The 72089-nt window shown below is 43.9% G+C and overlaps 1 protein-coding gene across 4 annotated transcripts; it reads left to right on the forward strand.

Annotated features, from left to right (window-relative positions):
- Positions 1 to 10229: 10229 nt before the first annotated feature.
- thnsl2 (threonine synthase-like 2) lies at positions 10230 to 38581 on the forward strand. Of its 4 annotated transcripts, none has more exons than XM_060840555.1 (9): positions 10230 to 10326; positions 13778 to 14010; positions 15892 to 16086; positions 17335 to 17487; positions 20858 to 21088; positions 23266 to 23414; positions 25311 to 25436; positions 33114 to 33265; positions 35728 to 38581. In XM_060840555.1, the coding sequence occupies exons 2-9, from the start codon at positions 13788 to 13790 to the stop codon at positions 35930 to 35932; spliced, it is 1434 nt and encodes a 477-aa protein (XP_060696538.1). In that variant the 5' UTR covers positions 10230 to 10326; positions 13778 to 13787; the 3' UTR covers positions 35933 to 38581. The 4 variants fall into 4 exon arrangements, with proteins under 4 accessions (XP_060696538.1, XP_060696625.1, XP_060696714.1 ...); XM_060840642.1 differs by having other exon boundaries at positions 10230 to 10322; XM_060840731.1 differs by having other exon boundaries at positions 10325 to 10397.
- The last annotated feature ends 33508 nt before the right edge of the window (positions 38582 to 72089 follow it).

A 72089-nucleotide genomic window follows, 5' to 3' on the forward strand; every position in this document is an offset into this window, starting at 1 on the left:
TGATAGTAATAGGAATAAATGGGTTGTTTAAGGTCTTTGTGAAGATCTGTAGCCCGGATTGTGGGCGAGGTAGCTGGTGAGCTCGCCAAGCGGTTGGGTTTGCTTACCATACTGGGTAACATCATCAGTACCACTTCTGTGAAGTGTTGTTGTTCTAACACTAAAGACCAACCAACTTACAGACGAGACACAGCACAATCCGATAAACCATTGTCTCCGCACTAACCTGGAGAAATGAGTGGAACACCCTCGGCACACCAGAAAGAAAAGCACTATAAGAACTCAAAGCGGATAAAAACATCATTATACTACTAGCAGATAATAAACGTACAACAATTATAATGAACAGACAGCACTACATTGAGAAAGCACTGCTGGACAATACCAAAATGTACCAACAGATGGCGATAGACCCAACACCACTACGGGCTGTTGGGTTACATACACGCTGCACAAACTTAAGCAAACAGGACAGATAACCAAAACAGACTACCTCAGAATGAAACCAGGCCACAACCCCAGCCTTTACAGACACCCTAAAGTACACAAACCAAACATCCCACTCAGACCCATAGTCTCCCTCCCAGGCATACCAGGGCACAAACTATCCAAGGAACTACAACGCCAGTTGATCAATCCACTCCATTCATTCAGCCCAGGAAGTCATTGACAACCTCGGGATCACTAAAATTGACGAGGATGAAATCATGGTTTCATTTGATGTCATGGCCCTACTCACCTCCATTGACATATCACTAGCCAAGGAAACGATTGCCACACTGTTAGAGGACCCAGCCACAATGACCCCAGCAACACCATCAGCATAGCCAACATGCTCGAGCTACTAGACCTATGAAAACCTTCATAGGCCTGACATCCCAACAGGTCAATGGCACACCATCGTCTCTCCTGTCTCAGGATTATTGGTCATGCAGAGACTTCAAAACACAGCCCTTTCTCTGATCCAACCAAAACTATGGATATGGCATGTGGATGACACATCTGTCTTCATCAAATGTACTAGACTGGAAGAAACACACCACCTCATCAACAATATACTCACTGGTATCGAGTTTACCAGTGAGGAAGAGAGCAACAACCAACTCCCATTCCTAGATGTCATGGTAGAACATGTGGGATATAGGTAAAGTAGTGTTACTTCTGCAATTATAATTATTTATGCACGGTAAATGAACTCACACCAGTGTGTAATTGTTTCAACTAACAACTGAGTCAACTAGAATGAAAACTATGTGGAGGAAATGCATAATTGTTTTTGTTGTAGCTAAAATTGTATGCAAGAATGAAACATGACTGCAAAACAATAGTGGATGTTACTGACAAATAGATGAGGGGCTGTGAGGATGTAGGTTAAGCCAGAATAGCTTGTACAAGCAGTAGTTCTAAACATCTGTTTCCCACTTTTGCAGAAACACAGGAACAAACCCCAATTAAAAAGTCATAGGGATCAGTATGGTTGGCGAAAACACAGATGGAGGGAGTAGATAATGGTGAAGAAAGGATGTACCTAACAATGAGTCACAGCGGGATGTGGTCAAACAGCCTTGAGAGGCCAGAAATAAACATTTTGTCCCAGACAAGGTCAGATAAGGCAAGAGATAAACAGGAGTAATGGGTGCCGGTCTTAGAGAAGTGGAAGATGTAAATGGAGAGGAGCAATGGGATTAAAAAAAGGAACCAAATTACGTAAATATCGTGTATTCATTGAATTCAGGGTGTGTTTTGTCCCTGCCTTATGGACAGTGGACATGGCACCCACTTGCAAGTGTGAAATAAATGACACTACTGATTCAGATCTTGTCTCGGACTGAAATTATTGAAGTGAGTGAGCTTTGTTTCTCACAATTGGGGGCTGTCCGGGATGTTCTTCCATCGCCGGAGGGAGTGGCTGGCCCTGGACACTGGGCAGACGCGTCCCGTTCCCAATTGAGGAGCGGTCTCGTCTCCCGGTTTGGTCCGCTCCCTTGGGCGACTGGTACGAATCCCACAAGAGAGACATCTGAATCAGACAGTGAAAGGAGGTTGATAGAAAATACGGCAAAAAGGGGCCAGGCAACTCTGTACACAGACCAAGGTAAGAAAATTGACTTTTAAGTATTGCCTTGGTGGCCGGGATTGAGTTTTAGTAGTTAATAAGGGACTAACGAAGGAACTCAATATGGGTTGTGCCGTAGGTAAGAAAAAAAGCCTCCGGGAAAACAAAAGAAGAAAAAGGCAATGGAAATGGAGGCGGGGTCCCTTACAACATACCTCCAGAAAGTCCTTTGGGCAGGATGTTGTGGAATTGGAACAATAATACTTGTACAAGGGAAAAAGATAAAAAGAAAATGATTAAATATTGTTGCTTTGTATGGACTAAGGAATCCATTCTTCATCCCGCCATCTTCTGGCCTAAGTTCGGGTTGGACGTAGACTGGGTTTGTAAATATTTGAATTTATATGTCAATTAAAAACAGCCTTACAGTCAGGAGGAATCAGATAATGCTTCAAGTCGGAAGGGCTAATCACTGAAGGGCTACTGAGGGTACACTTTGTAACTAAATCATGGCCAGACATCCAGAAAAATATTCAAAAGATGAAGCGAGGAGCACCCAGAGGTGTTGTTGCGAGAAGCTCAGAAAGTGTCTGTGGGATATGGTGTGTGAGAGAGAGCGAACGAAAAGAGCTGTACAGCTGGTACAAAGTTTAACCCTTTGTGATTTGGTTTGAATGCACATTGGTTTGTTGGTGATTGAATGTTTGCGCTTTATTCCCTGGAGCTTGAGTTCCAGGACTGTTTTGAATCTGATTTTTATTATGGAAACTTAACATGATTTCTTTTAAGGTTAAGGATTCTATAATGATTATGAAAATAAAATGATGACTCCTGTTCTTTTTACAGGTCATGACTGCCTTACTATCAGTTTCTAACTAATCTCTTTTATCCTTACATAAAAAGCGATTTATGGAGGACAGTTGAAGTATCAGTTCAACATTAGATTGTAGTAAAAACAAAATCTTATGGTTAATATCTGTGACCTTGGATACTGCATTGTTCATGCATTACAATTTTTTTTTAACTTGTTTAGATGAATTCTTTTAAGGCAGCTCTGATTATTTCACGACCTATAGCATTGTAATTGAGCAATGATTGGTCAGGACTACTTAAGAAAACTAATTTTGGATTTACATTAAGGGACTAAAACTGGATAATTATAGTGGATTTCAAAGTTGGGAACTGCATGCATTTTACATTTTAAATATTAAATACTGAATAAATGAATGTAAATATATAAATATTTTTACAAGTTAGGAACAAGCTTTAAAGTTAATCAAGCATGAATTGATGAATTGGTATTTGAAGTTATGGGGAGCAAGAAATATTGCAATATTTCTTTAAAAAAATTCTCAAGGTCTAAATAAAACATTGGCTGATGAAGAACGGCCATTGGGTGGCCCTAAGGCTGTTCAGTTGGCTAAATCAGGTCAGCAATTGATCTGGCAACGTAACATGAGAAGTGGAAACAAAAGGCAAAAATAATGATAGCCCACGGTTGATGAGATAATACAAAAAAGGACAAAACTAAAAGGAGAAAGAAACCAGAATGGTCAGGGAGGAGATGTTAAGGGTTCTGGTGGACAGGAACAAGGATTGAAGTGAAATCCCCACGGGCGGAACATTATTACTGTGAAAGGACGGGTCACTTTAAGAGAGAGTGTCCAGATTTGAAAAAGGAAGAAAAGACAGAACCTTGATGAAAAATAGGGGTGTCAGGGGTTCATGCCCCCGGGGACCCACCAGGAACCTTGATAAATTTAAAGGTGGGACTTTATAAAAACTTTATAAAGTTTTCCTCATTGATACAGGGGCAGCAAGGTCATCTTTAAAATTTAAGCCCAAGGCAGTGGGAATGAAAAAGTTAATTGGACTATGGCGACAGTTTTGTGATGAGAGGCACGAAGAATCAGTTTTGCACTCATGACAAAATACTGCCACCAACTTGGGACTGACGTAACTGCAAACAGTGCTATGAAATCTGTTGAGGTCCTTAAAAATGAATGTGCTCGAGCTAAAACAATTACAGAAATAGAATGAGAAAGCACAAGTGACTGGTAAACAAATAGAACTGCGCAATTACAGTTTTAAAAACCTTTTGGTCATTTGTTGCATTTCCATTCTGAATTACAGATAATGATTTTTATATTTATATGATATATAATTAATCATTAATATTTACAATAAATCGATTGTGTTATCCTGAATCAATATTAATTGGCAGGATCCCTTTATGCATTCTCAGTGACCTGTCATATTGATTCCTGGTTAATTTAAAACATGAATACATTAATTCATTGTTAATTAAAGAATGGAAAGCTACATTACTGGCTGATGAAGTAACGAAAGAAGCAGCTCTGAATCCACAGGAAGGGGTGGTTTATTCCCTAATACCTACTGTCCCAGGTGCTCGGGAAGCTTCTATCTCTGGCCACTGCCCATCCCAGAAACTAAAGATTTGTTCTTAAAGAAGCATATACTGGGCTTGTCCTCCTCTTTGTCTTTCCTCAGGAAACAGTTTATTGGCACAGACTCTACCCTGCTGTTCATCCCATCCAGCCGGGAGATTGGGTCTTAGTAAAATCATGGACAGAGACTAAATTGCAGTTGGACTGGGAAGGGCCGTACCAGGCTCTTTTGACCCCTGAAACAGTGATAAGAATGGCAGAAAAAGGCTGGACTCACTACACTCGGATCAAAGGGCCAGTGGACTCTCCAGTTGAGGAAGAAGTCTTGGACTGCCGAATCAACGCAAGACCTGCTGAAACTCAGACTAAAGAGACTTTGAGTAACTGATTATACAGTGGCGACGCGAGCGTGGGCTTATTTCTGTAGGATTGTATATTAAGTCTTTTTGTGCTTCAGCATGATTTTTAGAATATGGGAATGCTCAGAGTTGTGATGCTAGCCCTCTTAGTATTGGGATTTTGTCAAATATTATTTTCATATGTATTATTAACGGTTCCTGAGTCTGATAATCTACAAGTAATAGACGTTGATGCAGGCAGCTTAGTAAATTGTGGGGATATAGATAATCAGAGACCATACTGCAGCTCAGAGATACATCTTAAGTCCTATGGGGATGGCCTTGGGGATGGTACTTGGTATAATGGTCTCGTCACAGTACACCCTTCCAACAAGCTCGCGATTGTCCCGATAAAACGTGTAACCCAATATACCTAACCATAAAGAAAACCACATGGCATGAACCAATTCTGGGGGGGGGGCACTTATGAGATACAATTAAATGAAACATTTGGGATAGAAATGAAAGCAAACGGGAAGGATTTCTCAGGCTGTTGTTTTCGAGTTAGCATAGGACAGGGAAAACGGGCGGAACTACTGGATAATGAGATACAACCTTTCACCCCTCCCGCTGATCCTAAAGTAGTAAAAATTATCGAGGTAAAGGACTTGAAACAGACTAGCGAAATAGAAACTGGGTATGGGGATGGAAATGCCTGAGTTGAATGGGTAAAGGCTACTGTAAAAAGTCTGAACAAAGGCAATTGCTATGCATGTGCTTTCGGTAGGCCAGTGGCCCGGCTGGTTCCCTTTCCGCTCGGGTGGAAGCGAGACAGGCAGGGCATGAAATGTATGATAGCCCTGTATCAGGATGAGACTGCATGGAATGATGGGAATTGTACCTCCCTATCTCTGATGTTCCCTCCCTTGGAGAAGAAAGATGCAAAAGTCCCCCTCACAATTTCTGCCGCAGTTGGAAATCACACGTCGTGTGTGTGTGGACGAGGTACAAGTCGGTCTAGAGATTTGGGGGAGCTGAAATTATGGACAGAGATTAAAAATGTTACCAAAACGGAGAAGGGAGGGAACTACTCAGCACTAAAGGTTCTCCGAGTGGATCTGTGGTGGTACTGTGGAGGCAAAATATTGAGACCCACCCTACCTCTGGATTGGAGAGGGATATGTGCAATTGTACAATTGGCAATTCCATTTACCCTGGCATTTTAGAAGGAAAATATAGTAGAGAAAAAGGGAAGGGGTAAAAGATTACTGTTAAATACTTGTTTCGATTCTATAGGAGTCCCTAGGGGGGTACCTGAAGAGTTCAAGGTTCGTAACCAGATTGCAGCAGGTTTTGAGTCAGCTCTCTTTTGGTGGGTAACAATTAATAAAAATGTAGATTGGATAAATTACATTTTCTATAATCAACAGCGATTTATAAATTATACAAGAGATGCAGTTAAAGGCATATCAGAACAGCTTGATGCGACAAGTAGGATGGCATGGGTAAACAGAATGGCCCTTGATATGATTTTAGCAGAAAAAGGGTGTGTGTGTGATGTTAGGAGGAAGCTGTTGTACCTTTATTCCTAATAACACTGCACCTGATGGTTCAATTACTCGGGCCTTGAGGGGATTGACTACCTTAGCAGAGGAACTGGCTGAGAATTCAGGAGTAGACATATCTCTCACGAGATGGCTTGAATCCTGGTTTGGAAGATGGAAGAGAGTGGTGGTTTCCATCCTTACTTCCCTGATAGTAGTAGCTGGGGTATTGGTGGCCAAAGACTGATTGAGACAGCCTTAATGAAACTGATGCCCCTAAAGGGAATCAGGCAGAGGAACTTTATCGACTAAAAATGAGGGGATGAGTGAGACCAAGATGGATGAAATCTCTGGAATGATGCTTCCGAATTTTAAGAGTTATGCTTAAAAGAAAAATGCAGAAGGTAACAAATGGTAATTAAAGAAAAAGGGGAAATTGTGGGATATAGGTAAAGTAGTGTTACTTCTTCAATTATAATTATTTATGCAAGGTAAATGAACTCACACCAGTGTGTAATTGTTTCAACTAACAGCTGAGTCAACTAGAATGAAAACTATGTGGAGGAAATGCATAATTGTTTTTGTTGTAGCTAAAATTGTATGCAAGAATGAAACGTGACTGCAAAACAATAGTGGATGTTACTGACAAATAGATAAGGGGCTGTGAGGATGTAGGTTAAGCCAGAATAGCTTGTACAAGCAGTAGTTCTAAACATCTGTTTCCCACTTTTGCAGAAACACAGGAACAAACCCCAATTAAAAGGTCATAGGGATCAGTATGGTTGGCAAAAACACAGATGGAGGGAGTAGATAATGGTGAAGAAAGGATGTACCTAACAATGAGTCACAGCGGGATGTGGTCAAACAGCCTTGAGAGGCCAGAAATAAGCATTTTGTCCCAGACAAGGTCGGATAAGGCAAGAGATAAACAGGAGTAATGGGTGCCGGTCTTAGAGAAGTGGAAGATGTAAATGGAGAGGAGCAATGGGATAAAAAAAAGAAACCAAATTACATAAATATCGTGTATTCATTTGAATTCAGGGTGTGTTTGTCCCTGCCTTGTGGACAGTGGACATGGCACCCACTTGCAAGTGTGAAATAAATGACACTACTGATTCAGATCTTGTCTCGGACTGAAATTATTGAAGTGAGTGAGCTTTGTTTCTCACAAACAGATGACCAATGGAGGATTTACATCCAAAGTATAGAGGAAACCCTCCCACATGGACCAGGTCCTCAATTACCATAGCAACCACTGCAACGTCCACAAATGGAGCTGTGTCAAGACACTACTCAAAAGAGCTGTGACACACGGCAACACACCGGAACTACACAAAGAAGAAGAGGAACACTTACTCAAAGTCTCTGCTGACAACAGATACCCCATCAGCTTCATCCAGCGATGCTTGTCCAGCAGACAACACCAAGAAGACACTGCACTTACCAACTTAATTAAGTGTCTGCATGATAACCCAACAGGGAGAAAGTGAGGATTGCAGATGCTGGAGATCAGAGTCGAAGAGTGTGGTGCTGGAAAAGCACAGCCATCAGACAGCATCTGAGGAGCAGGAGAAGCGATGTCTCAGGCATAAGCCCAACATCAGGAATCTTTCCTGATGAAGGACTTATGCCTGAGACATCGATTCTCCAGCTTCTCAGATGCTGCCTGACCAGCTGAGCTTTTCCAGCACCACACCCTTCAGCAATAACCCAACAGCTTGGTGAGCTAACCAACTAATGGGGTACCACAGGATTCAGTGTTTGAGCCCCAGCTATTTACAATATATATCAGAGGCAAACAAATATAGTGAGATTGAGTGGTGAGGAGGGTACAAAGGTAAATGGAGGATGGATGTTCCTGATGACTAAGGGGCACAGTCTAAGGCTATGAGGTGGTCCATTTAGCCTGAAATATGGAGAACTTTCTTCACCCAGAGAGTGGTGAGCCTGTGGCATTCTCTGCCGTAGACAGCAGTTAAGCCCAAATATTGAATGTTTTGAAGAAGACGTTCGATGTTGTACTTATCGTGAGATGTTGTACTGTATCAAACAGGATCAAAGGGAACAGAGAGAAAGCAAGAACCGGATTGGATGATTGGCCATGATCATAATGAGTGGCAGAGCATGCTCTGAATGGACTGAGTGGCCTACTCCGGTTCCTATTTCCTATGTTTCTGAAAAGGTTTGAGGGTGACTTAGACATATTGAGTGAGAAGGCAAATGCAAGGCAGACGCAGTCCAAAGTTGATAAGTCTGACATTGTCCACTTCAAAGGAACGGTGTGAGGATCAACATTGCTCCTCTGATCTGCTTGACCTGCTGTCGTTTGTCTAGCTCCATACTTTATCAACCCTGACATTCCAGCATCTTCAGTCCTCACTAGCTCCAAGTTGGTGAAATCCGAATTCCAAGACTCTGCCAAGGATGCCCACCTTGAAGAAGTTTTCCTCCTCCCTCCACAAAGATCTCAGTGAGCTTCTCTCTCCCACTGTAACCCCCCAGGTCATTTCAACCACCCTGAAATTCTTTGAGTACATCCTGAAACAATCTTTCTACTACAGGCACATCTCCTTCCTCGGCATCTGCCGACATAGCCAGCTTATTTCCCCATGGACTCCAGACAAATTCAGACTGTCTAAGTGGTCCTGATGAAAGATCCCAACCTGAAATGTCGACTCCCCTGCTCCTCTGTTGCTGCTTGACCTGTTGTGCCTTTTACCAGCTCCACACTTTATCGACACCCACTTCAAAGCAACGAGCTAGTAGCTTTATTGCTGAGTTAATAATCTTGAGAGCCAGGAAATGTTCTGGGGACCCAGGTTCAAATTCAGCCATGGCAAATGGTGGAATTTGAAGTTGATAAAAATCTGGAATTAAGACTTTCATGATGACTATAAAACCATTGCCAATTGCCACAAAAACCCATCTGTTTCACTAATGTGCTTTAGTCAAGGAAAATGCCATTCATACGTGGATCATAGAATGATTTTGGCTGATCCTTTATCACACTGCTATCCTCACACTCTCTCACTCTCCCTCCATATGTCTTGACACCTTTAGCTTCAAGAAATCTATTTATTTCTTCAATATATTTAGTGACTTGGCCTCCACAGCCAAGCTAGAGAATTCCACAGAATCATAACCCACTGAGTGAAGATATTTCTCCCCATCGTAGTCTAAAATGGTGTGCTGCATATCCTGACGCTGTGACCTGTTGATGTGGACACGTCCTAAGCCAGGGAAACATTATCCCTGCATCCGGTCAGCCTAACCCTGTTAGACTGTAATGGGTTTCAGTGTCTTAGTATATGACCATGGGGTGGTCCGCATTCAGCAGTGAGCACTGCTGCCTCACAGCACCAGGCACTCGGGCTCGATTCCATCCTCGGGTGACTGTCTGTGTGGAGTTTGCATGTTCTCCCCGTGTCTGCATGGGTTTCCACCGGGTGCTCCGGTTTCCTCCCCCAGTCCAAAGATGTGCAGATTAGTTTGAATTGACCATGGGAAATGCAGGGACAGGGTGGATCTGTGCAGGATGATTTTTGGAGGGTCAGTGTGGACTCAAATGGGTTGAATGGCCTGCTGGAGGGATTCTATGATTGTATTGAATGACAGTGAGCTGAATGTCGACTGGTTGATCACCAACCCAGTATGATTACACCATCAGTTCTCCCATTTGTTATGAATCAATGTCCCATTCACTTAAATCCCCTGCACCATTTATTGACTCTTGACACGGATGATGGTGGCAAAATGAGGATTGTTGCTGAAATTAAACAGCCAGGATTTTTTAAGACTTGCATTGCTATTTCAGGAGAGTGATCTCAGAGCTTGTTGGAGGAGTATCCTCTGTAGAGGGTGCTGTGCGGGGAGTTTTGTGAAGAGACAGAGAGATTAGTTGTCGTGCTTTGCAGCTGTCGCTGAAAAGTTGTGCTGAAAAGGTGAAAGTTTGGACAGTATCTCCTGTTTGACTGCTGTGCGTAAGTACTGTACAAAAGGGAAAATTCAAACCATTGACTTAAACAGAGCTCAGAGAAGCAGGGAGGCAATCGTGAGTTCAAGCTAGCAACTTTGTAAGCAATGTGTGTGTGTTACAAGTTAGAACTCCACAGGCTTGTGCGAGACGGACTGACATTGATAGTGTGAGCAGTATTAGCTGCTATCTGCCACTGTCTTTGGCGTCGGATTGACATCTGCGCTTTGCTGACAGTCCCTGTCCCTGTCCCTGTCCCTGAAGGTTAACTACTGCCACCGCCGACCTTCCGAAATCCCAAAAGGAATTCAGGATAAAATCTCCACTGAAAAGAAGGTTTAAAATAGCTAACTCACTTCCATATGGGAGGTTACAGCTTAACTCCATTGAAGGGAGCAGATTAAAAGGAAAAGAAGATGAAACATAGAACATAGAAAATACAGCGCAGTACAGGCCCTTCGGCCCTCGATGTTGCGCCGACCAAAGTCTACCTAACCTACACTAGCCCAATAACCTCCATATGCTTATCCAATGCCCGCTTAAATGCCCACAAAGAGGGAGAGTTCACCACTGCTACTGGCAGGGCATTCCATGAACTCACAACCCGCTGAGTAAAGAATCTACCCCTAACATCTGTAAGGAGGATAGGCTGACAGTATGAGAGCAGGCGTTTATGAAGCAAAATTACAAATATAGAACAGTTGATCTGGGAGAGTTGATAGTGTAATCACACTGGGCTGGTAATCAACAGCCACAGACTATGGAGCCAGGATATTAGATTGAATCCTGGCGTGGGAAATGGTTAGAGGCTATTGCGATGCAGTGGTAGTGTCCCTACCTATGAGCTGGGAGATCCCACATTTTCCAGGGGTATGTAAGATCTCTGAGCAGGTTGATTGGAAAAGATCGACCCCAGAAAACTCACCGGGCTCGTGTGGCACTGTGGTAGTGTGTCTTCCTGTGAGCCAGGAGATCTCGGTTCAAGTCTCATTGTATAACAACATCTCATGAGCAAGTTGATTAGAAAATATCTGGGCTAGTTGGGCTGAGTGGTGTGTTTAGGTGCTGCTGTGAGAAACAGAGCTCACTCACAAATCAATCAGCCTGAGACAAAGCCTTGAAAACAAGAACAATTTATGACAGGCTTGCAAGCACCGGCCGCTTCTGTAATCAAACAGAAATGCGCACAAAAACAGAGCATGTAAGCAATGTTATTCATTTACAAGTTGAGGAATCACACCTCCCTTTTCCCATCCTATCATAAGCCGATTACCTCACTTGTTTTTCTCTCTAGTTATTTTCCTATCTGGCCATCCTGCTGTCCTTGTATGTCTGCATTCTTTGTTCCTTGTTTGTTACAGCTTGCTCTTTTTATCCAGTTTCTCTTGTCATACTATAAGCTTTATTGTGAAATGCCCCTGCTGCTGCCTTTTGTGGTCAACTATAACACTTTAAAGTTAAATCCTAGCTTAAAACTATTTTCTTTTTTAAAAAACCCTCTATATTCATTAAAGTCTTAGCCTTAAGTATGCTACATGCTACAAGAATTCTGTATAATGTTCCCCTTCCCCTCCTCCCATTCCACCACCTCACCCATCTGCAAAAACAACATTTTTAATCTCCCACACTGCCAATTCTATTTAATGTGATTTACTATGTCTTACTGCTTGCCCCTCCTATTTGGAGCTGGGGACTGTGCCTTCCTGTGTTGGTTGTCTCTGTAAAGGTCCTTTGATGCTGCCAGGTGACCCAGATACAGGTGAGTGAGTGATCCTGCAGGAGATCAGTGACTGGAGTGAAGCACTATTTGATGCTGATAGCGTGGAGATCACCATGAGACCTAGAGTAACGTGAAGGCAGTTTTGCTCGGGCACCTTGATGCCACCCTCGATCGAATGCAGTCATGATGTAATGGGCTGTCACTCTCCCCACTGGAATTCAGCTCTTTTGTCCATGTTTGAACCAAGGCTGTAGTGAGGTCAGGAGCTGAGTGGGCCTGGTGGAACCCAAACTGGGCGTCACTGAGCAGGTTATTGCTGAGCTGGTGCTGCTTGATAGCGCTGTTGATGATACCTTCCATCATGTACTGATGATCGAGAGTAGACTGATGGGTTGGATTTGTCCTGCTTTCTCGGCACAGGACATGACTGGGCATTTTTTCCACATTGTCGGGTAGATGCTAGTGTTGTAACTGTACTGGGAGAGCTTGCCTGGGGAGCATCTCATTCTGGAGAATATGTTTGATTGATTTGCTTTGTATATTTTTAATCTTGAACAGAGTGCTGGAACCACAAAGCTGGCTTGCTGCTCAGTCTACACTGGGACCTGGCAGCTACTTTGGCTCTTTCTGGGTCACCCTAAAGCCCCACACGGACAGGATACAGCAGCCAGCCAATTCTTGAAGGTCAAGTTTGCAGATCCTTACCTGGGAACTAAATTCAGGGAATTCGTGTCCCTCCACACAGCCTGATGTGTGATCACCTCACTGAGTGTGGAATACATTGCTGGGGTGTCATTTCGCCCAGTTGTTTAGGTGGATAGAGATGGAAGTTAACATTTCCCATTCAGACCCTGTGCCAGCTGTGGACATTCATGGAGACCTGCCTCCTCAGTTTACCTTATGTATCTTACAGTACATTGTGTGTGTGTGTGTGTGTGTCTCTGTCCTGTAGAGAAAGACATCCCTGGTCCTTTGTTGACATTGGCTTTGCCTTTGCCTTCCATTGCCACAGTTGTGAGTGAACAAGCACGCTGAAAGCAGGCGGCACAGTGGCTCGGTGGTTAGCACTGCTGCCTCATGGTGCCAGAGACCCGGGTTTGATTCCACCCTCAGGCGACTGTCTGTGTGGAGTTTGCACGTTCTCCCCGTGTCTGCACCTGTCTCCAGGTGCTCCGGTCTCCTTCCACAGTCCAAAGATGTGCAGGTTAGGAGGATTGGCCATGCTAAACCACCCCATAGTGTCCAGGAATGTCTAGGCTAGGTGGATTAACAATGGGAAATCCAGGGTTTCAGGGAGAGAGTAGGCAGCTGGATCTGGTGGGATGCTCTTTGGAGGGTTGGTGCAGACTCGATGGGCCAAATGGCCTCTTTCTGCTTTGTAGGGATTCAGAGATTGTATGAAAGCAATAACCTGAAATGTCCCTTAGCCTGCCATTGTCTCCTTGGACAGTGTTTTCAGGCTAGTGCTGCTCCAGTGCACCAACTTTAAAATCCAGTGCACAATCTTTAAAAAAGGCAGTTCCGTGTGCTGTTCTCCATTTTCCATCTCCTTTCTATCTGCCTTCATCCTTATTCCAGTATCTCTACTGCAACCTGAGCTTCAGCCCACTCTTTACTGAAGATAAATGCAAGGTTTTCCAAGTGCTGCATCATAGTAGCTGGAAACGGGTCTCAGCCTGCGCTAACACCTTTCCCATGTTGTTCTCAGTTTTGTCCTTCTAACCTCCTTGTCATACAGGAAGAACAGAATGAAATACACAAGTACACGGGGTGGATTGACCGGCGTGAACTTTGAGCAGGTCCTTTTCTCTGGCTATGCCCCAGATGGTGGCCTTTTCATGCCTGAAGAAATCCCAAGCCTTGACACGGCCATCCTGCAGACGTGGAGCACTTACAGTTACCCCCGGCTGGTCGAGGAGATTTGCTCACTGTTCATTTCCAGAGACGAATTGCCGAGGGAAGACTTAAGGGGTAAGTTTTTCTTTCCTTCTTCCCCTTACCTCACTGACCCATGATGGAGACTGACACTGCCTGGCAGTGGTAATTCTAACCTGTGTACCCATTCTTCCAGTGATGGGGATTGGGTGGTTTATACAACGCGACGGGTGATCATTCTGCCAATTTTGCCTTTACTGGCTCTTTTAAACAGACACCCTCCGAATCGTTCTTGAAGTTACCATAATTTCTTCCCTTTTGTCTATTAAATCTGTAGCTGCAAGCCTTTCAGTTACTGCATTCTCAATCTGAACTGTCTTTTGAGTGAGAAAAATGTATCTTCCTCAAAACCTCCTTTGGTAGTCTATTCAAACATTTTTAAATCTGTGACCTTTGATTATTGACCCTGTCCACAATTGGAAACTTCTCATTATTTACTCTTTTTTGAAACACTTTTGTGATTTCAAACACGCCATAAAATCTCTTCGCATTGCATGTTATTCCTTGAGCTTGCAATCTGCTTCGTTGGAACATTGCAATAAGCCAGAAAGTCTTCAGCTCTGAAGAAGAGTCATACTGAACCTGAAATGTTAACTCTGTTTTTCTGCCCACAGATGCTACCAGACCTGTTGAGTTTCTCCAGTATTCTGAGTTTGTTCCAGATTCCTAGCATCCACTGCATTTTTTCTTTATTTGAAGGTACAGGTAAACAATCTTTTATCCAAAACACCTGGGACCAGCTGGTTTTCAGAATTCAGAATTCTTTCAAACTTCAGAATAAGTGGAAGTATGACGGTGAAATTTTTAAAAACCTTACCAAAAAGCAGACTCACTGTGAATACTATAGGCCCTGAGACAGAATTGGGGCCTGCCAGTGCTGGGTCGAGCCCACCCATGTCGCATCTGAGTGACACGCATCGTGTGGGTGTGGAGTTGCGTTTACTGTTTGCATGCCTAACAACCCTGTTAATGAGAAAAAAAACTTCATGAAAAAAAACCTTCGGATTTTGGGGCTTTTTGGATTTCGGGCTTTCGGACAAAGGGTTGACTACCTGTACTAATCAATTTGAAAAGAGGAAAATAGAAGTTTTTCAGATCTCAGAAGAGCATCTGAGAAGGAACCACTTTAGGAGGGATCGTGAAAGGGTGAAGGGTAGTTTGGCCATTAGCGGGAGAGTAGGTGAGAGACCCACGCTATCTCCCCCTGAGATATCTGGCCTTTTCTAGAATACTGTGTCCAGTTCTGGTCACCCAGTTATACGAAGGATATTATTAAGCTAGAGAGGATTCAAAAGAGATTTACCAGGATGCTGCCGGTATGGGAGGTTTGAGTTATAAAAAAAAAACTGGATAGGCTAGAATTGTTTTTCACTGAAATATAGGAGGTTGAGAGGTGACCTTCCAAAGGTTTATAAAATCATGAATGGTATGGTAGGGTTCATGGTAGCTGTCTCTTCCCTCAGATGGCGGATTCAAGACTAAAGGGCAAATGTTTAAGGTGAGAGGACAGAGATTTTAAAAGATGATATGGGGCAGTTTTTTTACACAGAGGGTGGTTCGCGTGTGGAGTGAACTTCCTGAGGAAGTGGTGGATGTGGGCACAGTGACAACATTTAGAACATACTAGGATAAGTACAGGAATAGGAAAATAATAAGGTTAATAATATGGGCCAGGAGCAGGCAGCTAGGACTAGTTTAGTTTGGGATTATGTTCGGCATGGACTGGTTGGGCCGAATGGTCTGTTTCCATGCTGAATGACTCTTGACCCAAGATCATCTTGACTTGAAATGTTTGCTTTATTTCTTTTCCTCTCTTTTCATTCATGCTGTTGACCTGTCAGGTATCTCCAGCGATTGTTTTTCCCTGTTTTTTACATTTTCATCTCAGTTTAAAATGGCTCACTTTGCAATTTTCAGATCTAATTAGCCAGGCCTTCGTGAGATTCCGACACAAGGACATTGTGAAATTAGCCAAACTGAAAAATGAGTTGTATGTGTTGGAGCTGTGGCATGGTGTGACCTTCGCTTTTAAGGACCTCGCAATGTCATGTGTGGGACAATTACTCCAGTACTTCCTGAGAAAGAGACAGAAGCATGTCACTATTCTAGTCGGTAAGTGGAATGCAAAGAGGGCGATTCTTCTGCCTGATCACCTGAGACACTTGTCGAGTTGCTTTATAAATCACTAATTGGTCCTCAGCTATAGTGCTATGCTCTGTGCTGGATATAAGGGCCCTGAACAGAGTGAAGACAAGATTTATTAGAGTGGTAGAATGCAAGATGTTAAACAAAGATCTCAGACAGAGTAAGGTTAAGCATTGGGTGGGTAAATAAAAGTATTGAAAATGTTACGATGTTTTTGGAAGTGTTGTTAGAAAAGGATGAATAGGAAGGGTTTGGAGGGATATGGGCCAAGTGCTGGCAGGTGGGACTCGATTGGATTGGGATATCTGGTCGGAATGGATAGGTTGGACGGCTGTTTTCCGTGCTGTTCCTCTCTATGACTGTCTCCAGTGGAAGTTAGATTAGATTACTTACAGTGTGGAAACAGGCCCTTCGGCCCAACAAGTCCACACCGACCCGTCGAAGCGCAACCCACCCATACCCCTACATTTACCCCTTACCTAACACTACGGACAATTTAGCATGGCCAATTCACCTGATCCACACATCTTTGGACTGTGGGAGGAAACCCTAGCACCCGGAGGAAACCCACGCAGACACAGGGAGGACTTGTAAACTCCACACATTCAGTCGCCTGTGTTGGGAATTGAACCCGGGTCTCAGGCGCTGTGAGGCAGCAGTGCTAACCACTGTGCCACCGTGCCGCCCACTAGGTTGGTATTGAGAGATTAATTCAGATCTTTATGTAGCTAAGTGATAGACTGTTGCATTTGTCAACCGTTTACTTCCCCACTTTCCTTAATATGTTTGGATGCATCTCATCCAGTCCTTCTAATATTCATAATCAATCCAATACCTCTGCAGCCAATATAGATTGTCAAGAACAGTATTAGTGAGTGAGCAGGACTTTTTGAAATTTTATTTTATAGTGGTAGTCCCTGTCAAGACTTTGATGCTCAACATTCCTGTACTCGATTTGAGTGGCTAGCTAGGCTGTTTCAGAGGGCAGCTAGCAATCAAGCACTTTACTACAGGCCTGGAGTCACACGTAGGCCAGAATACACAAGGACAGCAGATTTCTTTCCCTGAAGAGTATTTGGCCACAATGAGCAGAGGAAAATGCCAGAGGTTTACATATGTGTTCATGATCCTTGATCTGTTGGAATTGTACTGGCTTATGTGGCTTGACACCATCTTCAACAAAGAGAAGAATAACCAACTTCATCTCAACCACAGGGACATCAGGAGATACTGGCAGCTCAGCCATAGAGAGCATCCGAGGAATGGAGAACATGGATATCATTGTGTTGCTTCCACATGGCCGCTGCAGCCCGATCCAGGAGCTGCAGATGACAACGGTTATTGAGGACAACATCCACGTTTTTGCAGGTTTGTGACATTTTCCATTTCTCTAGTTAGACACTTTAAGGTTAACCTCCCAGGTCCTTTTGCTTCAGCAGGACCTTAGACAAAGTCATCACTTACTGAAAAATGGGGAGCAGCCCATCGAGAGTTGGCCAAATGGAAAGACATGGGCAAGTGTTCCTGGCTTTTCCAATGTGCACTGGCTAATGGTGGAATCCTGCCAATGGCACGGAGCCATGCAAACTCCTAACATGTGAAGGCGAGCAAACTAACATCTTTCAAACTCCAAAGCACTTTGTAATGGATCTAAGATTTGAAATATTCATAGTGCTAAGAGAGAAGAAGGTGAGTGAAATAAATTACTGGCATATCAGTTGACAGAAAGTTGGGGCGGTATGGTGGCTCCATGGTTATACCTCACAGTGCCAGGGACCTGGGTTTGATTCCACCCTTGGATAACTGTCTGTGTTTGCACGTTCTCCCCGTGTCTGCGTGGGTTTCCTCAGATGCTACGGTTTCCTACCATAGCCCAAAGATGTGCAGGTTAGGTGGCATTTGGCCATGCTAAATTACCCATAGAGTTTAGGAATGTGTAGGGTAAGTACATTATCCATGGGAAATACAGGGTTCCAGGGATAGGGTAGTGGGTGGATCTGGATGGGATGCTCTTCAGGCAGCCAGCGTAGACTCGTTGGGCCAAATGGCCTGTTTCCACACTGTAGGGATTCTATAGAAGCACCAGGAAAGTTGCTGAAAGATACTGTTTCATTGGAGGCAATTCAGAGAAGACTGACTGGGATGACCCCTGGCTGGGAGGGATTGTCTTATGAACAAAGGCTAAACCGGTTGGAACTCTACTCACTGGGATTTAGAAGAATGAGAGGTGATCTTATGGAAACATATAGGATTCTTAAGGGGCTGGACCGAGTAAATGCAGAAAGGATATTTCCCCTCATAGGAGAATCTAGGCCCAGAGGGCATTGTCTCAGAACAAAGGAGCAGCAATTTAAGGCAGATGAGGAGGAATTTCTTTCCTCAGAGGGTTGAGAGTCTTTGGAATTCCTTGCTACAGAGAGTAGTGGAGAAGAGTCTTTGTGTATACTGTACTTAAGGTTGTGATAGATAGATAGATAGATTCTTGATCAGTAGGGGAATCTAGGGTTACAAGGAAAGGGCAGGAAAGTGGGCGTGAGGAGTGTTAGATCAGCTATGACCCCATTGAATGGTAGAGCGGGCTTGAGGGGCCAAATGGTCTACTCTTGTTCCCAGACCATAATGCTGTACGGCTGTCTTCTATGCTGTGTAATTCTGTGGGTGTAATATTGATCTGTGCCTGCCCTACTAAGCGTGCTCATAGTCTTTGACAGTTTGTCATTCACTCCATTAGAGCTTATTTTCCGTTGGCTTGGAGAAGCTTGCCAAGATTTCTAATTTCCAACCAAGTTAAAACAGCAGTGAGATCAGGAAACAAATGTCCACAAAGCGTTTAGACATAGCATGGTGAACTTGTCGAAACAAAATCTGGTGCAGTGGAAAGTTCAACTAATTTGCTACTGCAATCTGCAGACCCCTTTACCTCCTGCTGTTCGCTGTGAATTGAGACAGCAGTAACAGCAGACCCCTGGTTCTGCATTGACCTGCAGTGACCCACCTGCATGTGGGTCATTAAAACCAGGACTCGATGCATTTTCCTTTTGTTGGAAGCACTGACAAATTATGCCATACAATTGGTCTGGTGATGAGGTGTTGCAAATTTCTCTGGATGACCAACTGTGGAAGGAAGAGATGGACATGTGGCAGAGAATGGATGGGAGAAGGCTCATGGGCAAAACAGAGCACTTGGGCTGATGTTACATGGTTTTGAATAGAAAGTTTTACTTGATAAAATTCTGTGCAATGGATGGAAAGCCAAGCTGTAAGCTGTGTTTGAATTTCATTTTTAATTTGTTTGTTTAATGGTGAGTAATGATTTAACTCAACCCCAAACATCCTTGGGTAAAATTTAATGTAGGCGGCTGATTTGCTGGCTCTGGTTTCCCTGCTCAACTGGATTCAGCACAATACCTATGCATGAAGATGCTGAATAATAATTTCTTCAATGGACCATTGAAAATGATATTGTAGAGTGCAACCATGAGTGCAAGTATGTTAATCAGGTGAAAGTGAGGACTGCAGATGCTGGAAATCAGAGTCTAGATGAGAGTGGTACTGGAAAAACACAGCAGGTTAGGCAGCATCTGAGGAGCAGAAAAATCGACGTTTCAGGCAAAAGCCCTTCAATCCATTCTGTTCAGCTCTCGTATGTGGCTGAGGCAGAACGTGTGTTACCATCACAAACTAGATTGGATAAGACGGGTGAAACTACATGTGACTGGGTGGGTGTATGTGATTACGGTTCTCTGCTTATGTTGCATTTCCTGTTTCCGTGAAAAAAAGATGCATTTCATTCTGAGCTCATCAGGATAATTAGCAAAAATACCAATTTAAAAAGAAAAGCGATGATTGCATTGTATGAGAGCAGAGTGCTGATTCGTACCAGTCAGAGTCCATTGCCAACCTATCAGCCGTCTCTCTCGTACAATATAAATGATGGGGTTTCCTCAAACATTTGTATTCTTTCAACAATACGTGCCTCAATTTCAGTAATACTCAAATAGGTTCAGTATGTACATAGATCCCTGAAAGTTGCCACCCAGGCTGATAGTGCTGTGAAGAAGGCATATGGTGTGTTAGGTTTTATTGGTAAAGGGGTTGAGTTCTGGAGCCATGATGTCATGCTGCAACTATACAAAATGCTAGTGCGGCCCACTAGGAGTATTGTGTGCAGTTTTGGTTGTCCCATTACAGGAAGGATGTGGAAGCATTGGAAAAGGTGCAGAGGAGATTTACCAGGATGTTGCCTGGTCTGGAGGAAAGGCTGAAGGATGTATCTGTCCTCGTTGGAACGAAGAAGTCTAAGAGAGGATTTAATAGAGACACACAAGATGATCAGATGACTAGACAGGGTGAACAGTGAGAGTCTTTTTTCCTAGAATGATGACGTCAGCTTGTATGAGGGGGCATAGCTGCAAATTGAGGGGTGGTAGATTTAAGACAGATGTCAGAGGTAGGTTCTTTACTCAGAGAGTGGTAAGGGCGTGGAATGTCCTAACTGCTAATGTAGTTAACTCAGCCACATTAGGGAGATTTAAACAATCCTTGGATAAGTACATGGATGATGATGGGATAGTGTAGGGGGATGGGCTTATATTAGTTCACAGGTCGGCACAACTTCAAGGACCAAAGGGCCTGTTCTGCACTGTATTGTTCTGTGTTCTATGTATTATGAAACACCTAGTTGTAACTCCTGTACGTTTCTATGTTTTGTTTTATCTGCCCTGTGCTTATCATTCAGTTGATGGAACAAGTGATGAGCTGGATGAACCAATCCGGAATGTGTTTGCTGACCTTGAGTTTGTGAAGAGACACAACATAATGAGCTTAAACTCCATCAACTGGGCCCGCATCATGGTGCAGATTGCGCACTATTTCTACGCTTACTTCCAGTGTAGCCCGTCAATGCAGAACATTCCCCTCCCTTTGGTAGAGGTAGTCGTACCAACCGGAGCAGCGGGTAACATCACAGGTAAGAACAGGACAGAATATCCTGCCCCACACAGCTGCTCTGGTTCCCTCCATAGTGACAGTCTGTGACATGATGCCATTCCTTCCACATCCATCCACCTGCGAAAGCAGATGGTGCCTCAGTTTAAATTCTCCAGCTGAACGGGGCAGCCTCTGAGAGTACGGCTCTCCTTCCGTTCAGATTAGAATAAGTGCTCGGGTCTCTGAGCATAAGACTATAAGGAATAGAAACAGGAGTAGACCATTTGGCCCCTTGAGCCTGCTCCACCATTCAATAGGATCATGGCTGGTCCAACATTCCTCATGTCCACTCTCCTGCCCTTTCCCAATAACCCTGACTGATCAAGAATCTGTCTATCTCTGCCTTCAATATACACAAGAACTCTGCCCCCACCACTCTTAGTCGCAAGGAGTTCCAAAGACACTCAAACCTCTCAGAGAAGAGATTTCTCCTCATCCTAGTCTTAAATCGGGGCCCCTTTATTCTGAGACTAAGCCCTCTCGTCTTGACTCGCAAACATCCTCTCAGCATTTACTCTGTCAAGCCCCTTAAGAATCTGACAATGAGATCACCTCTCATTCTTCTAAACACCAGTGAGTAGAATCCAAACCTGTTTAACCTTTGCTCCAAAGACAGTCCCTCCAGACGAGGATCATCCTAGTGAACCTTCTCCAAACTACCTCCAATGAAATAATATCTTTCCTTAAGTAAGGAGATCAAAATTGCTCACTATACTCCAGATATGGTCTCACCGGCACCTTGTCCAGTTGCCTAAGACTTCCCTGCTCTTATACTCCAACTCTCTAGAAATGAGGGCCAGCATTCCATTAGCCTTCCTGGTTACCTGCTGCACCTGGGTGCTAGCTTTCTGTGATTTGTGCACAGGTGCCTTCAAGTTCCTTGCAACCTTTCTCCATCTAAATAATATTAGAGTCATAGAAATATGCAGCATAGAAACAGACCCTTTGGTTCAACCTGTCCATGCCGACCAGATATCCCAACCCAATCTAGTCCCTTTCCATACACGTACCACACTCTGCGTGAAAGGATTGCCCCTTAGGTCTCTTTTATATCTTTTCCCTCTCACCCTAAACCTATGCCCTCTAGTTCTGGATTCCCGGATCCCAGGGAAAAGACTTTGTCTATTTATCCTAACCATGCCCCTCATAATTTTGTAAGCCTCTATAAGGTCACCCCTCAGCCTCCAATGCTCCATGGAAAACAGTCCCAGCCTGTTCAACCTTTCCCTATAGCTCAAATCCTCCAACCCTGGCAACATCCTTGTAAATCTTTTCTGAACCTTTCCAAGTTTCACAACATCTTTTCGATAGGAAGGAGACCAGAATTGCACGCAATATTCCAACAATGGCCTAACCAATGTCCTGTACAGCCGCGACATGACCTCCTACCTCCTGTACTCAATACTCTGACCAATAAAGGCAAGTATACCAAACGCCTTCTTCACTATCCTATCTACCTGCAAGGAGCTATGAACCTGCACTTTCTTTGGTTTTCTTTTCCAAAATGAACACCTTCATATTTTCCCACATTATAATCCATTGGCCAACTTTTTGCCTATCTTAACCTATCAATATCTCTCTTTAAACTGTTTGTATCCCTCCCACAACTTGGATTTCACCAATTTTATGTTGTCTGAAAATTTGGCTCCAGTCCCAGCACTGATTCCACAGAAGCTCTCCTTGTCAGCTTTGATATTTCTCACTAGTTTACTCTTATGGTTTATTTTCTCTGTCTTTATTATCTTTTAAATTTTCCCTTGCTGGCTTCTGAATTTATCCCAGTCTTCGGGGCTAGCGTTGACTTTTGCCTCAATTGTTCTGGAGTAGGACTTGAACTCACCACCAGAGGTGTTCTTGCAATCATTGTAGGATAAGATTGCAATTGCTCCAGCAAAATGCTAGCATGTGATGGGCCATCTGAACTCTTCCAATGTTTGTGCATGGCCATCCTCCAACTATCAAGCTCCCAACCTTCGTTTATCTATCTAGGCATGACATGTCATTCAGACCAGTACACGCCTAGTTCGTACGGATCACAGGCTGACACAGACATGATGATTTTCTGAGGCTGCCATGCAATTTTTATGTTTCCTTTAAGTTTCTCTGTTATTTAATTGGGTGTTTTATCTCATTCAATTCCATCACGCTGTTTCTCAGCTGGAAGTATCGCTCAGATGATGGGTCTCCCAATTCGATTGGTTGCAGTGGTCAATGAAAATGACATCATACACAGAACCATTCAGAACGGTGACTTCTCTTTGGCTGATTCAATTAAAGCTTCCTTAGCGCCATCCATTGATATCCAGGTATGCTGTTGTCCATTAACGAGCTGTTCCAATGTACAAAATTGCTTTGACATCCTAATGTCCAGTTGTACAGGTGCATGTGCACCCATCTTTCAACCTTGGGGATGAAAGAGAGGCTGTGGGTGACTGGAGGATGGAAAGCTTCCAACTACGGAAATCCCAACCTCTCAAGTTTAATCTCTTAAGTGTCATAGAAACATGTCCTTCTGTCCAATGTGCCCATGCTGACCAGATATCCTAAATTAATCTAGTCCCATTTGCCACCATTTTGTCCAAATCCCTCTAAATCCTTCCTATACATGTCTTTTAAATGTTTTAATTGTACCAGCCTCCTCCACTTCCTCTGGCAGCTCATTCCATACGTGCACCACTCTTTGTGTGAAAACGTTGCCCCTTAGGTCCTTTTTATATTTTTCCCCTTCACCTTAAACCTAGCCTTTTAGTTTTGGACTCCTCTACCCTGGGGAAAAGAACTTGACTATTCACCCTATACATGCCCCTCATGATTTTATAAACCTTTATAAAGTCACCCCTCAGCCTCTGATGTTCCAGGGACAAATATCCCCAGCCTGTTCAGCCTCTCCCTATATCCCAAATCCTACAACCCTGGCAAATCTTTTCTGCATCCTTTCACAGCATCCTTCCTATAGCAGGGAGACCAGAATTGAATGTAATATTCTAAAAGTGGCCTAACCAATGTCCTCTACAGCCACAAGGTGACCTCCCAACTCTTATATTCAATGCACTGACCAATTAAACGCTGTGATTACTGAGCAGCTCCTGCCCAGTCAGGCAACAAATCGAAAAAAGGAAAGGAATATAATGTGTACAGAGGGTCTTTCACAATGTTCCAAAGCGATTTGCAGCCGATCCAGCATCTTTGAACATTTTTTTTGTTGCTTTTTTTTTGCTTTTTTTTTCTTTTCTCTAACCACCACACTACCGCCTAACTGCGGTAGTGCTTATTTTTTTCCCCGGAACCCATGTTAAGGTGAGACACCATGAAAGACACAAGGTGTACGAATCTTTATTCAGTTTCCACCACCAGGAAGAAAGGAAACACCCGAGTGGCCAGTGACAAGCAGTGCCCTTCACATCAAAGGGCAATGTTGTGTGATCAAAACAGTGAAGGGGAGGGCAGGGATTAAATCAAAATAGAGTTGGAGGGGAAAATAATGCACTCCACTCCCTGTGGCACCCACCTCTACCGGAACAACTCCAGGGTGTTGGTGAACACCACGTGCACCTTCTCCAGAGTAACCGCGGAAGAGGGGCAGGCAGTCGAGCCTAACGACCCCCTCCACGGCCCGCTGCCTGGACCTGTTTATGGCCAGTTTGGCCAGGCCCAGAAGCAGACCCATGAGGAGGTCTTCAGACCTGCCCTCCCTCCTCCATACCAGGTGCCCGAAGATCAGGAGCGTGGGACTGAAGTGCAACCTAAAACAGAGGAGACGGTTTTTAAGAAAATCAAAAAGGGAGTGCAAATGCCCACACCCAATATATACATGGTCCAAGGACTCCACAGCGCCACAGAACAAGCAGTTGGGCTGGTTGTCCGTGAACCACCGCAATCTGTGGTTGCAGGGGACCGCTATGTGCAGCACCCTCCATCCCAGATCCCTGAGAGAAAGGAGGAGGACTCCCGCGTAGAGATCCCTCCACTGGGGATCCCCACCGCCCGGTGGCAAATGGGCACGCCAAGGCGTGTCTGGATGGTGGATGAGGGAGAAGAGGTGGACGGTGTGCAGCAGCAGTCAATACCAATACCAACAGTGTGACACCTACTCAGTGCTGAAATGTCAGACTTGATGTTTGTACTCATGTCCACCACCCTGTGATTGCAAGGTGATGGGACTCCTAGCACACAACATTAACAATCTTGCCTAATTTCTGTAGGAACCCTATAACATGGAGAGAATATTTTGGTTGTTGTCGGACAAGGATAGCACCTTGATCAAAACGCTGATGGAGGAATTCCAGAAACTGGGCAAAGCTAACATGCCCGATATCTTGTCCACAAAGGTCAGTACTTGGCCTTTTTGATATTTGATTAGTATTTGTGCAAATTTGTTCCCCGTAGCCAAGGACTGGTGCTGGTCATTCACCTCACTGACAACTGCCTATTGATAATACATGGGCTTGTCAGAGGATATTTCCAACTGTCTCCATATAGTGCCTTATACAATAGGTGTCATGCAACTATGGACAGGGCGGACATATCTTACCTACTCATTTAAGCTCCAGCACCAAGGTCTAGACAGACCAATCTAGGAAATATACAGCAGGGAAATACAGGTGGAATTAGGGGGAAGAAATTGAAATAGATAAATAGAAAATGTAAACAGCTTTTTCTTTCAAAATAAAGTTACATCATTTACCTTCCTGTGCAGAAATGAGAATCCACACTTGTAAAATTAACTTTTCAGATCTAAAGAGGCAGTTCCACAATAATGATCATCTAATACTCTATTTAAGTGCTCCTACATGTGCCATCTTTGAACATTCAACCATATTTGGTGTTGATTTGGTGGACAATTCCGCCAAATTCACACCCTCACTATTTTAGGGCTGAGTTTATTTACGAGGTTTGCAACTGTGAATGTTGTGAAGGAATAAGTTATCATCGAAGGACACTAGAGGTTGCAATCCCACAGGCACGGTGGCACAGTGGTTAGCACTGCTGCCTCACAGCGCCTGAGACCCGGGTTCAATTCCCGACTCAGGCGACTGATTGTGTGGAGTTTGCATGTTCTCCCCGTGTCTGCGTGGGTTTCCTCCGGGTGCTCCGGTTTCCTCCCACAGTCCAAAGATGTGCGGGTCATGTGAATTGGCCGTGGTAAATTGCCCATAGTGTTAGATAAGGGGTATATGTAGGGGTATGGGTGGGTTGCGCTTCGGCGGGTTGGTGTGGACTTGTTGGGCCGAAGGGCCTGTTTCCACACTGTAAGTAATCTAATCTAATCTAAAAAAAGGATATTGCAAAAGTATCTTATTTCATGACCCATATCTTTTGGCAATATAGCTGTTGGCCTGGGAATTACATTTGAAGCATAAGATAATGCAAGCCCCTGGTGAGGAGCTAGTAAACAGAGCTGAAGTAATTACCATTCAAAGGGTGACCTGTACTCATTTAGCAACATCAGATTTGGTCGTAGGAATACATTAGAAAATGAATGGTCTCTTTCTGGGTTTCTGAGTGGAAATGAAATGCCACAGTGTTCAATACAGTGTTTAAATTATTCCCGTTTTCCTAGAACAAACACAATGTTTTGGAAGGTGAAGTTAATTTGTTGAAATTCCTGTCGAGGAAACCTCTAGCTGAGTACAAGATGATGCTTGTGAAGGGGTTACATTCGCTCCATCCATTGTGATGCTGTCACTCACTGTCTGCAGGCAGAAGCAATCAGTTCTATGTGAGGTTCAGTGGGAGCAGATTCATTTGTACTAGTACCTGAAGGTCCTAGTGATTATTCCTAACCAAATGTAGTCGTACTTAATGGTGTATGTTATCTCAGAGCAGTACCTCTTCTGTAGATGCTCTACGGTGATGTACCCTCCACCACTAATCAATAGACTGACCCAAAGCAAAGGAGTATTGGTGGTAGCAACCTCCCTCAACAACCCTTACCCAGTATCACATATTGGTTGAGATGACAAATACTATAAGGGATGAGAAGTGATCATCAGGGAAACATATAGTACCAAAACATTGTGCCACGTTGCCATGCAGATAAAACAGGCCCTTCTATTTTGAATTTATGGGTGTGATTTTTCACAGAAAACATCTGGGGCTAGATCAGCTTGCCAACAGACTGACAGCGAAAGCAGTCAGCATTTGCCATTAGAGACTGGAAGTTGCTTTTAGATGAGCAGAGAGAGAAATCTGCCATAAGGTCATTCCACCTGCAATATTAACTTTATTTCTCTCCAGGGGTACTGCTGAGTTTTCCACCACCTAATGTTTAAGCAGGTATTGAGTATCTTCCATTTGGGTTGGGGCACATTGGTCATCAATGGAACCATTGAAGGAACTTAAAGAATTCCAGTATCCATCAGGGCCTTCATAGCAAATTCCAAACTTTCTCCATTCAATGTTTGCACATCCAAAATCTGACCTTACTTCTGTTTTGCACATTCTCATGGATGTCTGAAATGCTTCACAACCAATGTAGCATTTTAGAAATATAATCCTTGCTTTACTGTACGGTTCAGCAGATCCTACAATAGCAAAGTAATGCTGACCACATAATTTGTCTCTATAGTAATGAGCGATTAATGGTTCTTTCATAGAACATAGAACATACAAAAATACAGCGCAGTACAGGCCCTTCGGCCCTCGATGTTGCGCCGACCAAAGCCTACCTAACCTACACTAGCCCAATAACCTCCATATGCTTATCCAATGCCCGCTTAAATGACCATAAAGAGGGAGAGTCCACCACTGCTACTGGCAGGGCATTCCATGAACTCACAACCCGCTGAGTAAAGAATCTACCCCTAACATCTGTCCTATACCTACCACCCCTTAATTTAAAGCTGTGTCCCCTAGTAACAGCTGACTCCATTAGCGGAAAAAGGTTCTCACTGTCAACCCTATCTAAACCCCTAATCATCTTATACACCTCTATCAAATCTCCCCTAAACCTTCTTTTCTCCAATGAGAACAGCCCCAAGTGCCTCAGCCTTTCCTCATACGATCTTCCTACCATGCCAGGCAACATCCTGGTAAACCTCCTCTGCACTCGTTCCAATGTCTCCACGTCCTTCCTATAGTATGGCGACCAAAACTGCACCAGATGAGGTCGCACCAGAGTCTTATACAACTGCAACATGACCTCAGGACTCCGGAACTCAATTCCTCTACCAATAAAAGCCAGTACGCCATATGCCTTCTTCACAGCACTATTTACCTGGGTGTCAACTTTCAGAGATCTGTGTACATGGACACCGAGATCCCTCTGCTCATCCACACTACCAAGTAGCCTACCGTTAGCCCAGTAATCCATCTTCTTGTTACTCCTACCAAAGTGAATGACTTCACACTTAGCTACATTGAACTCCATTTGCCACCTTTCTGCCCAGCTCTGCAACTTATCTATATGCCGCTGTAACCTGCCACATCCTTCTTCGCTGTCCACAACTCCACCGACTTTCGTATCATCCGCAAACTTGCTCACCCAGCTTTCAAGCCCCTCCTCTAGGTCATTTATAAAAATGACAAACAGCAATGGTCCCAAAACAGATCCTTGTGGAACACCGCTAGTAACTGCACTCCAAGATGAACCTATACCATCAACTACTACCCTCTGTCTCCTTCCAGTCAGCCAATTCCTAATCCAAACCTCTAATGCACCCTCAATGCCATACCTCCGTAGTTTTTGCATTAGCCTACCATGGGGTACCTTATCGAACGCCTTGCTAAAATCCATATACACCACATCTACAGCTTTACCCTCGTCCACCTCCTTGGTCACCTTCTCAAAGAACTCAATAAGGTTTGTGAGGCACGACCTGCCCTTCACAAAACCATGCTGACTATCCTTGATCACATTATTCCTATCCAGATGTTCATAAATCCTATCCCTTACAGTTCTCTCTAAGACTTTGCCCACAACAGAAGTGAGACTCACTGGCCTATAGTTACTCGGGCTATCCCTACTCCCGTTCTTGAACAAGGGGACCACATTCGCTATCCTCCAGTCTTCTGGCACTATTCCCGTAGACAACGACGACATAAAAATCAAGGCCAATGGCTCCGCTATCTCCTCCCTAGCTTCCCAGAGGATCCTAGGATAAATGCCATCAGGCCCAGGGGACTTATCTATTTTCATCCTTTCCAGTATTCCCCAGACCTCTTCCCTACATACCTCAAGGTCATCCATTCTAATCACTTGTGACTCAATATTCACATCAGCAACAGTGTCCTGTTCCTGAGTGAATACTGACAAAAAGTATCGATTTAGTGTCTCTGCAATCTCTCCGCCTCCACGCACAACTTCCCACTACTATCCTTGACTGGACCGATACCTACCCTAGTCATCCTTTTATTCCTGACATACTATAGAAAGCCTTTGGGTTTCCCTAATCCTACCAACTAAGGACTTTTCATGTCCCCTTCTCGCTGCTCTTAGCTCTCTCTTTAGATCCTTCCTGGCTACCTTATAACTCTCAATCGCCCCAACTGAACCTTCACGCCTCATCTTTACATAGGCCGCCCTCTTCCCTTTCACAAGGGATTCCAATTCCTTATTAAACCACGGCTCCCTCACAAGACCCTTTACTCCCTGCCTGACTGGTACATACTTATCAAGGACACCCAATAGCTGCTCCTTGAACAATGTCCACATATCATTTTGTTCTTCCCTTGAAGCCTATTTTTCCAATCCACGCATCCCAAGTCATGCCTCACCGCATCATAATTTCCCTGCCCCCAGCTATAACTCTTGCCCTGCAGTGCACACTTATCCCTCTCCATCACTAGAGCAAAAGGCACCAAGTTGTGGTCACTGTCCCCGAAGTGCTCACCTACCTCCAAGTCTAACACCTGGCCTGGTTCATTACCTAGAACCAAATCCAGTATAGCCTCACCTCTTGTTGGCCTGTCCACATATTGTGTCAGGAAACCCTCCTGCACACATTGGACAAATACCGACCCATCTAACGAACTCGAGCTATAGCTTTCCCAGTCAATATCTGGGAAGTTGAAGTCCCCCATAACAACCACCCTGCTACTTTCACTCTTCTCCTGAATCATCCTCGCAATACTTTACTTCTTTCGGACTATTAGGAGGCCTGTAGAAAACTCCTAACAGGGTGACCTCACCTTTCCTATTTCTAACCTCAGCCCAAACTACCTCAGATGGCAAGTCTTCCTCCACCATCCTTTCCACCACTGTAATACTATCCTTGACAAGCAATGCCACACCTCCCCCTCTTTTACCCCCATCTCTGAACCTGCAACAGCCATTCCTGTCCCTGTTCTACCCACGTCTCTGTAATGGCCACAACATCGAAGTCCCAGGTACCAACCCACGCTGCAAGTTCATCTACCTTATTTCTTATACTTCTGGCATTGAAGTATACACACTTCAAGCCACCTTCCTGTTTATAGGCACCCTCCTTCGAGATCGATGCCTTGTTCCTAACCTCCCTACACTCAAGATCCTGTACCCTAAAGCCACAGTCCAGGTTCCCATGCCCCTGCAGAGTTAGTTTAAACCCTCCCAAAGAGCACTAGCAAACCTCCCCCCAAGGATACCGGTGCCCCTCTGGTTCAGGTGTAGACCATCCTGTTTATAGAGGTCCCACCTTCCCCAGAAAGAACCCCAGTTGTCCAGAAACCAGAATCCCTCCCTCCTGCACCATCCCTGTAGCCACGCATTTAACTGTTCTCTCTCCCTATTCCTCAACTCTCTATCACGTGGCACGGGTAACAAACCAGAGACAACAACTCTGTTCGTTCTAGCTCTGAGCTTCCAACCTAGCTCCCTGAAAGCCTGCCTAACATCCTCACCCCTCTTCCTACATATGTCGTTGGTTCCAACGTGGACCACGATCGGGGGCTGCTACCCCTCCCCCTTAAGGACCCGGAAAACACGATCAGCGACATCACGTACCCTTGCACCTGGGAGGCAACATACCAATCGTGAGTCTCTGTCGCCCCCGCAAAACCGCCTATCTGTGCCCCTCACTATTGAGTCCCCGATAAATATATTCGTTAATATATTTTGAGTAACTGAGGTAGAATTTCTTCACCAATTTCAGCAGGGTAAGCATCCTCCATGGTTTTGGGTCCATTGTGCAATGGAAGTGTAATACAGTGAGGGTCAGTCACTGTCTTTGAACTCTTTATTTCATCTTTTAACCTTCACAAACCCCTGAGCAGAAGTTGGACTGAGATTTATCCAGTACATCAGTTGGCGGGGTTAGCTGTGAGGAGTTTGACTCATGATTTCTACAGGAAGCAGCATGTTTTTCTGGGGTTCCAAATTGCCTTGACCAACATAGGCTTGCTTCTCACTGCTTGTGATGCATTGAGACCAGCAGGAAGTGTTCACTCAGTGTCCTCATGCTAACCATTCCACACTGAGCACTTCCTGGTTTGATTCCTCATGGAGCAACAGAGCAAGATGCAATAGAAAGCCCTGGGGATCTGCCTCGTTGGCTTTTACCGAATACATAAGCATAGCAGGTTAATTTCAGGGCCTTAGTAAAGTCTACAGGAAGAGTGGGATTCACCAGAGACATAGTGGAGCAAAGCTGCAGTCTATCACTGTGAGGATCTCCTGCTGCATTCAAATAAGGGCTTTTGCCCGGAACGTCGATTTTCGCTTCTCGTTGGATGCTGCCTGAACTGCTGTGCTCTTCCAGCACCACTGATCCAGAATGCTGCATTCAAATGCCTGCAGTGCTCTCTGAGACTACAAAGGTGACACCCCATTCAGCATTTCCGTGCAAGCTCATTTTAGGTATCTATGATGGATCCCTGGAACCTAAGTCAAATTACTTGCGTCCAATGTCCGACTCCATTATGGTACTGCCATGTTCTGAGAACCTGCTAGTTGTATGTTGTTTAGACTCTCACAGGTAGAATGGCTTCTCAGTGAGATATCCTCGAAGAGAACATGGTAAGTGCCAGTTGGTTAGCGCTGCTGCCTCACAGTGCCAGTTGGTTAGCGCTGCTGCCTCACAGTGCCAGGGACCCAGATTTGATTCCAGTTTTGGATGATGGTCTCTGTGTGTTTCTTCTGGATGTTCCGGTTTCCGCCACAATCCAAAGCTGTGTGGTTAGGGTGGATTGGCCATGGAAATTATCCCATAGTGTCCAGGGATATGTCGGTTCGGTAGATTGGCCATGCTAAATTGTCCATAGTGCCCAGGGATGTGCAGGTTAGGTAGATTGGCCAGGCTAAATTGTCCAAAGTGCCCAGGGACGTATAGGCTAGGTGGATTGGCCAGGCTAAATTGTCCATAGTGTCCAGGGATGTGTAGGTTAGGGTGGATTGGCCATGCTAAATAGTCCATAGTGCTCAGGGATGTGCAGGTTAGATAGATTGGCCAGGCTAAATTGTCCAAAGTGCCCAGGGATGTGTAGGCTAGTGGATTGGCCAGGCTAAATTGTCCATAGTGTCCAGGGATGTGTAGGTTAGGGTGGATTGGCCATGCTAAATTGTCCATAGTATTCAGGGATGTGTAGGTTAGGGTGGATTGGCCAAGCTAAATTGTCCATAGTGTTCAGGGATGTGTAGGTTAGGTGGATTAGCCATGGGAAATGCAGGGTTACAAGTGTAAGGGTCTGGGTCTGTGTAGGATGCTCTTTGGAGGGTCAGTGCAGATTTGATGGGCCAAATGGCCTCTTTCCCCTCTGTAGGGATTCCATGCAGCCATCAGCAATGTAACAGTCACCCTGCAGAAAGTTAGAAGCATTCTGCAGCCAGAGAGTTTTGTCCTGAAGATCAACATGCTCTCATTCCTCAATGGGTGATTGACCTGCAAGCCTGCTAGACCCCCGGGAGAACCCCCTTCTCCACCAATTTTTACCACCCACTCCTAAAGAAGGATTGGTGACATGGCACTATACCAGATGGTGAGCATTTTGCTGCAATTTGCAGTTAGAATGAGGGAGTTTTGATGTTGCTATGACAATTGCTGTGTCACTGAGATGACCTTTAACCTGTTGCCATTCTTGTTCCCATGCAGCTGTCACAAACGTTTGATTCATACACTGTGAACGATGACTATGTGATTGTGACAATGCTCCGTTGTTGGAAGGAGAATGAGTACTTGCTTTGTCCTCATTCTGCTGTCGCTGTCGCATACCACTATCAAGAAATGGACCTGGACACCAGGAGGTAATGGGATTAGCCTGTTGGTCAATTGTTCACTCATGCAACAATCCAACTTGCGTCACAGCACTGAACGTGTGGGAGCTGTTGAGAGTGCAAAGCAATGTGCTGTATCCCACCAACAAGGCTAAACAGATATATCCCAAAGGTGGATCCAAGGAATGTGTTTGTGATAACTATTTATCTCAAAAAAATAACTTAATTTTATGTCTCAGCTTATTACACATGGAAGAAATCTCTGAGTGCTCAGCATAACATAATGGGGAAGTGATGGCCTCGAGGTATCATTGCTGACTATTAAACCAGAGACCCTGATAATGTTCTGAGGACCTGGGTTTGAATCCTGTCATGGAGATGGTAGAATCTGAATTCAATTAAAATCTGAATTCGGAGTCTAGATTAGATTAGATTAGATTACTTACAATGTGGAAACAGGCCCTTCAGCCCAACAAATCCACACCGACCCGCCGAAGCGCAACCCACCCATTCCCCTACATTTACCCCTTTTACTTAACACTACGGGCAATTTAGCAAGGCCAATTCACCTGACCCGCACATCTTTGGACTGTGGGAGGAAACCGGAGCACCCGGAGGAAACCCACGCAGACACGGAGAGAATGTGGGCCGCATGGTGGCACAGTGGTTAGCACTGCTGTCTCGCAGCGCCTGAGACCCGGGTTCAATTCCCGACTCAGGCGACTGACTGTGTGGAGTTTGCATGTTCTCCCCGTGTCTGCGTGGGTTTCCTCCCACAGTCCAAAGATGTGCAGGTTAGGTGAATTGGCCATGCTAAATTGCCCGTAGTGTTAGGTAAGGGGTAAATGTAGGGGTATGGGTGGGTTGCGCTTCGGTGGGTCGGTGTGGACTTGTTGGGCCGAAGGGCCTGTTTCCACACTGTAAGTAATCTAATCTAATCTAAAAAAAATGTGCAAACTCCACACAGTTAGTCACCTGAGTCAGGAATTGAACACAGGTCTCTGGCGCTGTGAGGTAGCAGTGCTAACCACTGTGCCACCGTGCTGCACACTAATGATGACCATTGTAGATTGTCAGGAAATGAACCTATCTGGTTCACTTATGCCGTTTCAGAATGGAAATTACCATTCTTGCCTGGTCTGGCCTACACATGACTCTAGACTCACAGCAATGTGGTTGACATTTAACTGCCCCTTGGACAACTAGGAATTGGCAATGAATGGCCAGTGACATCCACATCCCATGAATAATTTTTTAAAATCGCTTTGATGAATATCAATGCAGCAAATAAACCATTCATATTGTCACACAGCAAGATTCCAGAGACAACAATTAGATCTAATTGATGTTGTTGGAAGAGTTCAATGGAGAAAGTCTTTTCGTCATGTCAGAAGAGTCAATAACAAAAACCGCGTTAATGCTAGAACAAAACCATTTGGGCCTAATGTTCAGAAGCAGTTTATCATACACAGGAAATCCATTACTCACACTCTCCAAAAACTGTCGTGATTGTGGCAGACAGGAGGCCCAATCATTGGTCAGTTGAAAATTAGGAGATTTTTGTGAGGTAAAATTAGTAAAGGTTATGGAACCAAGGATGGTAGAGAGAAGTAAGCTAGAGGTCAGGTTTGATATAGAATAGAATCCCTACAGTGTGGAACCAGGCCCTTTGGCCCAACAAGTCCACACCAACCCTCTGAAGAGTAACCTGCCCATACATTTAGCCCTGACTAATGCACCAAATCTACACATCCCTAAACACTATGGGGCAATTCAGCTTGGCCAATTCACCTAACCTGTACATCTTTTGATTGTGTGGGGAAGCTGACGTACCCAGAGGAAACCCACGCAGACATTGGGAGAATGTGCAAACCCCACGCAGACAGTCGCCCGAGGCTGGAATCGAACCCTGGCACTGTGAGGCAGTAGTGCTAACCACTGAGTCACCATGCCACCATAATATAATTAGGAGTTAGGATAGACTTGGGGAATAAATGGTTTGTCTGTATCCAGTTGTAAGTCTAGTTGGTCACTTTTGGTGATATGAGTTCCAGGAGGACGTTTGACCAGCAGTGAAGATTCTCGGTTGTACTTGGATTATAAGAGCATAGGAAATGGGAGTGGATATAGGCTATTCAGTCTTCTGAACCAGCTCTATCATTCTACAGTGTGTGGCTTAACCAGTAGATGTGCATCATTGTTTGATATCTCATCCAAACATGAAAGGAAGAAGAAGGACTGTGTATAAGGAGGATGGTGGGTGTTTGTGGGTGTCACGCATGGGGTGGTGTGGGGAGGGGGAGGAAGTGGGGGAGAGCAGAAGAAGAATAGTTTTTTTGTGAAGTATGGGGACTAAGTGATAATTTGGCATTGGCCTTTTTTGCAGTGTCATTTTGCAATGTCTTTGTCTTTCCCTTCCTTTGTTGTCACTGTCCAGGAGTAAGTAAACAGAGCAAGCTAACCCCTAATGCTTTCCATCTGTCTGCACTTAGCGTTCCCAGATGTTGCCTAGCAACCGCTGCTGCTGTTAAATTTCCGGAGGCCGTGCTGAAGGCTGGACTAACTCCGGAGATTCCACCTGAAATCCGTGCTTTGGAGACCATGGATACGCGGTGTACAGCAATGAAGAGAGGAGAAGACTGGGAAAAGATCCTCTACCATAAAATCGAGGAAGTTAATATGCGCAGAAAAACATGAATACCTAACCAGAACATGTCAATGTTCTTGGTTTCACCAAAGTAACATTTGATACTTCGACAGTGGAAGGTCACATTTTCTAGTTCTACATGGGTGTGTTTAGAGATTCCTGTCCAAACCTCAAGGGTGTTCCAAATCTCATGAGACCTGCTGTTGATATGAGATTGGGTTCAGATGAATTAACTTATCGTCTCCATCAGCTCAGCTTCTTCCCTGCTCATGTATTATCGACAGTACACGAGTTAATTGTCCTTGTTCTCAGGGAGTTAGTTATTACTGAATCAATACTGACTGACATTGAGGTTGTCAATCAGAGAAAACCTCCAGAGGCAGAATGGCAGCATGTGGCAGTGCTACAGGATGCTGTCGGTGTGGGTCTATCCCTGTCCGAGTCACTGCCTTCTCTCTAGTCCATATGACCTATCTCTGGACAGAGTCTGGTTCAGGACTGGAGGGGTTGTCCTGAGCTGCTGGCTACATTGTGTTTCTCTTTTTTTGCAATTTGCCATTTTTTCACCTTCAAAACACCTCATCTTCCTACTCTCCTTCAATCCTGATTTTCTCTTAGAAATGTTGAAATCTCCTCTCTGTCTCTCTCAGCACCTTATTAAGGGTTCATTGAGTCTCTTTATAAGCAGTAAACACAACTGGTCCCTCTTGCCCCATGGTGCATCCATTGGAGACTACATCTTGACAATTATTTTCAATGTCGAAAAGTGTGGCACTGGAAAAGCACAGCAGGTCAGGCAGTATCTGAGGAACAGGAGAGTTGATATTTCCACATAAGGCCTTCATCAGGCATTGCTGAAGAAGGGCTTAAGCCTGAAACGTTGATTGTCCTGCTCCTTCGATGCTGCCTGACCGGCTGTGCTTTTCCAACGCCACAGTTTTTGACTCTGATCTCCAGCATCTGCAGTGCTTACTTTGTCCCATTTATCGTCAATGCCCAACTCACTGCAAGTTTCAATCCTAGCCCTGCGGACTTTATCAGTGGTTTAGCTGTCTCCATCCCCCTCCTCATGTCCCTCCAGATGTCTGTTCTCTCCCGAATGATGTCCTTTCTATCCGTGAACTTATTAAGGACAATTGCTTGGACATTTTGGCCTCATCTAGCTGACAGGTAGTGACCCATTCCCTCAAATTGCAGCTTTCTCACCTGAACCAACAGGACCTGTACCAGCAGCAAATCATATTTCCAACCTCTTTTTGTGCTATGCTATTTTCTCCTCTTTGACCATTCCACCTTGTTCCATGGTCTCACCTCTCATTCAAAATTCCTATTCTCTATGGCCCATCGATGTGCTATGCCATATCAGAACCTGAGATACCTTCACTATTGATGTCCTCAGCTTCTGTGCCAAATGATCTCTTCATACTTGGTGATTTCAACCTTCATTTCTGTGGTGCGTCATGCACTGCTGTTACTGAGCAGTGGTGCAGTCGGTGGTGGAGGGAGTGCATGTTTGTGAAAGTAGTGTCAATCAAGCACGCTGCTTTGTCCTGGTTGGTGTCGAGCCTCTTGGGTGGTGTTGGAGTTGTACTCATCCAGGCAATTGGGGAATATTCCATCATACTCCAGTCTTCTATTCCTCAGAAGATTCTGGTCTTGATGTATTGAGGTGGAAGTGTAAATTAGATGTCTTTGAAAGTCTGAATCTCTTTCAACTTGGAATTAGTGGGCAGTTTAATTAATGCTCCTTACAACCCAATACCTTGAAAACCTTTCCAGGCTTTTGGGAGACTCTGAGATGACCCCTTATGAACTCGGAGAGTTCAACTTTCATTACACTTACTTTGTGTCCTGTCTTTGGCTGTGAATTCTTTCCCTTGACTTTTTTGCCTCACTCTCACTGATTTACTGCTGTTCGTGTGACTCAGCATCAAATGTGGTTGCATGTTATCACTCTCATATCTTGCAATGTTTCATAACGTTAAAGGCACTATATTTTATCAAGCTGTTGATTCAGGTGGTGTCCCAATTTCTGGCAAGGAATAGTCAATGCCTTTATGTTGCAATCATGATGCACATGCTCTTGTAGTATCTGATAATTTCCCAGCCTATTATAGTTTATTAAATCCCTCCCAGACACTGTTTGCTCATATTTCCCTTCTACTTTAATTGACAATGTGCATTGAACTGACATGTCAGCGTCTTCCGCTCCCATTGTGTATGCGAGTAGGTGGAGTAGTAGGTAATTGTCCCAATACAACTTCTGAAGATAAGAGAAGGGATCCGCGGTATGTGTTTCCCACATTATGGTATCTGCTGAGGATAGCCTATCAAGAACAATTGAATGTGAACCTATAGTTCCCAAAGCTCTACACTGGATGTTCTCATTTCATGCCTGCTTCAGTTGTAGGTTAATTAATAGAGATTAATTACATTCATTATTTTAGCAAGTCCTTCATCATTATGTAATGGGTGATAGAAGGTGAGTTAGATTGATCATTGTCTTTTTTTGTTAGACTAGGAGTTCCTCCTTTTGTTAATAAAAATCCAGCACTTGGAAAATTGAGTTCAAATAGCACACTGACCCCCACTGACTGATTTACACTCAATGTTGAATATCTTAAAATCTCAACTGTGTGAACTATAGTGTATGGAACAGTATATTTGTATTAAAATTCTTGTTACCATTTCACCCTGAAGGTTTCTAAATCATTCATTTCTGATTCAGAAAAGCACAATGTGGTTTACAGCTGAATCCTCTCAAATCTTTTGTACAATTTCAGGAAATAAATTATAAACCAGAAAAATATCAGGATGCACTGATATCTGCACGTGTCAACGAGAATTCTAACCCTCTATGTTTTGGCACAATGCCGTCATCTCTTCCAGTCCTACAAAGAATTGAGATCTCTCAATATTAGCACAGAAGAAATAGGAGCAGGAGTAGGCCATTGAGTTCATTAAGTAAGGCGAATGTGAGTACTGCATACGCTGGAGATTAGAGTCAAGAGTGTGGTGCTGGAAAAGCACAGCAGGTCAGGCAGCATCCGAGGAGCATGAGAATCAATGTTTCAGGCAAAAACCCTTTCATCAGGCCTGCCCCAGTCCTGATGAAGGGCTTCTGCCCAAAATATCGATTCTCCTGCTCCTCAGATGCTGCCTGACCGGCTGTGCTTTTCTAGCACCAAGCTCTTGACATTCAGTTCATTAAGCCTGCTCCACTGTTTGTAAGACCTTGGCTCATTGGATCATGGCATTAACCCCATTTTATTACCAATCTCCCTAATCCTTGAATTTCTTGTAAATTAGAAATGATTCTACTCTAGCTATGTACAGAGTCAACCATCCAGTAGGAAATTCAGAATGTCCGTATAGACTTTCACAAGCTTTTACAGATGCATTAGAGAAAGTATTCTATCTGGATTCATCACAGCTTGATGTGGCAACTGCTCTGCTCACAACTGTAAGAAATGACAGAGAGTTGTGAACACAACCCAGCCCATCACTTGAGCCAACCTTCCATCTCTTGACTCCATCTACACTTCTAGCTGCCTCAGGAAGGCCACCCAATATCGTTGCAAATGTGTTGCTGGTCAAAGCACAGCAGGTTAGGCAGCATCTCAGGAATAGAGAATTCGACGTTTCGAGCATAAGCCCTTCCTGATGAAGGGCTTATGCTCGAAACGTCGAATTCTCTATTCCTGAGATGCTGCCTAACCTGCTGTGCTTTGACCAGCAACACATTTGCAGCTGTGATTAGATTAGATTAGATTAGACTTACAGTGTGGAAACAGGCCCTTCGGCCCAACAAGTCCACACCGACCCGCCGAAGCGCAACCCACCCATACCCCTACATTTACCCCTTACCTAACACTATGGGCAATTTAGCATAGCCAATTCACCTGACCCGCACATCTTTGTGACTGTGGGAGGAAACCGGAGCACCCAGAGGAAACCCACGCAGACACGGGGAGAACGTGCAAACTCCACACAGTCAGTCGCCTGAGTCGGGAATTGAACCCGGGTCTACAGGCGCTGTGAGGCAGCAGTGCTAACCACTGTGCCCGATCTCCAGCATCTGCAGACCTCATTTTTTACACCCAATATCGTTGGGCAGAAGGTACAAAATCTTAAACACACACAGCAACAGATTCAAGAACAGCTTCTTCTCTGCTGTTATTAGACTTCTGAATGGACCTCTCACATTTCAAATCTGATGTTGATCTTGTTTTTCTTTGCAGCCATTCCTCGCTCTGTTCTATCACCATCTTTGTGAGGTGTGATCTTCCTGTACTGCACTCAAAATAAAATTTCTCACAGTGCTTAGCTATGTGTGACAATAATAAGTAAAATCAAAGATCTGGAGAAGTGAATTCCCAAGACTAATGAACCTTTTTGTCTCATCCTAAATGGGAGACCCCTTATCTGTGCCCCACTCCAAGACTCCCCCAGTGTTGGGGAAGCAGCCTCACAGCATTTATCCTGTCAACCCCCTCCAAGTCATGTATATTCCAAACATTACCTCTCATACTTCTATATTTCAGTGAGTATAGACCTAAACTGTTCAACCTCTTCTCATGAGACAACCCCTTTACTTCAGGTCAATGATAAGGTTGGGGTTAGTGAGCATTCTCTGAGCTACTTCCAATGCAAGTATATAATTCCTTAAGGAGATCAAAACTGGACATAACACTCCAGGTGCACCTCACAAATACCCTGTTCAATTGCAGCAAGACTTCCCTACTTTTATACTTCACCACCCCCTCACCCCCAGCACACACACTTTGTAATAAAGTATCTTGCACAGCTATTAGAGAAAGTAGATGTTTGAGGAATTAGGGGGAAGTGCCAATTGTTTGACAGTTCTGTCCTGGATGGTGTCGAGTCCTTGAGTGTTGGAGCTCCACTTATCCGGACAAGTGGAGTTCCAACACATGAATGTATTCCACCACATTCCTGACTTATGCCCTATGCATTTAGTGGAAAATCTTTAGGGAAGTGCTGAGTTAAACCACTTGACATCGAACACCCAGCTTGTGTTCTACTCTTATAGTCACATATGTGTGTGGTCTGGCCAATGATAGTTTCCAAGTGGTGGAGCTTTGATGATGGTAATCTCAATCAGTGTCAAAGGGAGATGGCTAGATGTACCCTGTGGAAGATGGCCATTGCTTGCAGATACTTGTGTGGCAGTCAGACAGCCCAACATTGGATGTAATCCAGGTCTGCTACACATGGTTACAGACTACATCATTATTGTACATTTGCAGATGGAACTGCACACTGTACAATCATCGACATTAATCATCAGCAATCCAAAAATGTGCTGGTCAGGTGAATTGGCCATGCTAAATTGCCCATAGCGTTAGGTGTGTTTGTCAGGAGTAAAGTTAGTTTAGGGTAGCACGGTGGCACAGTGGTTAGCACTGCTGCCTCATAGCGCCAGAGACCCGGGTTCAAATCCCACCTCGGGCAACTGTCTGTGTAGAGTTTGCACATTCTCCCCGTGTCTGCGTGGGTTTCCTTCGGGTGCTCTGGTTTCCTCCCACGGTGAATTGGCCATGTTAAATTGTCCGTAGTGTTAGGTGTAGGGAAAGGGTCTGGGTGGGTTACTCTTCAGAGGGTCAGTGTGGACTTGTTGGGCTGAAGGGCCTTTTCCATACTGTAGGGAATCAAATCTTAAAAAAAACAAAAATCCCCACATCTGACCTTGTGATGGAGGGAAGGGCACTGACCAACCAGCTGTCAAGTTTGAGCCCAGGATGCAACTTAGAGCAACTTGCAGTGATGGGCCTGTGACTGAAATGATTTTATTCCATCTGTGCAATGATCTTTCATTGCGCTCAGTAAGACTGAAACTGGTGGAGGGTTTCCTTCTGGATTCCCATACTGGTCAATTCACTGGGCTCCTTTGGTACCACATTCAATCAAATGCTACCTTATTGTCAATTGCAGTATTTTACCTCTTCACTGAGACATTTTACGACGTCAGAGGTTATATCAATGCACATTGTTTAATTTTCACTTGCTCCCTCTTATTCTCTCTCTGTAAACCATTGACAATTGTTGGAGAAACCCATCTCGTTCATTATAGCCCTTTAGGGAAGAAATTGGTGATTGTCATTGGGAAAAAGTAAAAAATTAAATTTAAATATACTCCAGTAGGGCATTTCGAAAAAAAAAGGTAATCTGGCAGAATTAACATGGTGTTGTGAAAGGAAAATCATGTTTAACACATTTATTAGAATTCTTTAAGTAAGTATCACATGCTGTAGATAAAGGGGAACTTGAGGATGCACTGTACTTAGATTCCAGAAGAGGTTTGATGAGGTGCCATGTCAAAATTTGCTGCATTAAGTAAACGTTCATGGTGTAGGGGTGGGGGTAACATACCAACATGAATAGGAGCTTATCTGGATAGAAAACAGAGGGTAGGCATAAATGGGTCATTTTTGGATAACAAGATGTTACAGGAATCAGTGCTAGGATCTCAACTTTTTGCAATTTATGTAAATGACTTTGATGGAGGTACTAAAGGTATGGTGTAAACAATATAATTTGACTACAAAGGGATACAAACAAATTAAATGGAAAAGTGCTCTTTGGAGCTCTAGCTATTCACAATCGATCTGAATAACTAAAAGTCATTGGACAGAGGAGCAGAAATTAGGCCATTCATCCCATCGAGTCTGCTCTACAATGCAATCATGGCTGAAAAGTTTCTCAACCCCCATTCTCCCACTTTCTCACAGTAACCTTGAATCCCCTTAATACTCATGAACCTATCTATCTCTGTCTTAAACATACTCAATGATCTGGCCTCCACAGACTTCTGTGGCAATAAATTCCGTAGATTCACTGTCTCTGGCTGAAGAAGTTTCTTTTTATCTCCGTTACTAAAAGGTCTTCCCTTTACTCTAAGGCTATGCCATCGGGTCCTAGCATCTCCTACCAATGGAAACACCTTCCCAACATCTACTCTGTCCAGGCCATTCAGTATTGTATGTGTTATCATCCTTCTAAACTCCATCGAGTATAAACCCAGAGGACTCAAACACTCCTGGACTTGGATGTGGTGAGAGGATTACAAGAGCTAAATTTACAGGTGACGCTAAATAGTAAATTAAGTTGCAATGAAGAAATAAAAAATTTACAAATTATGTTAATGTTAGGTGAGTGGGCCAGAATTTGGCAGGTGTTTAAGATTATCCATTTTAAACGGAGGAATAAAAAGGCAATTTATTATCTAAATGGAGTGCGTTGGTGCAGAGGGATGTGGGTGTCCTTGCACACACAGATACAACAAGTAATAAGGATAACAAAGTGAATTTTTACATTTATTGCCAAAGGAATAGAGTATGAAATTGGGAAACTGTTTGCTGCAACTGGACAAGACATTAATGAGACATTACCTGGAGTACTGTGTGCGATTTTACACTTGAAGAGGGGTGTAGTTGTATTGCACATAGTTCAGAGGAGGTCCAATAGATTGATTACAGAGGTGAGGGTTTAGTTTTATGAAGAGAGACTGAGCAGGTTAGGCCTCTACTTTCTGCAGTTTAGAAGAATGAGAGGAGATCTAACTGATGTATAGCGTCATAGAGTCATAGAGACGTACAGCATGGAAACAGACATAGAACATTACAGTGCAGTACAGGCCCTCCAGCTCTCGATGTTGCGCCAACCAGTCATATCATTCTGAAGCCCATCTACATCTATATGCTTGACCAATGACGACTTAAATGCACTTAAAGTTAGTGAATCTACTACCGTCGTAGGCAAAACATTCCATACCCTTATTACTCTCTGAGTAAATAAACTACCTCAGACATTTGTCCTAATTCTATCACCCCTCAATTTAAAGCTATGCCCCTTTGTGCTCACCGTCACCATTCTTGGAAAACGGCTCTCCATGTCCACCCTATCTAACCCTCTGATTATCTTATATGTCTCTATTAAGTCACCTCTCAACCTTCTTCACTCCAACGAAAACAGCCTCAAGTCCCTCAGCCTTTCCTTGTAAGACCTCCCCTCCATACCAGGCAACATCCTAGTAAATCTCCTCCAAGGCTTCCACATCCTTTGGTCCAACCCATCCATGCCGGCCAGATACCCGGACCCAATCTAGTCCAACCTGCCAGCACCCGGCCCATATCCCTCCAAACCCTTCCTATTCATATACCCATCCAAAAGCCTCTTAAATGTTGCAATTGTACCAGCCGTCACCACATCCTCTGGCAGCTCATTCCACACATACTGTCCTCTGTGTGAAAAGGTTGCCCCTTAGGTCCCTTTTATATCTTTCCCCTCTCACCCTAAACTTATGCCCTCTAGTTCTGGACTCCCCCACCCGAGGGAAAAGATTTTGTCTATTTATCCTATCCATGCCCCTCATGATTTTGTAAACTTCAATAAGGTCACCCCTCAGCTCCAGGGAAAACAGTCCCAGCCTATTCAACCTCTCCTTCTAGCTCAAATCCTCCAACCCTGGCAATATCCTTGAAAATCTTTTCTGAACCCTTTCAAGTTTCACAACATCTTTCCGATAGGAAGGAGATCAGAATTGCATGCAATATTCGAATAGTGGTCTAACCAATGTCCTGTGCAGTCGCAACATGACCTCCCACCTCCTGTACTCAATACTCTGACCAATAAAGGAAAGCATACCAAACATCTTCTTCACTATCCTATCTACGTGCAACTCCACTTTCAAGGAGCTATGAACCTGCACTCCAAGGTCTCTTTGTTTAGCAACACTCCCTTTGACCTTAACATTAAGCGTATAAGTCCTGCTAAGATTTGCTTTCCCAAAATGCAGCACCTCGCAATTATCTGAATTAAACTCCATCTGCCACTTCTCAGCCCATTGGCCTACCTGATCAAGATCCAATTGTAATCTTAGGTAACCTTCTTCACTGTCCACTACACCTCCAATTTTGGTGTCATCTGCAAACTTATTAAATTTACCTGTTATGTTCACATTTGGCACTCCATTGGTCACAGGCCTCCAGTCTGAAAAACAACCCTCCACCACCACCCTCTGTCTTCTACCTTTGAGCCAATTCTGTATCCAAATGGCTTGTTCTCCTTGTATTCCATGCCAACCAGTCTCCCATGGGGAACCTTGTTGAGCATCTTACTGAAATACATATAGGTCTACCTCTCTACCCTCATCAATATTCTTTGTTACTTAGAGTCATAGAGATGTGCAGCATGGAAACAGACCCTTCTGACCAACCTGTCCATGCTGACCAGATATCCCAACCCAATCTAGTCCCACTTGCCAGCACTTGGCCCATATCCCTCCAAACCCTTCCTAGTCATATACCCATCTAGATGCCTTTTAAATGTTGCAATTGTACTAGCCTCCATCACCTCCTCTGGCAGCTCATTCCATACATGTACCACCCTGTGAGTGAAAACCTTGCCCCTTAGGTCTCTTTTATATCTTTCCCCTCTCGCCGTAAACCTATGCTCTCTAGTTCTGGACTACACCACTCCCAGGGAAAAGACTTTGTCTATTTATTCTATCCATGCCCCTCATGATGTGATAAACCTCTATAAGGTCACCCCTGAGCCTCCGACGCACCAGGGAAAACAGTCCCAGCCTATTCACCCACTCCTTCTAACTCAAATCCTCCAACCAATTATGGGCGGCACGGTGGCACAGTGGTTAGCACTGCTGCCTCACAGCGCCTGAGACCCAGGTTCAATTCCCAACTCAGGCGACTGACTGTGTGGAGTTTGCACATTCTCCCGCGTGGGTTTCCTCCGGGTGCTCCGGTTTCCTCCCACAGTCCAAAGATGTGCGGGTCAGGTGAATTGGCCATGATAAATTGCCCATAGTGTTCGGTAAGGGGTAAATGTAGGGGTATGGGTGGGTTGCGCTTCGGCGGGTCGGTGTGGACTTGTTGGGCCAAAGGGCCTGATTCCACACTGTAAGTAATCTAATCTAATCTAAACCTTGGCAACATCCTTGTAAATCTTTTCTGAACCCTTTAAGTTTCACAACATCTTTCCGATAGGAAGGAGACCAGAATTGCACACAAAATTCCAACAGTGGCCTACCCAATGTCCACTATAGCCGCAAAATGACCGCCCAACGTCTGTACTCAATACTCTGACCAGTAAAGGAAAGCATACCAAATGCCTTCTTCACTATCTTATCTACCTGTGACTCCACTCTCAAGGAGTTATGAATCTGCACTCCAAGGTCTCTTTGTTCAGCAACACTCCCTAGGACCTTACCATTAAGTGTATAAGTCCTGCTAAGATTTGCTTTCCCAAAATGCAGCACCTCGCATTTATCTAAATTAAACTCCATCTGCCACTTCTCAGCCCATTGGCCCATCGGATCAAGATCCTGTTGTAACCTGAGGTTACCTTCTTTGCTGTCCACTACACCTCCAACTTTGGTGTCATCTGCAAACTGACCACCTATACCTCTTATGCTCACCTCTTCTTCAAAAAACTCAATCAAGTTTGTGAGACATGATTTCCCATGCACAAAGCCATGTTGACTATCCCGAATCAGCCTCGCCTTTCCAGATACATGCACATCCTATCCCTCAGGATTCCCTCCAACAACTTGCCCACCACCGATGTCAGGCTCACTGGTCTGTAGTTACCTGGCTTTTCCTTACCATCCTTCTTAAACATGGCACCACGTTAGCCAACCTCCAGTCTTCCGGCACCTCAACTGTGACTATCGATGATACAAATATCTCAGCAAGGAGCCCACCAATCACTTCTCTAGCTTCTCACAGAGTTCTCGGGAACACCTGATCAGGTCCTGGGGACTTATCCACCTTTAACCGTTTCAAGAGATCCAGCACTTCCTCCTCCGTAATCTGGACATTTTGCAAGATATTACCATCTATTTCCCTACATTCTATATCTTCCATGTTATTGTCCACAGTAAACACTGATGCAAAATACTCATTTAAGAGGATTGACAAAGTTGAAGTAGAAAAAGGAGTAATTTGTCCTCATGAGTGCATCTAGAACTAGACATCATAATTTTAAAATAAGGCGTAGCAGATTTAAACAGAGATGAGGAGAAATTACTCTCAAAGAGCTACGATTCAAAAGAATTCACCACCTCAGAGTGCACTAGATGCTGGGTCATTGAGTAAATTTAGGGACAATATAAATTTTTAATTAGTAGCAGGTTAAAGGGGCATAGAGAGCAGGATTCAAGAGTGGCGCTGGAAAAGCACAGCAGATCAGGTAGCATCTGAAGACCAGGAGAATAGATGTTTCAGGCATAAGCAATTCATCAGGAATTTCCTGATGAAAAGCTTAAGCCCGAAACGTTGACCCTCCTGCTCCTCAGATGCTGCCTGACTTGCTGTACCTTTCCAGCGTCACTCTTTTTCACTCTGACTCTCCAGCATCTGCAGTCTTCACTTTCTCCTCGGGTTATGGAGAGTGGGCAGGAAAGTGAAGTTTGGCCAACGGGAGATCAGCCATAACTGTATCAAAATGTCAAACAAGTTCAAGAGGCTGAATTGCCTATTCCTGCTCCTAGTTTTTATGTTCTTATGTCAAGTATGAATTAGTCTATTTTGAAAGGAAGAATGTAAAAAAGCATATCATGAAAATGATGAGCATATACAAAGAAATCTATCTCTTTCTGCTTTAAAATCATTCAGAGACTCTGTTTCCATTGGTTTTCAAAGACTCATGATCCTCTGAGACATTTACCTCATCTCAGTCTAAACTGGATCACCTCCCCACCATCCCCACTCCCTTATCCTCAACAGTGACCCCCAATTCTAGATCCCCACACAAATATAAACAATCTTTCCAAACTGGTAATTCTTCCTAAGCAGTAATAATTGATAATGCATTGTTAATATGTGGAAACTTGGTATCTAAATTGTATGGAGAGATGTAAAGTTTTTAATATATCACGCGTACATTAAGAAGGACCTCGTTTTACAGTCATATTTGAAATTTCTGAGTGATTCCAGGGTGTCTTATTTCATTCTCTCATGGGATTTGGCCTTTGCCAATATTTAGTGCCTATCTCTATTTGCCCAGAGGGTAATTAAGAATCACATATCATGAGTTACATATAGAGTCATATTTGTAATAAGATCATTTCATATAACATGGATGTTGTACAATAGTCAGTGATTTTGTCCACTTCAAAATAAACTTTGATGCTCTTTTGTAAAATGTACATTGCCAACCTCTTGTGAATATGTTCAGTGATCACTACAGTAAACACATTATAAAAATAAAATTTATGCTCAATCAAGTCAGGTTTCACTCTGTGTTTGACTTGTCCAGTATTACCATCAGCTAGGACCATAATAACAGCCACATTGCTGAAACTGCTCAGAATCTTATGTTTCAATTATTTTTCTAAACTCATAGAGTCATAGAAATGTACAGCATGAAAACAGACCCTTTGAAACTTGTCCATGCCGGCCAGATATCCGAACCCAACCTAGTCCCACCTGCCAGCATCCGGCCCATGTCCCTCCAACCTTTCCTATTCATTTACTCATCCAAATGCCTTTTAAATGTTGAAATTGTACCAGCCTCCACCACATCCTCTGGCAGCTCATTCCATACACGTACCACCCTCTGCATGAAAAGGTTGTCCCTTAGGTCACTTTTATATCTTTCCTCTCTCACCCTAAATCTATGGCCTCTAGTTCTGGACTTCCCCGCTCCAAGGAAGAGACTTTGCCTAATTACCCAATCCATGCCCCTCATGATTTTATAAACCTTTATAAGGTCATCCCTCAGCCTCCGACGCTCCAGAGAAAACAGCCTCAGCCTGTTCAACCTCTCCCTGTAGCTCAAAACCTCCAACCCTGGTAACATCCTTGTAAATCTTTTCTGAACTCTTTCAAGTTTCACAACATCTTTCCGATAAGAAGGAGACCAGAACTGCATGCAATATTCTAAACGTGGCCTCACCAATGTCCTGTACAGCCGCAACATAACCTCCCAACTCCTGTACTCAATTCTCTGACCAATAAAGGAAAGCATACCAAACGCCTTCTTCACTATCCTACCTACCTGAGACTCCACTTTCAAGGAGACTCATTGGAATTTAGAAGAATCAGGAAAAATCTTACATAAACATATAAAATTACAAAGGGAATAGATAAAATAGAAGCAGGAAGGTTGTTTCCACTGATGGGAGAAACTAAAACTAGGCTGCTGAGTTTTAAGATAAGAGGGAGCAGATTTATGACTGAATTGTTCACCCACAGGTTTGTGAATCTGTGAAATTCCCTGCCCAGTGAAGCAGCTGAATGTTTTTAAGACATATATAGGTAGAGTTTTGAACAGTAAAGAAATTAAGGACTATGGTGAGCAGGCAGATAAGTGGAACTGGGTCCACGGAAATGATCAACCATGACCGTTTTGAATTGTGAATCAAGTTCAAGTGGCCAAATGGCCCAGTCCTGATCCTATTTCTTATGTTCTTATGTTACTGCACAGGAGCTCCTTTGTACTAATGCTAATTATAGAGTCATAGAGGTGTACAGCTAGGAAACAGACCCTTCAGTCCAACTCATCCATGGAGACCAGATATCCTCACCTAATCTAGTCCCATTTGTCAGCATTTGACCCATAGTCCCCTGAACCTCCCTGTTCATATAACCATCCAGATACATTTAAATGTTGTAATTGTCCCAGCCTCCATCATTTCCTCTGGCATTAGGACAACAGCTCATGACTTGTTCAATGATAATAACATTCTTATGAAACTGTTCCAGTCATGATCACCCTAATGACAAAAGACATTTCATTCTTCTGCCTTGAGATTTCTATAAATAGTGTTCCAAATCTTGTTTGGAGATGTTGGGATAACATGGATGGACTGAAGATACAAGCATTCTGTAGATAATGGAAACTGCTCTAACTCACCAGAGTGCATGAGATTGACAACTTTGTAACCAAAGCAGAAATAGATTGTAAATATATCTGGTTAATTTAAAGGCTATAAGAAAATTTATGAAAAGAAATAATTACAACATTAGATTAGATTACCTACAGTGTGAAAACAGGCCCTTCGGCCCAACAAGTCCACGCCGACCCACCCATACCCTTACACCACAGGCAATTTAGCATGGCCAATTCACCTGACCTGCACATTGTTGGACTGTGGGAGGAAACCGGAGCAAACCCACACAGACACGGGAAGAGTGAGCAAACTCCACACAGTCAGTCACTTGAGGCGGGAATTGAACCTGGGTCTCTGGCATTGTGAGGCAGCAGTGCTAACCACCATGCCACCATGCCGATCCATTTGGGCTATAGTTGTAGATAGTCACACTAAAATAGGAGATATCATGAACAGTGAGGAAGGTTCTCAGAAATTGCAGCAAGAACTTGAACAGTTGGGGAGGTGGGCCAAGACATGGCAAATGAAGTTTAATATAGCTAAGTGTGAGGTATTGCATTTTGGAAAATCAAATCAAGGTAGGAGTTCCATGGTGAATGGTAGGGCCTTAAAGAGTGTAGTGGAACAGAGGGACCTTGGAGTTCAGGTTCACAGTTCTCTGATAGTGGACTCTCATGTAGACAGGGCAATGAAGAAGGATTTGGCACACCAGTCAGGGCACTGAGCATAGAAGTTGGGAAGTTATGTTGCAGTTGTACAAGATGTTGTTGAGGCCGCACTTGGAGTATTGTGTTCATAGAACATAGAACATAGAACAATACAGCACAGAACAGGCCATTCGGCCCTTGATGTTGCGCCAACCTGTGAACTAATCTAAGTCTATCCCCCTACACTATCCCTTCATCATCCATGTACTTATCCAAGGATTGTTTAAATTTAAAATTTTAATTTTAATTATAATTTTAAAGAAAAGGGAAGGCTGGTAGGTATAGGGAATGCTGGATGACTAAAGAAATTGGAAGTTTGAATAAGAAAAAGAAGGAAGCATTTGTAAGGTACCTACAGGATAAATCGAGTGAATCCTTAGAAGAGTATAAAGGAAGTAGAAATATACTTAAGAGGGAAATCAGGAGGGCAAAAAGGGGACATGAGATAGCTTTGGCAAATAGAATTAAGGAGAATCCAAAGGGTTTTTACAAATATATTAAGGACAAAAGGGTGACTAGGGAGAGAATAGGGCCCCTCAAAGATCAGCAAAGCAGTTTTTGTGTGGAGCCTCAGAAACTGGGGGAGATACTAAATGAATATTTTACATCAGCATTTACTGTGGTAAATGATATGGATGATATAGATTGTAGGGAAATGGATGGTGATCTCTTGCAAAATGTCCAGATTACGGAGGAGGAAGTGCTGGATGTCTTGAAACGGTTAAAGGTGGATAAATCCCCAGGACCTGATCAGGTGTACCCTAGAACTCTGTGGGAAGCTAGAGAAGTAATTGGTGGGCCTCTTGCTAAGATATTTGTATCATCGATAGTCACAGGTGAGGTGCCAGAAGACTGGAGGTTGGCAAACATGGTGCCACTGTTTAAGAAGGGCAGTAAAGACAAGCCAGGGAACTATAGACCGGTGAGCCTGACCTCGGGTAGTGGGCAAGTTGTTGGAGGGAATCCTGAGGGAAAGGATGTACATGTATTTGGAAAGGCAAGGACTGATTCGGGATAGTCAACATGGCTTTGTGCGTGGGAAATCATGTCTCACAAACTTGATTGAGTTTTTTGAAGAAGTAACAAAGAAGATTGATGAGGGCAGAGCAGTAGATGTGATCTATATGGACTTCAGTAAGGCTTTCGACAAGGTTCCCATGGGAGACTGATTAGCAAGGTTAGATCTCATGGAATACAGGGAGAACTAGCCATTTGGATACAGAACAGGCTCAAAGGTAGAAGACAGAGGTGGTGGTGGAGGGTTGTTTTTCAGACTGGAGGACTGTGACCAGTGGAGTGCCACAACGATTGGTGCTGGGCCCTCTACTTTCTGTCATTTACATAAACGATTTGGATGCGAGCATAAAAGGTACAGTTAGTAGGTTTGTAGATGACACCAAAATTGGAGGTGTAGGGGTCAGCGAAGCGAGTTACCTCAGATTACAACAGGATCTGGACCAGATGGGCCAATAAGCTGAGAAGTAGTACCATAAGACCATAAGACATAGGAGTGGAAGTAAGGCCATTCGGCCCATCGAGTCCACTCCGCCATTTAATCATGGCTGATGGGCATTTCAACTCCACTTACCAGCATTCTCCCCGTAACCCTTAATTCCTTGTGACATCAAGAATTTATCAATCTCTGCCTTGAAGACATTTAGCGTCCCAGCCTGCACTGAACTCTGCGGCAATGAATTCTACAGGCCCACCACTCTCTGGCTGAAGAAATGTCTCCACATTTCTGTTCTGAATTGACCCCCTCTAATTCTAAGGCTGTGTCCATGGGTCCTAGTCTCCTCGCCTAACGGAAATAATTTCCTAGCGTCCACGCTTTCCAAGCCATGTATTATCTTGTAAGTTTCTATTGGATCTCCCCTTAATCTTCTAAACTCCAATGAATACAATCCCAGGATCCTCAGCCGTTCCTCGTATGTTAGACCTACCATTCCAGGGCTCATCCATGTGAATCTCCGCTGGACACGTCTTCCACTGTGAAGACTGACACAAAGTACTTGTTAAGTTCTCCTGCTATTTCCTTATCTCCCATCACTAGGCTTCCAGCATCAGTTTGAAGTGGCCCAATGTCTACTTTTGCCTGACATTTGTTTCTTATGTATTGAAAGAAACGTTTATTATCATTTCTAATATTACTGGCTAGCCTACCTTCATATTTGATCCTCTCCTTCCTTATTTCTCTCTTTGTTATCCTCTGTTTGTTTTTGTAACCTTGCCAATCTTCTGATTTCCCAGTGCTCTTGGCTACTTTATAGAATCTCTCTTTTTCTTTAATACATTTCCTGACTTTCTTTGTCAGCCATGGCTGTCTAATCCCTCCCCAGATAATCTTTTTTTTCTTGGGGATGAAACTCTGTACAGTGTCCTCAATTATACCCACAAACTCCTGCCATTTTTGCTCTACTGTCTTTCCCGCTAGGCTCTGCTTCCTGTCTATTTTCATCAGTTCCTCTCTCATGCCCTCATAATTACCTTTATTTAACTGGAACACCATTACATCCAATTTTGCCTTCTCTCTTTCAAACTGCAGACTGAACTCTACTATATTATGATCGCTGCTTCCTAAGTGTTCCCTTACTTTAAGATTTTTTATAAAGTCTGGTTCATTACATAGCACTAGGTCCAGAATAGCCTGCTCCCTTGTGGGCTCCATGACAAGCTGTTCCAAAAAGCCATCCTGTAAGCATTCCATGAAATCCCTTTCTTTGGATCCACTGGCTACATTATTTACCCAGTCCACCTGCATAATGAAGTCTCCCATGATCACCGTGACCTTGCCTTTCTGACATGCCTTCTCTATTTCCCAGTACATGTTGCTCCCCTGGTCCTGACCACTGTTAGGAAGTCTGTACATAACTCCCATTATGGTTTTTTTGCCTTTGTGGTTCCTCAATTCCACCCACACAGACTCCACATCATCCGACGCTATGTCATTTAGTGCCATAGATTTAATTTTGTTCTTAACTAACAAGGCAACCCCACCCCCTCTGCCCACCTCCCTGTCTTTTTGATAAGTTGAAAATCCTTGGATGTTTAACTACCAGTCCTGACCCCCCTGTAACCACGTCTCTGTGATGCCTACCACATCATAATCATTCACGATGATCTGTGCCATTAGTTCATCTGCTTTGTTACGAATGCTTCGAGCATTCAGGTAAAGTGCCTTAATGCTAACTTTCTTATCATTAGAGATATTGGAAGTCATAAGATGTCCTAAATTATCCTTCCTTTTTGCTACATCCCAGTCTGCCTCGAGTTTAAATCCCCCTGCACATATGTTATCCTGCTGCTTATCTTTCCATTTAACTCCATACTCCCTGTCGCTTTCACTTTCCCTTCCCCCCAACTCAGAAGTTTAAAGTCCTACTGACCACCCTATTTATCCTCTTCGCTAGAACATTGGTACCTGATCGGTTCAGGTGGAGACTGTCCCAACGGTACAGATCCCCCCTGTTCCAAAACTGTTGCCAATGCCCCATGAAGTGAAATCCCTCTCTCCCACACCAATCCCTTAGCCATGTGTTTACTTTCTTAATTTTCCTATCCCTATGCCAATTGGCACGTGGCTCGTGCAGTAATCTGGAGATTATGACCCTTGAGGACCTGAACTTCAATTTCCTCCCTAGTGCTTGATAATCCCCAAACAGGTCCTCCACCCTAGCTTTGCCTATGTTGTTAGTCCCAACATGGACCACAGCAACTGGATCCTCCCCCTCCCGCTCCAATATCCTTTCAAGCCGGTCGGAGATGTCCCTCACCCTGGCACCGGGCAGGCAACACACCATGCGAGACTTCCAATCCGGCTCACAAAGGATACTGTCTGTCCCCCTAATTATAGAATCCCCTATTACCACTACTTATCTTTTTGCTCCCCCCTCTTGAATGGCCTTCTGCACCATGGGGCCGTAGCAGATGGAGTTTAATTCAGATAAATGCGAGGTCCCGCATTTTGGGAAAGCAAATCTTAGCAGGACTTATACACTTAGTGGTAAGGTCCTAGGCAGTGTTGCTGAACAAAAAGACCTTGGAGTGCAGGTTCATAGCTCCTTGAAAGTGGAGTCGCAAGTAGATAGGATAGTGAAGAAGGCGTTTGGTCTGGTTTCCTTTACTGGTCAGAGTATTGAGTACAGGGGTTGGGAGGTCATTTTGTGGCTGTACAGGACATTGGTTCGGCCACTTTTGGAATATTGTGTGCAATTCTGGTCTCCTTCCTATCGGAAAGATGTTGTGAAACTTGAAAGGGTTCAGAAAAGATTTACAAGGATGTTGCCAGGGTTGGAGGATCTGAGCTATAGGGAGAGGCTGAACAGTCTGGGACTGTTTTCCCTGGACTATCGGAAGCTCAGGGGTGACCTTATAGAGGTTTACAAAATTATGAGGGGCATGGATAGGATAAATAGACAAAGTCTTTTCCCCGGTGTTGGGGAGTCCAGAACTAGAGGGCATAGGTTTAGGGTGAGAGGGGAAAGATATAAAAGACACCTAAGGGGCAACGTTTTCACGCAGAGGGTGGTATGTGTATGGAATGAGCTACCAGAGGATGTGGTGGAGGCTGGTACAATTGCAACATTTAAGAGGCATTTGGATGGGTATATGAATAGGAAGGTAAAAACAATGCCACATGAAGGGCTTTTGCCCGAAACGTCGATTTTACTGCTCCTCGGATACTGCCTGAACTGCTGTGCTTTTCCAACACCACTCTAATCTAGACATATGAATAGGATGTGTTTGGAGGGATATGGGCTGGATGCTGGCAGGTGGGACTAGATTTGGTTGGGATATCTGGTCGGCATGGACGGGTTGGACCGAAGGGTCTGTTTTCATGCTGTACATCTATATGACTCTATTACTCTATCTCCCTAATGTGGCTGAGTTAACTACATTGGCAGGCAGGACATTCCACGCCCTTCCCACTCTCTGAGTAAAGAACCTTCCTCTGACATCTGTCTTAATTCTACCACCCCTCAATTTGTAGCTATGTCCCTTTGTACAATCCAACATCATCATCCTAGGAAAAAGACCCTCACTGTCTACCCTATCTAATCCTCTGATCATCTTGTATGTCTCTATCAAATCCTCTCTTAGCCTTCTTCCTTCTAACAAGAACCGACCGAAGTCTCTCAGCCTTTCCTCATACGACCTTCCCTCCAGGACTGTACACGATATTCCAAGTGTGGCCGCGCTACCGTTTTGTATAGTTGCAGCATGATATTACAGCTCCTGAACACAATCCCTCTACCAATAAAACCTCACACACTGTATGTCTTCTTAACAGCACTAACAACCTGGGTGGCAACTTTCAGGGATCTATGTACATGAACTCCAAGATCTCTCTGCACACCCACACTACCAAGAATCTTTCCATTGACTCAGTGTTCTGCCTTCCTGTTATTCTTCCCAAAGTGAATCATATCACATTTAGCTGCATTTGCCATCTCTCAGCCCAATTCTGCAGTTTATCCAAGTCCCTGTGCAGCCTGTAACATTCTTCCACACTGTCCACTACTCCACGGACTTTAGCGTCGTCTGCAAATTTACTAATCCATCCACCTATGCCTACGTCTAAGTCATTTATAAAAATGACAACCAGCAGCGGCCCAAAAATTGATCCTTGTGGCACACCACTAGTAACCGGACTCCAGGCTGAATATTTTCCATCAACCAACACTCGCTGCCTTCTTACAGAAAGCCAGTTTATAATCCAAATGGCTAAATCACTCTCAATCCCATGTCTCTGCATTTTCTCCAACAGCCTACTATGTGGAACCTTATCAAAGGCTTTACTGAAGTCCATATATACCACGTCAAGTGCCCTACCCTCATCTACATGCTTGGTCACCTTCTCAAAAAACTCAGTGAGGTTTGTGAGACATGACCTGCCCTTGACAAAACCATGTTGACTATCTGCAATCAAATTGTTGCTTGCTAAATGATTACAAATCCTATCTCTTATAATCCTTTCCAAAACTTTTCCTACAATAGATGTAAAGCTCACTGGTCTATAATTACCTGGGTCATCTCTACTGTCCTTCTTGTGCACAACATTTGCAATCCTCTAGTCCTCAGGTACTAAACCTGTAGACAATGACAACTCAAAGATCAAAGCCAAAGGCTCCAACACCTCCTTCCTAGCATCCCAGAAAATCCTCGAATAAATCCCATCCAGTCCAGGGACTTGTCTACTTTCGCTCCTTCTAGAATTGATAACACCTCTTCCTTACTAATCTCGATCCTTTCTAGTCTAATATCTCGTATTTCATTCTTATCCCATATAATATTCTCCTTTTCCTGAGTGAAAACCGATGAGAAATATTCATTTAGCACCTCTCCGATTTCCACAGGGTCTACACACAACTTCCCACTTCTATCTTTGACTGGCCTTTTTCCTACTCTAGTCATCCTTTTATTCCTCACATACCTATAGAAATCTTTAGGGTTCTCCTTTATTCTACCTGCTAAAGACTGCTCATGTCCTCTGTTTGCTCTTTTTAACTCTCTTTAAATCCTTCCTAGCTGATCTGTAACTCTCTATCGCCTCATCTGAACCATCTTGCCTCATCAACACATAAACCTCCTTCTGCTTAACAAGAGATGCAATTTTTGTAGTAAACCACGGTTTTCTTACCTTATCACTTCCTCCCTGCCTGACAGGAACATACCTATCAAGGACACACAATACCTGTTCCTTAAACTAGCTCCACATTTCGATTGTCCCATCCCCTGCATTTTGTTACCCCATTGTATGCATCCTAGGTCTTGCCTAATCGCATTATAATTGCCCTTGTCCCATCGATAACTCTTGCCCTGTGGCATGTACTAATCTCTCTCCATCGCTAAACTAAATGTAACTGAATTATGGTCACTCTCTCCAAAGTGCTCACCTACAACTAAATCAAACCCCTGGCCTGGTTCATTATCAAGCACCAGATCCAATGTGGCCTCCCCTCTTGTTGGCCCTTCGACATACTGTGTCAAGAAACCCTCCTGTACACATTGGAAAAAAACTGACATACTAGAGTTACAGCATTTCCAGTCAATGTTGGGGAAGTTAAAGCCCCCATAATGACCACCCTGTTCCTTTCACACCTATCCAGAATAATTTTGCTAATCCTCTCTTCCACCTTCCTGGAACACTGTGGAGGCATATAGAAATCTCCAAGCAGTGTGACCTCTCCTCCCCTGTTTCTAACCTCAGCCCATACTACCTCAGTAGACAAGTCATCTTCAAAAGTTCTTTCAGCCACAGTTATACTATCTTTGACTAACAAGGCCATGCCTCCCAGTATGTGGATGTACCTACTAGAGAAGGTGCAAAACTTGACCTACTCTTGGGAAAGAAGGCAGGGCAGGTGACTGAGGTGTCAGTGGGCCAGCCTCCAAACGTCCAACTCAGCACTGCCCTCTTAACCTGTCCTACGTGTTCGTCTTCCTTCCTACCTACCTGCTCCACCCTCCACACTGAGCTATCAATACCACCCTCCCACCTGCATCCAACTATCACCTTGCTAGCTACCTTCCCCCTTGCCCCACCCCCACCCTCCTATTTACCTCTGAGCCCCCTTGGCCCACAAGCCTCATTCCTGATGAAGGGCTTATGCCTGAAAAGTTGATTCTCCTGGTCCTCGAATGCTGCCTGACCTGCTGTGCTTTTTGACTTGAACATCTAATCTGGTAGTCTAGGCTGGTCAGATATATTCAGTGGAGGAGAACTTCTTCAAGGTAGGTATCCTTGCAAGAGGATTCGCAGTAAGGATAAAATCAACTGGGCGAAAGTGTGAGCTGCAGATGCTGCAGATCAGAGTCAAGATCAGAGTGGTGCTGGAAAAACACAGCAGGTAAGGCAGCATCCGAGGAGAAGGAAAATCGACATTTTGGGCAAAAACCCTTCATCAGGAAAAGCCCTTCATTCCTGCCCCTCGGATGCTGCCTTACCTGCTGTGCTTTTCCAGCGCCACTCTAATCTTGACTCTGATTTCCAGCATCTGCAGTCCTCACTTTCGCCTGGTCAGATATATTAACATTGTCACATACTCCTGTAAATCCAGCAGTGGTAAATATTCTTGGATAGTCATTTACCGCAAGAGGCGATTCTTCATCAGAGGATTATCCACTTGGGAGTTGAATCCAAAGTAATACGTTGTAAATGATCTATGAGTTATCAGAAATGGAACTAGACTAGTCAGGCGAGAGAGTAGGGATCCTGTAGTGGGTAACTTACTTCCTGATTCCCTAAGGCACAAGTCAGGAGTGTGATGGAATACTCCCCACATGCCTGGATGGTGCAGCTCCAACAATACACGAGAAGCTTGACATCATCTAGGACAAAGCAGCCTAGCCACCATTTGTCGGTGGCACAGTGGTTAGCACTGCTGCCTCACAGCACCAGGGACCCGGTTCAATTCCCACCTCAGGCGACTCTCTGTGTGGAGTTTGCATATTCTCCCCGTGTCTGTGTGGGGTTGCTCTGGTTTCCTCCCACAGTCCAAAAATGTGCAGGTCAGGTGAATTGCCCATGTTAAATTGCATGTAGGGAAAATGGGTCTGGGTGGGTGGTGGGTCGGTATGGACTTGTTGGGCCGAAATGTCTGTTTCCACACTGTAAGTAATCTAATTCATCCCTCATGAAACATAAAAGGTAACTCAATGGGCCCTATTTATTGGCCAGTGCTTTGCTGTCACTCCTTGTCTGAACACCCCAAGAGCATCCACTTGGGTTATTGGCACCTGGGAAATGATATAAATTATTGACTTCAGCTGAATATCGATGCAAAATAAATCAAAGCAGCAGTGCTGTCTGCATAACTCTAATAAGTGCAGGAAAATGCATGGGTTCCCTAAATCCTTGCTAATCTAATCACCTTTCTTCTGTGTGTAATGATATAATAGGAGTAATTTTTTTTATGACAACCAGGCACATTCCACATGAGCTGCACCTGACAGCTGTTTTGTTTGACAGAGTTGGAATCCTTCCACTTTTCTGTATAAGACAAAAGAACGGAGAAGGTTTTGTGGCCAGACCACCCAAACATTTCATACGATAGCGTGTGACATATTTACATCTCCCCGCTCCTTCAGACTATAAGACCATAAGACATAGGAGTGAAAGTAAGGCCATTCGGCCCATCGAGTCCACTCCACCATTCAATCATGGCTGATGGGCATTTCAACTCCACTTACCAGCGTTCTCCCCGTAGCCCTTAATTCCTCGAGACAACAAGAATCTATCAACCTCGGCCTTGAATACATTTAGCGTCCCGGCCTCCACTGCATTCTGTGGCAATGAATTCCACAGGCCCACCACTCTCTGGCTGAAGAAATGTCTCCGCATTTCTGTTCTGAATTGACCCCCTCTAATTCTAAGACTCTGCCCCTAACACTGACCGGTAACCTCGACACCGTTCTGGATAAAACTTTACTCTGAATTTTGCCTCTCACCATGTAAATTCAATGTTAGCAATGATTACCTGGCAACCAGTGGTGTTCATTCCTAGGTACCTTGCTTCAGAAGACCTTTAGAGAGGGTGCAGAGGAGATGTCATAGAATCCCTACAGTGTGAAAACAAACCATTCAGCCCATCAAGTCCACACAAACCCTCCAAAGACCATCCCTCCCAGATCCACCCCCCATCCCCACCCTCTAACACTGCATTTCCCATGGCTAAACCACCTGGCCTGCACATCCTTGGGGACACAGGGCAGTTTAGCACGGCCAATCCACTTAACCTGCACATCTTTGGGATGTGGGAGGAAACCAGAACCTCGGGGGGAACACACACAGATACGGGGGAGAATGTGCAATCTCCATATAGACAGTCGCCCGAGGGTAAAATCAAACCTAGGTCCGAGGTACTGTGAGGCAGCAAGTGCTATAGAACAATGCCAGGAATGAAGGTCATAATGTGTCCAAGGAGACTAGAGAAACTGGAGTTATTCTCTTCGGAGCAGCCAATGCTGAGTTTTCAGCTGCATCGAGCAGTAGGAATTTGTAGGCGTTCAGTTGGGTTCTGATAGTGCTCCCAAGGGCTAAGGAGGTAGTGGTGTAATGGCCTTGTCATTGGGCTAGTAATCCAGAGGAGCAAATCAATGCTCTGGGAGCGTAGGTTCAATTCCCATCAAAGCTCCTTATGGAATTTTAGTTAACTTAGTATATCTGGAATGAACGTGTACAGTTTTGATCTCCTTATCTGAAGAAGAATGTTCTGTCTATGGAGGGTGTGCAGCAAAGGTATACCAGATTGATTCCTGTGAAGAGAGACTGGGTTAGTTAGGACTATATTCACTGGAGTTTAGAAAATTAGGTGGGGATCTCATTGAAACCTACAAAGTTCGAACAGCACCAGACAGGGTAAACGTGGGAGGATGTTTCCAATGACTGGGGAGCCCAGAACCAGAGATCACAGCCCAAGAATATGGGGAGGCCATTTAGGAATGGAAATCATAGAATAGCTACGGTGCAGAAAGAGGCCTTTTGGCCCATCGAGTTTGCACCAACCCTCCGAACAGCATCCCACTCAGACCCAGACTCATGATTAGATTAGATTCCCTACAGTGTGGAAACAGGCCCTTCAGCCCAACAAGTCCACACCAACCCTCCGAAAAACAACCCACGCAGACCCATTCCCTTACATTTACCCTGACACCTAACACTACGGGCAATTTAGCATGGGCAATTCACCTGACCTGCACAATGTTGGATGGGTGGGAGGAAACCAGATCACCCAGATGAAACCCACGCAGACATGGGGAGGGTGTGCAGACTCCACAGTCGCCCGAGGCGGGAATTGAACTTGGGTCTCTGGTGCTGTGAGGTAGCAGTGCTAACCACTGTGCCACCGTGTCACCCATCATTGCGGCTGGTGAGGGTGGACTCAAAGGAACGAATGGCCTACTCCTACTCTTAATATCTATGTTTCTAATCACATGTTCATGAAACCATTATTTCTGAAGAAGAGTTGGACTTGAAACATTAACTGTATTTCTCACACCATAAATACTGCCAAACCTTCTGAGTTTCTCCAGAACCTGCTGTTTTTATTTCAGATCTCCAGCATTTGCAGTTTTTTGAATGTTGATTGTCACCCTGTCACCAGCCAATGTGATTCTCCAACGTCCCTCTGCCAGCCTTACCCAGTCTAGCCGACACATCTCCCTGGAAACCAGAGCAATGTCGTTGCTTCTTATCATCATTTTGAAATGGCCAAGCAAGCCAATCAATCCAGAGGCAACAAATTCAGAATGGCTGTGTCAGTGATGACCATATCACATGAAAGAATAATGAAGGATGTGGTTCAGACCTGTGCTGGCAATTCTATTAGTGCTACTCCCATGCCTTTTCGCCATTGACCTGCAAATTTGTATTTTCCATCCAACATCCTTTGATTATTGCTATTAGATTAGATTAGACTAGATTCCCGACAGTATGGAAACAGGCCCTTGGCCCCACCAATCCATACTGACCCTCCGAAGAGCAACCCACCCAGACACATGACTAATGCACCTAACACTATGGGGCAATTTAGCATGGCCAATTTACCTGAACTGCATATCTTTGGATTGTGGGAGAAAACTGAGCACCCGGAGGAAACCCACGCAGACACAGGAAGAATGTGCAGACCCTGCACAGACAGTCACCCGAGGCTGGAATCGAACCATAGAATTTGTTTTGATCACACTTTCCATCATGATTAGGAAACCTACATTAACATTCCAGTGCAGCAGCGAACAGTTGTCATGACCACTATCTTTCACATGACCTGTTAAATTGAGGTATCACCATCCATTAAGGTGGATGTAAAAGCCCCATATCCACTTTTAGGGATAAACGTAGGGGCAATTGTCTCAGTGCCCCATCACCTTTTAATCCCCAAAACAAATGATTTTGTCGTTTGCCTCATTGCTATTGCTGAGTGGAGATTAGTTGCCGCTTAGTTCCTGTGGGGAGGTGATGGCCTAGCAGTATTATTGTAGAACTCAAATAATGACCCGGGGACCAGCTTTGAATCCTGCTACAGCAGATGGTCACAGAGTCATAGAGATGTACAGCAAGGAAACAGACCCTTCAATCCAACTGGTCCATGCCAAACAGATATCCCAACCCAATCTAGTCCCACCTGGCCACATCCCTCCAAAACCTTCCCATTCATATATCCATCCAGATGCCTTTTAAATGTTGCAATTGCACTAGCCTCCCACCATTTCCTCTGGGAGCTCATGCCATACACGTACCACCCTCTGCATGAAAAAGTTGCCCCTTAGGTCTCTTTTATATCTTTCCCCTCTCATCTTAAACCTATGCCCTCTAGTTCTGCAATTCCCCACCCCAGGAAAAAGACTTTGTCTATTTATCCTATCCATGACCCTCATGATTTTGTAAACCTCTATAAGGTCACACCTCAGCCTCCGACGCTCCAGGAAGAACAGCCCCAGCCTGTTCAGCCTCTCCCTATAGCTCAAATTCTCCAACCCAGGCAACATTCTTATAAATCTTTTCTGAACCCTTTCAAGTTTCACAACATCTTTCCAATAGGAAGGAGACCAGAATTGCACACAATAATCCAACAGTGGCCTAACCAATGTCCTGTACAGCCGCAACATGACCTCCCAACTCCTGTACTCAATATTCTGACCAATAAACGAAAGCATACCAAACGCCTTCTTCACTACCTTATCTACCTGCGAATCCACTTTCAAGGAGCTATGAACCTGTACTCCAAGGTCTCTGTTCAGAAACACTCCCTAGGACATTACCATTGAGTGTATACCTCCTGCTAAGATTTGCTTTCACAAAATGCAGCACCTCGCTATTATCTAAATTAAACTCCATCTGCTACTTCTCAGCCCATTGGCCCATCTGATCAAGATCTCATTGTAGTCTGAGGTAACCTTCTTCGCTGTCCACTACACCTCCAATTTTGGTGTCATCTGCAAACTTATTAACTTATTCCTCTTATGCTCACATCCAAATCATTTTTATAAATGATGAAAAGTAGAGTACCGAGCAATGATGGTGAAATTTGAATTGAGTTTAAAAACAAGATCTGGAATTAAGAGTCTAACAATTTTTTACTTGTTGGAAAAGCCCATTTGATGTCCTTTATGCAAGAAACTGCCATCCTTACCTGATCTGGCCAGGCCCAGGCCCAGGCCCAGGCCCACAACAGTATGGTTGACTCTTAAACTGCCCTCAGGACAATTAGAGATGGGGAATAAATAACCAGTAAAACCTTCATCCTGTGAACTAAGTATTTTTTTAAGAAATTTTCTCCCCATCAAAAAAGGGACTATCCATCAAAAGCACTTCATTGGCTTTAGAATGTGATGAGTTTGTGACAGGTGTTATATAAATGCAATTTTACCCTCTTCAAATGACCCAATGATTTGCAGTTGGAGGGAACATCAAAGCTGGAGTGGACAGCTGGAGATCCCATTTTGAACAACTGCTAGGAAACATTATTAGGCCCCCTGTGTTTGTGCTACTTTAAAAGTAGGCAGTGTTTCTGATATCAGTGGGTCCCATTCAGTACATTGACACTGAAGTGCATGCCCAGGCAAACACTCTCATTAGCTGTGGAGATGAAGTAAAAAATCCGGAAATCCAAAGCAAATATTGAAATGCTAGCAATGAGTGACAGACTGATCAACAACTCCAATAGCTACAAGATTATACTGAATTATAAGGCTTCTTCACTGGAGGGCATGATTTGGAAATGTTGGTGTTGAACTGGGGTGTACAAAGTTAAAAATCACACAACATCAGGTTATAGTCCAACAGGTTTAATTGGAAGCACACTAGCTTTCGGAGCGACGCTCCTTCGTCAGGTGATATCACCTAATGAAGGAGCGTCGCTCCGAAAGCTCGTGTGCTTCCAATTAAACCTGTTGGACTATAACCTGGTGTTGTGTGATTTTTCACTAGAGGGCAGCATCATGTCTTCTTTCCATTCCAAATGTGTGTCGAGATGGTATCATCTCAGTGGCAATGATTGTCATAATGTTCTATAATAGTCAGAAAACTGAGCTAGCTAAAGTGACGTGGCAAACTAGGTTAAGGAATTGGTCAATGGAGAATGTTTCAAAATATAGAATATTGAACATTGGAGCAAGTAAGGAAAATTCCTAATAGTGGATCCACTATCTGTGGTTAACTAAAAGAGCTATAAATAGTATCAAACTTCTGGAAAAAGCATTTAACTGTAAAAAGGGAGGCTCTAGCAGATAAGAAAATTGCACCGAATATAAAGAACAGTGAGCAGTGACTAAAAAAAATCAATAAAAGTCAAAAGTGTACAGAGAGAGTGTTTAAAACAGGCATTTGGCACACTTGCCTTCGTTGTTCAGTCCTTTGGGTGTAGGAGTTTAGAAAACACGTTGAGGTTGAACAGGACATTGCTGAGGCCTCTTTTGGAATATTGTATCCAGTTCTGGTTGTCCAGTTATAGGAAGGATATTGTTAAGCTGTAGAGGGTTCAGAAGAGATTTACCAGGATGTTGCAGGATTTGGAAGGTTTGAGTTATAAAGAAAGGCCGGATAGGCTGGGACTTTTCACTGGAGCTTAGGAGGTTAAGAGTGAAGTTTATCAAATAATGAAGGGTACAGATAGAGTTAGTGGTAGTTATCTTTTCCCTAGGATGAGGGATTTCAAGACTGGCGATCACATCTTAACGTGAGAAGAGAGAGATTTAAAAGACACGAGAGGCAAGTTTTTTATACAAAGGGTGGTTCGCATGTGGAATGAATGTCCTGAGGAAATGGTCGATGCGGGTACAGTTACAACATTTAAAAGACATTTAAATAGGTTCATGAGGAGGAAGGGTTTGGAGGGATATGGGCCAGAAACAGGCAGGTGGGACTGGTTCAGTTTGAAATGATGTTCGGCATGAACTGAAGGGACTGTTTCCATGCAGTATGACTCCATGACGTTATAGTCACACAAGTGAATAGAGTACTAGAGTAAGCTAACTATTCATAAAATGTTTCTGCAACTATTTTAGAAAGAAAATACAGGTGGTCCCTGATTTATGAATATCTGACTTATGTGCACACATATTTCTAAATGAGATTAACACAGGGGTGCATCGATCTTAATTTTAAAGATCTAACATGTGGACACTTGCTCGTACATAATGAACAATTATATTGTCCTGTGTTGTGTATGGACTTGTGTACAAACCAACTTATGAACATACAGAAGAACAGAATCCATTTGTAAGCTGGGGACAGCCTGTATTTAACACAGTGAGCATGGATCCCATAGAAAGTAAATCTGAGGAATCATTTGTGTAAAATAGGGAGATGGTAGACAATTAACTAGGTGTTTTGCATTGGTTATCGTTGTTGAGGACACAAGTAAACAATATTCCCTTTAATGTTTTTTCTCAATTGTGTGGACCTCTGATGTATATGCTTGTTAGAGGCTTTCAGAAGCAGGAGTTAAAGCACCAGCAAAAGAAGCAGTATGTGCGGACCCTCCCAGCAGCTGCACAGTTTAGAGGGAACACGGCAAGTAACATCCCAGAAACAATGGTAAGTCAGGAACAAGAAGGGAGGGACTCAAGCAAATTGCAAAAACCAGGGAAATGGCGAGCAATTTGTGGAAATCAGTGCTGATAAGTTCACTGATGGACTTTTTCCTCGGGTTTTACAACTAGTGTGGCAGGGGTGGGTGGGAACCAGGACAGTAGATCAGCAAGTGAAATGACCGAGGAGGAATAAGAGACTAAGGGCAGTAAGACTAAGAAGAAAAGCAGACAGGGAGAGGTTATTGGACCTAGCGGGACTTGCGGTCTGAGGTGTATTTGCTTTAATGTGAGGAGTACAACAGGTGAGGCAGTGAACTCAGAGCTTGAATTAATAGATATAATTATGGTGTTGTAACTATTACAGAGATTTGGTTGAGAGAGAGAGAGAGAGACGAGACTGGCAGCTTAACGTTCCAGAGTTTAGATGTTTCAGGAGACATCCAGAGGGATGTAAAAGAGGAGGAGTTCCATTACTGATAAGGGAGAATCTCAGAGCTCTACTGAGGGAGGTCACCTTGGAGAGCTCATCCATATGGGTAGAGCTCAGAAACAGGAAAAGTGCAATCACTTTGATGGAATTGTACAACAGGCCTCCCTGCAGCCAGACAGAGGAACAGATATGTGGACAGGTTATGGAAAAATGTAAAAACAACAGGGTCATTGTGATGAATGATTTTAACTTTCCCCGTATTGACTTGACTGCCTTATTGTCGAGAGGGTGATGTTGGAAAAGCACAGCTGGTCAGGCAGCATCAGAGGAGCAGGAGAATCAACATTTCGGGCATAAGCCCTTCATCAGGAAAAGAGGCTTTTGTGACTGCCTTAGTGCCAGGGGCATGGATGTGGGGTGGGGGTGTGTGGATGGATTTGTTTGGTGTGTTCAGGAGAGTCTCATTCAGCAATACGTTAGCAGTTTAACTCGGGAAGAGGTCATACTGTACCTGGTAATGGAATGCACATGGCCAGGTTATTACAGTTTCACTGGGGAAAGATTTCAGGAACAGTGATCATAATTCCCTAAGTATTAAGTTACTTTTAGATAAGGATAAGAATAGACTTGGATGAATATACTAAATTTTGAGAACTACCACAACATTAGTCAGGAGCTGAGGAATATAGAGTGGGGGCAGCTGTTTGAGGGTGAATCCACATCTGGCATGTGGGAATTATTTAAAGGCCAGTTAATTAAAGTTCAGGACAACCTATTCCTGTGAAAATGAAGGATAAGGCTTTGGGAACCATAGGTGACAAGAGAAATTGTGAGTTTAATCAAAAAGTAAAAGGAGGCATACGTAGGTTGAAAGAAACTGAAGACAGGCAGAGTATATAAAGAAACCAGAAAAAAATTTAACCAAGAAGTTAGGATTACTAAAAGGAAACCCGAAATATTTTTGTCAAGCTTGATCAAGGAAAATCTCATGGCGTTTTATACACATATAGCAAACAAGAGGGTACTAGGGAAGGGGTAAAGGATAGAATTTAGGTGTGGAGTCAGAGGAAGTGGGAGAGGTTCTTAAGAAATATTTTGCATCAGTATTCACAAAGGAGAAGAACATAATGGATGGTGAGTCTTGGGAGGGGAATGTTGATGTTCTGGAGCATGTTAATAGGAGGAGGTGTTGGGTGTTATGGTGGACAAGTCCCCAGGACCTGATGGAATCTATCTCAGAATGCCGAGGGAGGCAGGTAAGGAAATTGTTGGGGCCTTGTGTGAAAACTTTGTATCTTCTTCAGCCACAGGAGAGGTCCCACAGGGCTGGAGAATTGCCAGCATTGTTTAAGAAGGGCAACATGAACAATCCAGGAGCTTGTGGTTTGATGAGCCTTTCATCAGTGGTAAGGCAGGTATCGGAGAAAATTCTTAGAGACAGAATTTATTCACATTGGGAAAAATATGACTTATTAGCAATAGGCAGTGTGGCTTTTGTATGGTGAAGTCATATTTCACAGAGTTGAATTTTTTGGGCAAGTGACAAAGATGATTGTTGTGGACAGAGTGATGAATGTTGCCCACATGAACTTTAGTGAGGCTTATTACAAAGTCCCTTATGGCAGGCTGATGCAGAAGATGAAGTCACATGGGAACCATAGTAAGCTGGTAAGATGGATATAGAACTATCTCAGCCATAGAAGACATAGAAAAGCAGCAGAAGGGTGTTTTCCTGACTGGAGATCTGTGACAAGAGGTGTTGCAGATGGATCAGTACTGAGATCCCTTTTGTTTGTAACATATATAAATTGATATGTCCAGAGGATGCAGCAGGATATTGATAGGCTGGAGAATTGGACGGTGAAATGGCAGGTGGAATTTAATCTGGAAAAAGTGTTTTGAAAGGTCTAATATAGGAGAGAGGTATACAGTAAACCCTCAGGAGCATTAACACATAGAGGGATCTAGGCCTACAGGTCCACTGTTCCCTGAAAGTTGCATCACAAGTGGATAAGATGGTTGAAAGGGTGGATCATATGCTTGCCTTCATCGATCTTCACAGAGTCTAAGTATTGGTAAGTCATAGAGCAGTTGTATAGAACTTTAGTGAGGCCACATTTAGAATTTTGCAAACAGTTCTAATTATCACACTACCAAAAGGAAGTAGAGGCTGCTTGGTTTGGAGGGAATGAGCTATGAGGAGAGATTGGACAAACCTGGGTTTGTTTTCACTTGAATGTCGAGGGCCAATCTGATTGAAGTTTATAAAATTATGAAGTGCACAGATAGAATAGCCAGTCAGAGTCTTTTTTTACCAGAATCTCAATTACTAGGAGACAAAGGTTTGAGGTAAAAGGTGGAAAAGTTTAAAGGAGATGTATGAGGCAAGCTTTTGAGACAGAAGATGATCGAAGTCTGGAGCACACTTCCAGAGGAGGTGGTGGAAGCATGAGACACATCGTGACAGATACATGGACACACTAGGAAGAGAGGGATATGGACCACCTAGAGGCAAAGGTTTAAGTTTAGAAAAGCGTAAATTTTTTTAGATTACTAAATCTAAAAAAAAAATTAGATTACCTACAGTATGGAAACAGGCCCTTTGGCCCAACAAGTCCACACCAACCCTCCGAAGAGCAACCCACCCACCTACATTTACTCTGACCAATGCAGCTTACACTATGGGTAATTTAGCAAGGCCAGTTCACCTGACCCGCACATCTTTGGACTGTGGGATGGAACCGGAGGAAACCCATGCAGACACAGGGAGAATGTGCAAACTCCACACAGACAGTTGCCAGAGGCAGGAATTGAACCTGGGTCCCTGGCACTGTGAGGCAGCAGTGCTAACCACTGAGCTATCCACGGTGGCTCAGTGGTTAGCACTGCTGCCTCACATTGTCAGCACAGTCTTGATGGGCCAAAGGGCCTGTTTCTGTTCTGCAGAAGAGCTCTTTGCTCTTAGTGACTGGTGAGACACATTGGTTGCAAATTTCCAAAATATCCTTTGATCCAGAGAAGATTCCATTAGACTGTGGAAAACAGCAATTGCAACTCCTTTATTTAGAAAGGTAGGTATACTGAACGTAGGCAACTACAGGTCTTTCAAAAAAAAAGTCATTCGTGGAACATGGGTGTCATTAGCCAGGGCAGCATTTATTGTCCATCTCCAGTTGCTCTTGAATGGCTTCCTAGGGCATTTCAGATGGTAGTGAGGGGAACCAGTACATGTACTGTTCTTCAATTTCTGGAAAGCATTTGAGAAAGTCATGCATTAAAGGTTCAAGAAGGGGAGTAGAGACAATTCTGGTAATTATAGACCAGTGAGCCTTACTTCAGTTGTTGGTAAAGTGTTGGAAAAGGTTATAAGAGATTGGATTTATGATCATCTAGAAAAGAATAATTTGATTAGGGATAGTCAGCACGGTTTTGTGAAGGGTAGGTTGTCCCTCACAAACCTTACTGAGTTCTTTGAGAAGGTGACCAAACAGGTAGATGAGAGTAAACCGGTTGATGTGGTGTAAATGGATTTCAGCAAGGCCTTTGATAAGGTTCCCCACAGTAGGCTATTGTACAAAATGCGAAAGAATGGGATTGTGGGAGATATAGCAGTTTGGATCAGTAATTGGCTTGCTGAAAGAAAACAGAGGGTGGTGGTTGATGGGAAATGTTCATCCTGGAGTCCAGTTACCAATGGTGTACCGCAAAGGTCGGTGTTAGGTCCACTGCTGTTCATCATTTTTATAAACGACCTGGATGATGGCATAGAAGGGTCAGTTAGTAAATTTGCAGACAACACTAAGGTCGGTGGAGTTGTAGATAGTGACAAAGGGTGTTGTAGGTTACAGAGAGACATAGATAAGCTGCAGAACTGGGCTGAGAGGTAGCAAATGGAGTTTAATGTGGACAAGTGTGAGGTGATTCACTTTGGTCGGAGTAACTGGAATGCAAAGTACTGGGCTAACGGTAAGATTCTTGGTAGTGTAGATAAGCAGAGAGATCTCGGTGCCCAGGTACACAGATCCTTGAAAGTTGCCACCCAGGTTGACAGGGTTGTTAAGAAGGCAAACAGTGTTTTAGCTTTTATTAATAGAGGGATCACGTTCCGGAACCATGAGGTTATGCTACAACTTACAAAACTCTGGTGTGGCCGCACTTGGAGTATTGTGTACCGTTCTGGTCACCACATTATAAGAAGGATGTGGAAGCTTTGGAAAGGGTGCAGAGGAGATTTACTAGAATGTTGTCTGGTATGGAGGGAAGGTCTTACGAGGAAAGGCTGAGGGACTTGAGGCTGTTTTCGTTAGAGAGAAGAAGGTTGAGAGGTGACTTAATAGAGATATATAAGATATTCAGAGGATTAGATAGGGTGGATAGGGAGAGCCTTTTTCCAAGTATGGTGACGGCGAGCACGAAGGAGCATAGCTTTAAATTGTGGGGTGATAGATATAGGACAGATGTCAGAGGTAGTTTCTTTACTCAGAGAGTAGTAAGGGTATGGAATGCTTTGCTTGCAACGGTAGTAGAGTTGCCAACTTTAAGTACATTTAAGTCATCATTGGGCAAGCACATGGACGTACACAGAATAGTGTAGGTTAGACGAGCTTCAGATTGGTATGACAGGTCGGCGCAACATCGAGGGCCGAAGGGCCTGTACTGCGCTGTAATGTTCTATGTTCTATGTTATCATGCAAAATAAAACCTCATGGTATCGTGTGTAATGTATTGGCCTGGATAGAAGATTAACTATAGGGAGGTGATGGCCTCGTGCTTGTATTGCTAGACTATTGATCTGGAAACTCAGCTAATGTTCTGGACTCACCACCAGTCATCTGTCTGTCTAATGAGAGAGCAGTCCTATGGACCTTTGGGATTATTGTGACTTTAACCCATTAAAAGTATGAGATCATCTATTAAGGCAGAGATAAGGTGAAATTTCTTGGGAGTTGTGAGTCTCTGGAACTTTTTCTGTCAGAAGGCCACGGAAGCAGAGTCTTTGAATATGCATTCGCCGAGTGGTATTATCACGAGACTATTCATATGGAAACTCAGCTAATATTCTGGGGAGCCACAAAGTCTGGTGCTGGAAAAGCACAGCTGGTCAGGCAGCATCCGAGGAGCAGGAGAGGCGATGTTTTGAGCATAAGGTCTTCATCATGGCAGCTGGTGGAATTTGAATTCAACAAAAAAAAGTCAGGCTTTAACAATCTTACTGATGATCATGAAACCATTGCCAATTGTCAGGGAAAGCCCACCTGGCTCACTAATATTCTCCAAGGAATGAAACTGTCACCCTTACTTGGTGTGATCTACATGTGACTCCAGACCCACAGCAATGTGGTTGATTGTCCTTAGAAATGGCCGAGCAAATCACTCAATTTGTCAATTGTTATGAAGTTTCAACAAAGAAGTGAAACTGCAGTTCAATTTTTAGTCGATTCAATTCAGTCTCTGGTCAATGTTAACCCCACAATGTTGATACTGAGTGATTCATTGATAGAAATTCCATTGAATGTCAAGGGAGCGGGGTGGTTAAATTGTCTCTTTTTGGAGGTAGATATTATGTGACTGAGATTTTTTTTAGAATACTTACAGTGTGGAAACAGGCCCTTCGGCCCAGCAAGTCCACATCGACCCGCCGAAGCGCACCCAACCTGACCCAT

The sequence above is a fragment of the Hemiscyllium ocellatum genome, chromosome 1, assembly GCF_020745735.1.
Source record: "Hemiscyllium ocellatum isolate sHemOce1 chromosome 1, sHemOce1.pat.X.cur, whole genome shotgun sequence".
Taxonomy (NCBI): domain Eukaryota; kingdom Metazoa; phylum Chordata; class Chondrichthyes; order Orectolobiformes; family Hemiscylliidae; genus Hemiscyllium; species Hemiscyllium ocellatum.

Coding starts and splice junctions, on each gene's coding strand:
- thnsl2 (XM_060840555.1), top strand. CDS start 13,788: ATGAAATACACAAGTACACGGGGTGGATTGACCGGCGTGAACTTTGAG. Junction 14,011..15,891: donor GCCGAGGGAAGACTTAAGGG/GTAAGTTTTTCT, acceptor TGCAATTTTCAG/ATCTAATTAGCCAGGCCTTC. Junction 21,089..23,265: donor AGCAGCGGGTAACATCACAG/GTAAGAACAGGA, acceptor GCTGTTTCTCAG/CTGGAAGTATCGCTCAGATG.